General features: G+C 35.3%; 3 protein-coding genes across 3 annotated transcripts; 2 read left to right on the plus strand and 1 right to left on the minus strand.

The window, feature by feature from the left end:
* Positions 1-8,922: 8,922 nt before the first annotated feature.
* On the plus strand, positions 8,923-29,418 carry Smp_008170 (calcium-activated potassium channel; the record flags this gene model as incomplete). The annotated part of the gene is made up of 11 exons (XM_018794439.1): positions 8,923-9,171; positions 10,812-10,873; positions 11,833-11,959; positions 13,802-13,972; positions 14,507-14,598; positions 21,584-21,700; positions 22,818-22,923; positions 25,247-25,399; positions 26,057-26,227; positions 27,892-27,998; positions 29,253-29,418. The coding sequence occupies 11 exons, from the start codon at positions 8,923-8,925 to the stop codon at positions 29,416-29,418; spliced, it is 1,521 nt and encodes a 506-aa protein (XP_018648852.1).
* Positions 29,419-35,338: 5,920 nt separating this feature from the next.
* On the plus strand, positions 35,339-46,772 carry Smp_126580 (putative calcium-activated potassium channel alpha subunit; the record flags this gene model as incomplete). The annotated part of the gene is made up of 8 exons (XM_018794440.1): positions 35,339-35,560; positions 37,097-37,271; positions 38,157-38,207; positions 40,439-40,560; positions 42,167-42,668; positions 45,258-45,343; positions 45,930-46,136; positions 46,689-46,772. 8 exons carry the CDS (start codon positions 35,339-35,341, stop codon positions 46,770-46,772), a joined length of 1,449 nt encoding a protein of 482 aa, XP_018648853.1.
* Positions 46,773-47,619: 847 nt separating this feature from the next.
* Positions 47,620-59,765, minus strand: Smp_196230 (hypothetical protein; the record flags this gene model as incomplete). The annotated part of the gene is made up of 4 exons (XM_018794441.1): positions 47,620-47,685; positions 52,576-52,743; positions 59,538-59,645; positions 59,688-59,765. Coding segments are annotated over 4 exons (420 nt in total), but the record flags the coding sequence as incomplete, so codon positions are not given.
* Positions 59,766-67,209: the final 7,444 nt, after the last annotated feature.

Here is a 67,209-nt window from a genome sequence, read left to right on the forward strand (position 1 = left end):
GTTCAGACGTTATGAAGATCTTTTTAAAGTCGACCTTGCTGACAGAGATGATTCGTGGAAGGTGCGTCTTCTCCTTCGAAAACTTGGTCCATCAGAGCTTGATAAATATTGCAACTACATTCTACCGCAGAACCCACGAGACCGTTCCTTCGATGCCACTGTTCAAACTCTCAGCCAACTTTTTGGTGACCATCTTTCACTTTTCAATACTCGCTATCGCTGTTTAAAACTGGTCATGAACGAGTCCGATGACTTCCTAACCCATGTTGGCATTGTCAACCGTGAGTGCGAACGGTTCAAGCTCAAATCCCTTACCGACGACCAATTCAAATCCCTCGTATTCATATGTAGTCTTCAGTCACCCAAATTCTCCGACATCAGAACTCGATTGCTGAACCGCCTTGAACAAGACCCTACGCTGACACTTAATGCAATCGCCGACGAGTATCAACGCATTGTCAACCTGCAGCGTGACACCACTTTGGTCCAATCTGGGGGCCAGGGTGGTTGCGAAGTTCACGCTGTCCAACGTCAGAACAAATCTCCGAGATCAACAACCTGTGGTCCTACGAAAGCCAATGCTCCTTCTTTCTCTAATCACTCCAGACCGGTTCACAAGAAGCCCCCCTCTCCATGTTGGCACTGTGGAGCCTGGCATTATGTGAAATTTTGTCCATTCAAACAGCAGCTGTGCGATCGCTGTCATAAAGTTGGTCACAAAAGCGGTTTTTGTCAATCCCATCGACCCAATAGTCGTCGAAATGCACAGACGCAACGTCGTTATACTAAAAAGCAGCTTCCCTCATCAAGGAGTTTAGCAGCAGTCTTTCACACTCATGCCGCCACGCGACGCAAATTTCTAACCCTCTCAATCAATGGTCAGCCAGTTCGATTGCAGTTGGACACTGCATCAGATATCACTATTCTGTCAAAAGAAACTTGGCGAACCTTGGGTCAACCTCCCATCAAACCATCTTCGCAGACAGCCGTTAGTGCATGTGGTGGTCATCTCCGCCTTCATGGTGAACTTAACTGCTGTATTTCGTTCAGAGGTACAACCTTCAATGGTACGTGCTACATCACCAAATCCCCTCTCAATCTTCTGGGTTTAGATTGGTTCGAAGAACTTGGTCTTGCCAATCTTCCTATCAGCACTATCTGTAATCAAGTACAAACTCCTGCTACTACACAACAGCATGCTACAGACCTCCAAAATCGATTCATCGAACTCCTCCAGCCTGGTTGGAAGCTACGAACAATCCATAGTGCGATGGCACCCAGGCGAGTAACCCGGCAGAATCCCCGAATGCAGAACACTAGAATTCCCCACAAAGTTGGTGCGAAAGTGTATGTTCGGGACTATAGACATGGGTATGATAGATGGATAGAGGGTGAAGTCGCAAAGAGACAGGGGAAGGTCATGTATGAGGTCAGAGTAAACCAAGAAATCTGGACCAGGCATCATAATCAACTACGGCCAAGAGATGCCAAAGAAAAAGTTGGAATTATTAACCGAGTTCCCCTCGACTTACTGCTAGATACTTTTCAACTTCCGCCGATGCCTACAACGGAGGCAACTGAGTCGTCTAACCAAGCAGAACATTCTTCAGGTTCTTCGTCGTTACCTCGAAGGAGGTCAAAGCGCAAACGAAGAAAACCAAAGAACTGTCAGGTAAACCCACGATTGCGTCGCTATTAATTTTTTCCAAGGGGAGGTGTTAGGATATTCACAAGAATATCCCAAAAATTATCTCGAATGTAAAATGGTATGTTTTCAGACTCTTCACATAATTCGCATGTTATTTCCTATTGGCCATTATTTACAGTGTCCTAACTATGACTTCCATGTGTCGTTTCCCTATTGGTCAATTTTGAGTCGTCCTAATTATAACCTTTACGTGTCCTTCCTTTCCATTGGTTACTGATAATAGTCATCGTAACTGTATAAATATGCCTTGTCTGTAAACCATTTTTGTTCTGCTGCTGACCCCATAAACAATTCTCATTTAACGGCTGTGTTCTGATTTATTGGAGTTGGGAAACAGTATTGGGGTCGAACTAGGATATCTGAATTTGGTCAATCGGTAGAATTTCGCGTAGTCCTATCGCAATACGCTATATTTCGCATTATAACATTAACACAATGTCGACGCAATAAACTCATCCAAGGTGTTTAACCAACAATCCAACCTTAGTGTAGTAATAATAGTAGAAGCCAATGAAATTATAAATCATGAATCTGATCTCTGGTTTGAAAAAAGTCAGTGGTTAGTCTTCATCAACTTTTGGGACAGAAGCAAACAGATATTTTAACCTTTTTTCCCTCAGTTAACTACAGTGCCAGTCTGGTTAGTATAACTCAGAAGTTTGTCTCTTTCTCTGTAAACCTCCTATATTTTTCAGTCTTCATTAATAGGGATAGAAGATCTATCGACCTATATTGATCCTTACACTTTATAAGACTGTGGAGGTCCAATCTCGTTTTGAATATATCAACAGAAGGTGCTGATATTACGTGTTCTGGTAGAGGATTACGGTAATTCGCTGCTCGGTGCGAGAAACGAGACTCCAGACGTAGACGATTTGATCTCGGTTTCTGAAATTTCTTTAAATGTCCTCCCAAATGGTCAGTCCTAAACAGAAGGAGGAGATAAGACATATTATTACCAAGGTTATCGTTCAGTACAATGTTAGATCACCTCATAATCTGAGGTATGATAACAGAAATAAGTTGAGGTGTTCCAGTCTGTCTTCACTAGATAGGCCAGATAGACCTTTTCCCATTTTAGTCCCTCGGCGTGGGACTGGTTCCAGCATACCCGTCTCATGCTTGAATTCCCTATTCCAAATGCAGGCTCACGAAAGTCGGGTATAAAACGCTCAATATTTCTTAGTCCGAGTGCTGGGAAGACCTACGAATAGGCTATAATAACATAAAGCCTTTGGCAGCAGCCTTGCAGTTGCTCGTAATTTTGAGGTCGCTGCTTATCATGACTTCGAAATCTTTATGGTCCATTACTTTGGATAAAAAAAACTCCATGTATTGCGTAGTGATATGGATCATCATAATTATTCAATTGCATCACCACACTTATTAGAATTCACTTCTAGTGACCATCCGCCCATCCATGCACCAATGAATTGAGATTATCCTGTAATACTATTCTATCTTACATGCTGTATATGGATCTCCAAATCTCTATGTCATAGGTGAAGAGTAGAGTGGGTGACTTAGCTACAGTCGATAATTCACTTACATAAAGTAAGAAGAGAAGGGGACCAAGGACTGTGTTCTGGGGAACTCCACGTTTTATAGGTTCCCACGCTGAGAGAGCTCAATTTACCCTTACCCTGTCTCCTATCACTGAGAAAGTCACTTATTCAGTCTATGGGTTCATAATGGATTCCAAAACTTTCCAGTTTTAATCTAAAACCAGAATGGAAGACCTTGTCAAAGGCTTTACTTAGATCTATAAAACTACATCTACAAGAATATTTCGATCTTTTGCTGTAGCCCCATCTTCTCTTACAGTGAGTAGATTTGTCAAGCACTATAGGCCTTTCCGAAAACCATGTTGTTCACTAGATAAAAGATTATACTCTTCCACATAGTTTATAACAGCCATCCGGATAATCTTCTCCATCAGTTTGACAATTGCACTGGTTGGACTTACAGGCTTATAGTTGCTAACTAATTCACTGCTCCCCGCCTTATACACCGAACTAATTATTGCGTTTTTCCAGTCTCTTGGTAGTCTGGACCGTCGCAGAGAAATATTAGACAACATGGCTATAGGTTCAGCAATTACATCCGACAGGGCTTTCATGATCCTAAGACGAATATCGTCAGGACCACTGGACTTCTAAGGTTTGAGATGTTGAAGTAGACTTAGGACAGTACCTTTCTCAATAACTTCAGGATCCATCGACAAGCCGCCTCAAACACAATTAATCGTTGTATTACATCATGAAATTATCATAGAAGCTCTAAAACTATCAACTTAAACAATTATAAAGAATCCTTACTAAATAACTCATTCGGTATTGAAGGGTTATTCAATTTTTAATTTTTACTTTAACTAAACTTATTAGCCTGTATGTAGCTGAAAAGAAAGCAATGAAATACAGTAGATCCATCTTATTTTTCAAATAATATCGTACTTACTCCGTTTAAACTTGTAAAAGGAATCAACTGAATAAAATCTATCCTTCTTGCTGTAATAAAAGTAAATTCATATATTAAATTCTGACTTCAAATAGCTACAGGAATTGAACCTATATTAATTGTTGCTTTGGTTGTTAGAAGGGGCACCGGCCTCGTCACTTCTAAAGAATCTCAGCTTTCACCATGAGGCGTAATAATTCTCCCTTCAACTCCTAGGACAGAGTTTAAATGGTTTGAATTGTTTATTCTAGTTAGCGTTATTTAGCAAGGTTGTTTTCGGTGGGATGAGGTTGCTGACCGCATACCCAATCCTCCCCCTTTATCCGTGCTTGGGACTGGCAGTAACCGGAGTAAAGGAGGAGACAATGGAGGCGGATAGGATATGCATTACGGAAATAATCAAACTACATCACGAGGCAGGTGTTAACTTGGAACTCTGAAAGGAAATGAAAAAGAGGAATGCCAAAGAACACATTACGTTAGGAATCGGAAACAGGTATCAGAAGAATGAACAGAAACTGGAAACAACTGTAAAGGATTATCCAGGACAGAGTTTGTTGGAGAATGCTAGTGGGCAGTCTATACTCTTCCATGAGGGGCAACAGTTGTAAGTAAGAAGTACAAAAATTGAAATTCTCCGGTGTTCTCTATGTTAATTTTTGAGCTTTACTACGGTGGTGTGATAATCAATAAGAAATGTATAATTTTATTTCGTATTTTTTTGCTCTATATTTATCGAGAAAATCACGAAAAAATATAGATCGTAAAGTAGTTCATATTTATCGATCTATTGATTTACATGTTATACCTTTAGAAATTATTCATTTTAACGTCGGTATACTAGTCACCAGACTAAATTTTTACGTCATGTTTTTTTTACTTTACTTGTAGAGTTTAATCTCCAGCTTCGGAGAAAGATTAGGAATCCATTTACAACTCCATCTATTTAGAAGAAACAGACACTCAAATTTATCTTGATTCATATATCCATATGGTTATCATTGACCTATAAGACTCATTTTCGTAATTATTAGTGTATAGTGCAATAAGAATCGTCTTGATAGCATAGCAGTAATTGGTTAAGTCAGTTTCTTATTAAACATATACTACATACATGTAAATCTGAACGCTGTATTTAATTTTCAATTGCATACTCTTATCATCTGTTAAATAGTGAAAGGAATCATGAATGAGTCAACTGAATAAACTTAATCGATAGTTCGCATAAGAGGACAATCTATGAGATATCGAAAAATCATTTGTAATAATCTCACCATAAGCTGATTTTGTGTGCTACGTGATATCGGTTTGATTTTAATCATATGAAAATCCTGAATACACCTTAGAACATAAAACAATTTTAAATGGTAACTAAGATGTCGTCCAAATTTAATCGATATGATATATGATCGCCTTCAAAATATAAATAAATGCCAGAATTATTAACTCGCTGAAAGAAAATCATCTGTTTGAGAGTGATAAGCTAGGATATGAACTTCTCAAATTTCTTATGGAGCCCTATAATTTGTATCATAAATGAGATGGTAACTAATAAAATGACGTAAGATGAGATATAGTATTTTGTGAATTAAACAACGTTCAAAAAGCTATTAATCTTTGAATTCACATTCAATAACTGAAAGACAATGATGTGAAATTTCAAACGGAATAAGAAACAGTTATTAAGTGTTATTTGTTTTCAATGGTTCTTTGACTGGAATCAGTTTATGAATAAATTGCTTTGAAAATAATATAACTACCTCCAAACAATCTATACACTTTTAATGTAATGGGATTATGGTGACGTATTTTTAACATATTCTGGTATATATTTACAATGATAGCGAGATAGTATTGTATAGGATATGAACTATCTTTATCCCACCAATCTATCATAATTATTCACTTAGTATTGTTTGTTTGAATCTTCCCATTGATGTTTAGGACTGAAACTGGTCAGTCTCTGATTGGCATATGTGCATACTGTGCGTATTGCCTTGACATAGCCTAAATTCATAAGCATTGTAAACAAAGATGGATAATGGCTAGCAGTGGAATCCAGGACCCCTATCCCTTCCATGGCCGGATATAACTTAACAAATGGCATCACTATTTTTATTTAAATTTTATTTTTAATTTTGCTATCATTAGCATTATTTTCACATCCCTTATTTGTTTGTAATTTTCCGCCTCTTACCGTTTGTATTCTTCACTATCTAATTATTTACATACTTCTTATTACGTAACGATTTTAACGTTTTGTGATCACCATTCTAAGTCTATTTACCCACGTTTGATCTCCTATTTCCAGTGTTTAACTATTGATAAGACTTTTGTTATCATAAGTAACTACGGACACTACGGATCATCGTTGAACAATCAGTTGAGTGGAACTCATCACTATACGTCAACTTTATCGACTATGAGAAGGCGTTTGACAGCGTGGACAGGAGAACATTATGGAAACTTCTTCGACACTATGGAGTTCCTGAAAACATTGTCAACATTATCCAAAACTCATACGATGGACTACAGTACAAAGTCATGCATGGAGGACAGCTGACAGATGCATTTCCAGTAAGGACCGGAGTCAGACAAGGCTGTCTACTCTCCCCATTCCTCTTCCTTCTAGTGATTGACTGGATTATGAAGAATTCGACATCTGAAAGGAAATACGGAATACAATGGACTTCTCAGGATCAATTAGATGATTTGGACTTCACAGATGACCTAGCCCTCCTCTCTCATACACACGAACAAATGCAGATGAAGACAGCAAATGTAGCAGCAGCCTCCGCATCGATAGGCCTCCACATTCACAAAGGAAAAAACAAGATTCTCAAATACAGTACGGAGAACACCAACCCAATCACACTTCATGGCGAAACTCTGGAAGAGGTGTAAACATTCAAGTACCTGGGGAGCATCGTTGATAAACAAGGAGGATCGGATGCAGATGTAAAGGCGAGGATTGGCAAAGCAAGGGCAGCATTTTTACAATTGATGAACATATGGAACTCAAAACAACTCTCAACCAATTTCAAGGTCAGAATCTTTAATACGAACGTCAAGACAGTCCTACTGTATGGAGCTGAAACGTGGAGAACTACTACGGCCATCATCAGGAAGGTACAAATAGCATTTTATGGGAGAGGACAAACCAGCTTCCAGCTGAAGAGGAAATTGGGAAAAGACGTTGGAAATGGATCGGACATACATTAAGGAAATCACCAATGTGCATTTCAAAGCAAGCCCTAACTTGGAATCCGGAAGGGAAACGGAAAAGAGGAAGGCCAAAGAACACACTACGCCGGGAAATAGAAGCCGATATGAAAAGGATGAATAGCAACTGGAAAGAACTGGAAAGGAAGGCTCAGGACAGAGTTGGATGGAGAATGCTGGTGAGCGGCCTATGCTCCTCGACGAGGGGTAACAGGCGTAGGTAAGTAAGTAAGTAATGTTCATATATTTAGGATTACATAACAAGTATTTTTTCACATCATTCATTTTTCTAATTTTAACTCCGCCTGTAGCTCCTCCGAGGGCTACTGCCGGTCCCAAGCCCGGGTAAAAGAGGAGGGTTGGGCATGGGGTTAGCGACCTCATCCCGTAGAAAACCAACTAGCTAAAAAAAGGCTAACCAGAAAAATTATTCAAGTAAGTAAATTTTTCTAACTTTACTCCCTTCCAAAATTGATTAGGAGGTACAAATACTACTTTTTTTAAATATTGAACGGGTAATTGTCTGTTTTGTTTCTCTTCTTGAAAAGTGATAATTTCTAAATCTTATTTTATTTATTTATTTAAACACATAAATATTGGTACAAGGAAGCACCAAATACATATGCGTCGCACAAATCTCACTCGATTTGTATGAGGGCGTATGTACGTTGGTTTAAATTAGCATATCCCAAATCATTATGTATTTTATTTATTTATTTGAACACATAAATATTGGCATAAGAAAGCACCAGATATATATGCGTCACACAAAAAATTGTCATTTCATTTGATTGTGTGAGGGCAATGATACTGACTAGGTGCACAGACCGAAGCAGGTGGTTTTCTTAGAAGGCCACACCCCGAGCCTTTGACCTAAAGGTCTGATCCACAAGGCAGTGGAGCATCGTGAGGAGATGCAGTCCCATGGTAGCCGGTGACTAACGATTGATTCCTACGCCATATGTTCCCTCAGGATCTTAGAGCTCATGTGCACCATTGGTTTGGAACCTGGGCTTTCCAACTCCCCTAGTTGAAATTTCCGTGTCCACCAACCCGGTTAAAGCGCCGGACATTTGCTTCTCGTCCTCTCCATTTCGTAGACAACACCCCCGCCACGAGAAGGCAGTGAGTAGGACTTCCCTGACAGAGGCTATATATGCGTGGTCATGTGAGAGCATTTGGAGAGGGAGAGCGGACTCTCCCTACTCTCGGCCGTACCATGGCATTTCTAAATCTATTATTCTTATAACCAACCAATCCACGTTGTAGAATTTCTGAACAATAATATGACCTTAACTTAGTATAATACATTTAAATATTGCTGAATGATACATGTATTAATTGTGCATATATGATCTTGATATTAAAAAATCATGTGAGTAGTTCGTGTTTTTTTTAGGTTGTTTATTAAGTAATCTCAAGTTCATTAGTAAATGACAAATGAAATCACTTATACTCTATTTTTCTTTTTTGAATAAAAAGTTGTCATTTTTTTCAGACAAACAAATGTGTAACTGACTTTAACATATTTGAAAATGAATTTAACATTATTAAACCAATACTCATGTGAATTACAAGCAGCTATTTTGTTGTCAATATGTTTAGGCACATTTTTTATGGGAGCATTGTTAATCTATTTAACTACATTATATCAAAGAAGACGAAAGAAAGGAGATTTAGATGAAGAAAATCTTCGAAAATTATTACGATTTAAAAATTCATTATGGTTATTAAAATATGCTAAAGCTACATTGGCTGGAAAAAATGCATTTGGAAGATTATTGGTATGTTTACACTTATAATTTTATTAAGCTGATCATTTCATTTTCGTTTGTGTAACTATCAATACTAATTAATATTCTTATCAATATAGGGTCGTGGAGATTGTTGAGATTTTTATTAAGATTATGAACCGATCAATATTAGACCACAAACAATAAAAAGCTCTACAATCTCCACGACCTTATACTGATGACTGTCATGTGCTCACTAGGGACTAGCTCTGAAAGGGAATTCTCGGAGTCCCAGTGCGAAGCCGTTACCAGTAAAGTTCAACCGTATCGAGTGTGAAGCACTTACCCACCAAAGACAATGGAAGGTGGTCGCGCAATATCGTGGATTGGTTGAATTTAACATTAACACGATTAGATGCTCAGTAATCTGGAGTTTAAGCGTTCGCGAAGGTCCTAGTCTCAAACCCCGCATGCATGATCGTGGATGCGCACTGCCTGGGTGTCCCATACTGGGACGAAACGGCCGTCCAGTGCTTCCAGGTCTCAAATGGTGGTCTAACATTAATCAACCAATTATCTAGATAAAATGATATTCCTATCACAAATTACATTTGTCTATTGTATTCTAACGTAGAAAACTTCATCTGATATGTATTAGATTAAACCAAACATGTTTTATTTACGAACGTTGGTCGTCAGAAAATATTTGTTCTCGAAACTGTTGGGCATGAAGTGTAAAATGTTATCTGTTTTCATATTATCCAAATCATTAATTTGTATCGAATGTCATTAGTCTTGTATTTATAAACGGTTTTCATCAAGAATTGCTATCAAAAGATAAACGGATAGAAACTGAGAAATATAGAACAACTTACAAATACTTTTTGTTACTCTACAAAGTTGATCCCTACCCATTCTTCTTAAGATTAAACCAAAGATTTCTATATCTTATTATAAGTGTATAGATGTTAGCAATCGGTGATTAAATGGGAATATGAACTATTCGAAGTTATTTCCTAGTGAATCCATCTATATGTTCTTTTGATGTTTATTTATTAAACAATTGCTTCATGTTATTTTCATATTGTTCGAATTTTAAACTTACATATAAAGCATTTATTGTCGTTATAGCTTTTACCTTCCATAATTAGTCACCATAAATGTCCTGACCATGGACATTTTGAGACTTATTACTTATATTACATTTTAATGTTATATTTTATGTATGGATTTTGAAAAAGAATCATAGGATAACAGATAAATGGATTAAGTCCTTGTCCAATATAAACTTTTTCAAACTATGTTTACATCAAATACCTTCAGCAAGTACTTTCTATGTAACTTGTTTATGAATCACTATGTTGGTTGATCACCCTTTTTAGTATATGGTTGAGGATATTGCTGAATTTTTTTAATGAAACCATGAAATGATCACTGTTAGACCACCACTAAAATTCTGGGTGCAGTGGATGGCTGTTTCGTCCTAGTATGTGACTCCTCGGCAGTGCACATACACGCTATGATCATAATAGAGATGCACTATTCATTAGTGAACAGTATGTTTAAGTTCAACTGGTTTTGAGATGATCATAATTGTAGTTAAATTAAATAGGCTATTCGAGTATGTAAATTGTACTTAGTCTGTAAACTTATTCATTCTTATAAATTTTGTATTATTTTTCTGACTTTAGATACTATCAAGAACTTTATCAGGCTTATTTTGTATGAGCATATACTTATGGAATACACATCAGTAAGTTTGAATATTCCCAGTTATTTATTTCTTATTTTCCAGGATTTTAACAGAAAATACTTTCTGTACCGCTTTCACAGAACAATGGAGATTCTATGTAGAAATGAGCTGTAATTGTATCTTTCTAATCATGTTCATTTTAAGAGTAATTTGCAAATAATATTCACTTTTTTAATGAGATTTTTTCGTATTTGACGGAAAAATTCTAAACATTCGTGTTTAGGCTATCGCATCTAATGACTTATTCGCAACATGGATGTCACTGTACTCTCTGATTGATCATTGCACCATAATCTCAACTTTTTCAACATTTATTACAGGACAGTATCAGTTCAGTGAGTTACCTTAAGTGATTTTAAAGATTCTAACAAAATGTTAAATAGTTTTGGTATTTACTAGAATATATCATTTGCAACGTTTCTGATATCAGAACCTCTGTAGTTGTACTGGTGTTCCAACTCTAGTTAGGGTTACATTCCTATTGACATAAATATTAAAGAGTTATTCACCGGACTACTATTTCACAAGCAATACTTATTACGCAAGATGTATTCATTCCCATTTTATCCGTGTTTGTTAGTTATTCCATAACCAATATCTTTTTAAGTGCTGACATATTCATTTGATAAATATTAAAAAGTTAGAAGAAAGCCTGAAGATCCACTAATTCATTTCAGTCTAATCAGTATTATATAAAAAGTAATAAACATTATTGTTATTCCCGAGACTGGTAGGTCCTGGGTTCGAATCTCGCAAGGCGGGATCGTGGATGCGCACTGCTGAGGAGTCCCACAATAGGACGAAACGGCCGTCTAGTGCTTCCAGGTTTTCAATGGTGTTTAAGCTTCAATTGACTCATGATTTCAACTACCTATAAAAATTGTTATTCATTAATTATTTTAATTATTTTCTCTTCCTCTTTTGCTTTTATTAGTGTTTGGATTTTTGTATTTCGCTAGACTGACAAAAATTCCTGAATCATTAGTATTATTAAGAATTATAAATCATGAACGTTCTATACGTATAGTAAATTTAATATTTAAACTCTTGGCTGCATGGACTGTTATAGCTGGTATTGCATTTGTTGTAAGTTATTAGTAGCGAATAATTTTAGTTTTATGAGCTATATTTTGTTCACAAATTGACAATAATAACAGTGAATGAAAATGAAAGATACAGTAGAGTATTTTAGGAAAAAAACTGTGTATAATACATAAAACTATATTTTTAATTACCAAAGATACATATGGGGAGAAACCCCTTTGGTCAATTGGGAAACAAATAAAGGGAATTCGTTGAAGGAAATTTTTTAATGACATTACTTACTGTGGCCATACAATAGTATTTACAGTTATTTAATAAATACATTTGTCAAATGATAAATAAAAAGAGAAGATATAACTAATTGTTTGATGATTTCAAATATTACAAGAAGGTCTCAATGTTAGAATAAAAATAATCAGATAAAAATAGTTCACGGACCATAAGTTTGAAGGATAGTTGTTCACGTGATAAGTGTGGAAGAAAAATCAAATTTGTAGAGGTGATAACAACAGTTGAATAATTGGAAGTAGGTAATGACATGTGAATGATAATTATGGATATTGAGTAAGAAAAATCCTAGGAGGGTGTTGAGACCATGGTAAAATGAGAAATTAAAAGTGAAGATTTCGTAAACAGTGTTTAATCTTGAAATCTTTCTAAAGCCTCTGAAGTGCATGTTTTTATGGCACGCTCCCTTTGAGTCCACTTGTTTAAATAAGTAGGTGGTTTAGAAAGATCGTTCAGTCTGAGCAACGCAACTAGAATGCATGAGATGTTTCCAAATAAACCTGTTGATTGTTTTGCACACTTCTTTCAAAAGTCGAGTCTGTTAACTATCTGAGATGATTTTAGAAAATGTTTGGCATGTACAAGAGATGGAACCCTCATAGATGTACATTTATGTAGCTTAAAGAAATTTGTATTTCAATCGTTCACAAATGATAGACCGACTGAAAAAAAATTATACGAAGCTTTTCGAAATAGAAAGTTTTTCGAGGTTCTTAAGTTCAACGTTCGAGATTTCTGATGCAGTATAACTTTTATAGTCGATATCCATAATAAATGGTCTTCTTTGGTACTGTAGAAGACTTTTCAGGTTGCGATTTGACTTCAGTTTACTGCCAGTAAGTCTAACAGGACAGTCAATTTTCGATGGGTATTCGGATAGTTTATATAGCTTGTCTTCATCGACAAATACTCTTCTGGCCCTTAAGTATAAAGAGTTAACCATGCTCCGTATCCTTCTCAATAGGACTCAGATATGAAAACTCGTATATAATTCATTTAAAGTTGATTTACTATATACATCTGTATGTCTGTAATGGTTCTTCTAGTCTGTCTTTCATTAGAACATCAAGGAGATGTAATTTCAAGATCGCCTCTAGTCTGAGCTCAATAGATTGATGACAGCCACTGAGCATGAATAATATGATAATGAAATCTCTATTTTTATTCCAGATTATGTTGCAATCCATAAATCTCATATATAGATTAAAGCCGTCTATTATTGGTCAAAGTAATGTATTTTTCAAATCGGTTGTAAGACAATTAGAAAAGGTCCCAGGGGTGAGATCTTTGAAACCCCGTAATTCGTCTACAAAATCTCTAAGCGATTTGAAATGGAAACAGCCATTCTAATTCTTCATGATTATGGTTATAATTATTAAGGATAGCATTTTGTTTCTGCAGACAAAATATATTTTCCATGTGGTATTAGGACCTGTTCCATTTACAAACAGGGATATTTCGTTCAGAAATTTATCTATTTATAATAAAATGATTACTAATTAATTCCATCCCTGAAGCCTTTTTACTAACGGGTATTGAGAATCTCAGTCATTCAGTATTCTCATTATTACACTATTCCCTCTGTTTATCTTGTAGCTTGAACGCATGGGTAATTTTTGGATCACAGAAAGAAACGGTCAAAAACTTGAATATTTGGATTGCTTATACATGATCCTTGTAACACTGGCTACCGTTGGTTATGGGGATATTGTATGTATAAGTTATTTAGGTCGTATTTTCATCATATTTGTCATTATTGGAGCACTTGTGAGTTTACACCTATATAATTAATTATTGCTATATACATTTATTAAAAACCATTTATAGAGTGAATTTGATATATCAGTATATATTCGTGAAACTACCTAACTTGAAAATGTCGACTAAAATACCATTGAAATCATTACCTCCAACAGCCTCAGCTTAGAACATAGCAAGTTCATTTATCAAAAATTATTTCTTTATCTAAAATTAAACCATAGTATTCTTACTGATTAAATTACAATCCGGTAAATGAACTAATAATCAAACTTTAAAAGGGATACCTGTTTTACACAAGTCAATAGGTTGATATCTTCTACTGTACTAACAGAATAAAATGGAACTGATTTTTACGAAACAATTACAACATAACCTGAAAAAAATTATACTGATTGTGATAATCATACGTCATTCCTCAAAGCCCCGTTAAGTCAACCCTCTCCAAGACGTAATTATTTTTATTTCTCTTTTCCGTATAAAGAATAAATTAAAAGTTTAGCTTTTAATTGATACTAAAGCTGAATTTCATTTACAAAACAGATATCAGTAACAACACACATGTCGGAACTTAGTGAATTATTTCAACAACACAACCATTATAACAAAGTGATTTATATGGAACACAATCCAAGGTGAGTACATTTATGAAAGTTTATTAAAGTTCCAAGGTTTATGAAGTGAATTTGATTGATTTAGTTAATAAATCAGTAATTAATGAAATTTTAATTGAACAATTATATGAACTAATCAAAGAGTATTGTCTTCAATAAGTTTCCATCAGATTCTAAAGTTATAAATCCAATTTTAAGATGTATAAATCTTTTAAAATTACGAAGATAAAATAAAAGTCAAGGCAGTAAATAAACACCTGCTATTAATACGTTTATCATTTAAAGATGATAGACCCAACAAAATTTTAATACATAGGTTACATAGAACAATCTTCCAGATCAACAGGCTGGATTCCATAAGGATCGATCGTGCATAGACTACGTCGCAACACTATGGATAATTGTTGAGCAATCAGTTAAATGGAATTCGTAACTATGCACCAACTTTCTTGACTATGAGCATAGATAAGAGAATATTATGGAACCTTCTTCAAAACCGTGGTGGGAATAGTTGAGAAAATCTTCAACATCATATGGAGTTCATACGTCGGACTGCAATGAAATGTCATGCATGGAGGACAGCTGCATTCTAAGTGAGAACCGAAGTCAGAAAAAACTTCCTACTCTCTACTTTTCTTTTTCTTCTGGTGGTTGACTGGATTATGAAGACCATATCTGAGAGGAAGCACAGAATACAATGAACAGCTTGCATACAACTAGACGATTTGGACTTCGCAAATCACCTAGCCCTTCTATCACATACACATCAACAAATGCAGGTCAAGACAAACAGTGTAGCAGCAGCAGGCTTCAACATACACAAAGGAAAAAGCGACATCCTCAAATACAACACAAAAAACATCAAACAACTCAATCACACTCGATGGAGAAACTCTGGAACAGGTAGAAAGTTTCACATATTTGAGTAGCATCATCGATGAATCGGATCGGATACAGATGTAAAGGCGAGGGTTGGCAAAGCAACGACAGCATTCCTACAGTTGAAGAACACATGCAATTCAAAACAACTGTCAACCAATATCAAAGTTAGAATCTTCAATACGAACGTCAAGACAGTCCTACTGCACGGAGCTGAAACGTGGAGAACTAATACAACCATCATCAAAAAGGTACAGGTATTTACAAACTATTGTCTACACAAGATACTAAATGTCCATTGACCGGATACCATCAGTAACAGCCTATTTTGGGAGAGAGCAAATCAGCTTCCAGCTGAGGAAGAAATTAGGAAAAGACGTTGGAAGTGGACAGGACATACATTGAGGAAATCATCAAACTGCATCACGAGGCAAGCAGTAACTTGGAATTCTGAAGGGAAACAAAAAAGAGGATGACCAAAGAACACACTGTTCGGGAATTGGAAGCAGACATGTAAAGGATGAATAGCAACTAGAAAGAAATGTAAAGAATTGCCCAGGACAGAATTTGACGGAGAATGGTGGTGAAAGGACGTTGCTCCTCCACGAGTGATAACAGGCATAAGTAAAGTGAGGAGGTAGGATGATCCAAAAACGTTTGATCCAAGATACCTACAACTACTATTTTCTACACATCCGATAGTGATACCGAGGTTAAATGACAAATTGTCTAGACCAGTCGCCTCTTCTTGTAATTATCAATTCAACAGCTCAGTAGCGCGTCATATCTGCAAATGTTCTAGGAATTTAATTTCATGTAGCTTACAGTGTGGCTTAGTAAAGGTGTAGTAAAAACAGTCAAAAACTTGATCCTAGCCAATGTAATGAAAACCGGTTATATAGTCAGCGTTAATCAATCACGTGCAGTCATCTATCATGTGATTAATTATTTGCTGAAATCTGTTCCACTCAGAGTAATCCAAACGGTAAGAACAGTAGCTATCTGAGTGAGAAAACCAGATCATCGTATACAAAAGATATGTGTTCAACAGCTCTTATTACCATGACTAACTTTAGACCCAATAATCTTATAGTCATCCTAGTTATAGGATGATCTAACTTAACTAATAAACATAAAATCTTTCCCATATTTCCGTAGTTTAGGTTCATCTTGTTTAAATATTATTATTATTCACGTATTTTCGTTTATTTTATCCATTATTATTATCATTACATATATCCTAAGCCATTGATAAATTTGAATAAAGTGAGAAGAGCAAGATTTTTAGAATACCATAAAGTCATTAAATTTCGAGCTTTCTCATCACCTGTAAACAGCCTTAATTTACATTAGTAATATTGTTATGAAACGTTTCACATAGTGATCGATGAGATTTAGTTCGAACTAATACAAGAAACAAGAAGAGAAAACAGCATATTTATCATACTAGTTAATGTGTATTAGTGATAGCATTAAAGCAACTGTGGTGTCAATGTATTATTCACATCTGCCCCGCATTAATGAACAGTTCTTTTACTCCTTTTCGCTTCGCAATCCTTAAAACTGTCGCTAATGATTTATGTAGTGATTACCATTTTGATAACATCTAGCTCTAATAATTACATTATCACTTGTTTAGCTTCAAGTTCGAACATAGTTACAACTAGAGATAATTTGTTTTTCAATGTGTTGTCTTTATAATATTTGGGCGAAAAGAGTGTACACTTAAACAGACTGAGGACATATTTTGATATCATTTAAAGCCATTGATATTTATTAAATATTTATGGTCATATCCTGAAACTTTATCGTCAGGACTAAAGAAAAAATTGCCGTGATTTTAATGTCAGATATGATTAAACACAAATATTTAAACCTCCTATGAAAACTAATCGGATTCTGATACGTAATTTCTGCAGAAGTTTTCGGAACAGATTCAAACTAAAAATAGATAGGTTGGGTAAACTTTAGGAAAATATTCATGTAGTTAATACTAACATATCTGTAGACCAAGTTCTCAATTGCAAATAAAACTCACAATTAATCGAAATATTCGATAAATAGCTACCTAAATCATTAGACTATTGTGTAGATTAAACCCGGGTTACTGGACACTTGGGAACTGACTGTGATTTGTCCATAAATCCAAAATCAAATAATGGTTTACTAGAAAATCGAAGTTGAAAGTAAATATTAGAGATAAAATTTATCAATCATTTGGTTAGAATCCAAACCCCTATGGAACTGAAACTCATTCATGTATTATCATAATATCAGTATTGATTTATTTAATTAAATTTCTGTTAATATTTGTAAGAAACACGTTCGGCAGAATTTAATTAATGTTCAAATACACCATTGAGATGTTATTGATCAACATAAAAATGAAAACAATGACTTTTAATAATAGTTCTACAGAAAGACTAAAACAATGTAGATTCAGGTATAAATATCTTTCGGTCCAATAAGAAGATAGTTAATTATGTTCTCTTTTTTGAAATGAAGATTCATCAAAATTTGAACCGACAGTTTGATAGAAATTAGGAGCTAGTTATATAGAGGATATGATATGGAATTATTTCAGCTTCAATTACTGAGATTTCTTCTTCTTCTTACGCCTGTTACCCCTCGTGGAGGAGCATAGGCCGAAAGGGATAACAACCAGAGCAACACTCTTTATAGGTACATGGAACGTCCGAACAATGTAGGAATTACTGAGATTATTTAATAATAATTTTTGCATATATTTGACGGCAGCAAGAATAAAAAACACTTGGTAGAATAAGATGTTTCTATTCAACTGTCTAAGGCCTAGGAACAATAGTAATAATTATTTACAACCAATATACAAGCTTTATAATAATAGAAATAACGACAATAAGAATGAAAAAAAAACTATAAAATGTTAGAGTCACTTCTTCAACTTTACACATTACACTGTTAATGTAAACAGCTTCACAATTATCATTATTATTACGTAATTTTTGAAATTAGTTATCATTTGAATTGTCTAATAATGTATCTCTACGTGTTTTATAGTTACTTTTCTAAAATTTTCACATTTGCTGACACATAAATATTGATCTAACTGAACATTTTATAATTCTTCCGTACTTGTTGTTTTTATTCTATTAATCTCCATTAATAAGATATAAAGCACCCCAAATGTCTTGGTACGGCCGAGAGTGGAGAGAGTCCGCTCTCCCTCTCCAAATGCTCTCACATGACCACGCATATATAGCCTCTGTCAGGGAAGTCCTACTCACTGCCTTCTCGTGGCGGGGGTGTTGTCTACGAAATGGAGAGGACGAGAAGCAAATGTCCGGCGCTTTAACCGGGTTGGTGGACACGGAAATTTCAACTAGGGGAGTTGGAAAGCCCAGGTTCCAAACCAATGGTGCACATGAGCTCTAAGATCCTGAGGGAACATATGGCGTAGGAATCAATCGTTAGTCACCGGCTACCATGGGACTGCATCTCCTCACGATGCTCCACTGCCTTGTGGATCAGACCTTTAGGTCAAAGGCTCGGGGTGTGGCCTTCTAAGAAAACCACCTGCTTCGGTCTGTGCACCTGGTCAGTATCATTGCCCTCACACAATCAAATGAAATGACAATTTTTTGTGTGACGCATATATATCTGGTGCTTTCTTATGCCAATATTTATGTGTTCAAATAAATAAATAAAATACATAATGATTTGGGATATGCTAATTTAAACCAATGTACATACGTACTAGGTTCAATGTTGTTTCTAGATAGTAAACAACAGAATAGAAATCACAAAATAAATGAATTCATATTATTCTACAACGTTTCTTATTCTTGCTTTAGTCAAATTTATGAATGGAAAAAAGAAGTACATGAAATCCTATGCATCTGTTCTCTTCATGATTACTCAACATTTTTGGTTAAGAGTTATGTAACAACCAAATAACAAGCGTTATGTACGATATCTTATTGAAGCATTTTTTTTCTGGTAGATTGACTAGTATCTCTTTTAGCATAAAGTGCTTATCGATTGAAACTTTAAAAAGAACCAAAAAAAAATCTATTTTTTAATTAGCCTTCTAGTTTCAGTGTTGATTTTTATTAATAACAATTGAAAGCAAGTGATTAGTGAATGAAAGATAATTAAATTGTCACATGTCGACCTATTTCACCTAAAATTTAATCATGGTACATTAGACTGAAGAAACTGTATTGAAATGACCGTGTCATTTTTGTTACTGAGTTAGTACCTACCACATAATTAATTAAATTAGCTTATAACTGATTGAGTGATGATTAATTGTTTTATCAAATAGACTTATTTTCATCTAACTATCATGATAATCATTTCATTTGAATCTTGTCGTTTCAAAGGGGTTTTTTGGGTATACGACAGACAACTCGCAACGTATAGTAACACCGTTAGTATTTAACTGTGTTAAAGTTAGTACATAAACTTGTTTACATGAATTTGAAATCAAATATTTTTAAAATTAGTAGCCAAGGTAAAGGTTACAAAGTAGATATTTATAAAATGTAATCTAACTCTTTAGATTTTAGTCAGATGGTTATTTAATTGAATAATGTCAGCCTCCAGGTTCAATGGCCAAACTCAAATATTTTCAAACATGATTTTCATAACAAAATGATACCATTTGAAGAATCAGTGGGAACCAGGGAATATTTGATAGATTTTTCATCCTAGTTGATATCTTCGTAATCATGTACAGTCAGCGCCATAAATATGACTGCATCCAAAATTTTTGAGTTTAGCAATAATTGTGAAACTTTCAGGCCATTTGGTAGGAGGTCAAAAATCAAAAATTCTCCAGTTCAGCGAGTCTCGCGTTGTCTGCATCTATATGTCACACTATTCTACTAAAAATTCAGTAAATTACATCTAAGTAGAGTCATATGGTGAATACATGGGTTGTGTACATGGATGATTTGTGTTCAGTTTGGTGATTTTCTACGTATCTTCTGATTTTCAATTATTCTCCAGTTTAAGACACCTTGTTTTGAAAACTATTATCAGCTAGACAAACCATCTTTCATAGAAAATAATTCCGTCTGATATACAAACTCTGGTACAAGTACCACATTGTTAGGTAATGAAAAATTGTTTAATTAGACTATATAGTATCGATTTGATTGTGTATACAAATAACTAATTGGGTAGTTATGTGTACAGTTAAGATGCACTACTTAAACATAATTTTTTAAGCTCCTATCTTTCTTCATCAACAACTACTGGTAGTTGTATTTTCATTGTGTAATCTCCACTCTGTTAACTAAATAAATGATGTTGCTTCATTCGCTAAACGTTACTTCTACTTTTAATATATGTTAAATATTTTCTCAATCCGTTGACCTCCATATTTGCAATTTTAAAGCTATTTTTTCGAGATTGATTGTTAGTGGCTTATCTTCATAGCCCCTAATTGAACAAGGATTCAAATAAAGAAAACAAGTAGTAACTGAGGTAACAAGTTTTCTAGTGTTCTTTAAAGTATAATCGAATAAATGATTATACGGTATAACACTCAATATTTCAATTTTCATGCCTAGTCTCAGCTATTATGAAGAAACACTACCTGAATATTACGAGGTTTATGAACGTTGATGCTGTTAGTTAGATACCTATATTATTGCTGGTTCTAATTCTTGTTTCTTTATTTATTTAACGAGATAATTGTTTCTTTTCCAACTATGACATATAGTTACGTCAGTTATTTCCTAGAGTATAAACTTTGAAATGATAGGACGGCCAGATCACAGAGTTATGACCATCATGTCTGGTTATCTATATATTTACAAATGAAAATGAATTCAATACTTACATAGGACTGCATAAATAATATGTTTTCTAACAAATAAAAGTACTATTAAAGAGTTTTTTTAATTTATCTACCTAGGTAAAACTAGAGTGTTTGTCATTTTTTGAGTATCTACACTGAGTTGAATAATAGCGGTATTGGCCATGTGTACAGATAGATAACGTTTTTGAAGACTCGATACTTCAGTTAGAAATAAAATGACTTTCATCGAATAGTTTGTGAATTCTAAACCTGATAAAAACTTTAGATATTGAACTAGTACACTATGATATTGACTTCTACCTATTTTTCACTTCTCAGGCACATAGTTGTATGTGGATCAATAAATTACCATACACTTTCAATATTTTTTGATGAATATGTTAATGCCGATCAAGGCCATTATGATGAAAATATGATGATTGTCATCCTGTCAGAGTAAGTTAAATTGTGAAAGTGTTGCACATTGACTTCCTGCATCGCTCTTTTAAATTAAAGTCTCCAGAATTCTTTTAATTATGGTTGGACGGAGTGTTAATTAAGTAAAAACTTTACCTAAGGCAACAATAACCAACATTAAGGGAAATTAAAGTTTTATTTTCTGCCTGATTTGTGGTTGTGAACTAGAAATATAAATAGTTGTTGAATCGAATTGCTCGAAAACCTAATTCCTCGTTAAAAATACTCTTTATCCGTTTGCAGCGATAACTGGCTAACGACGCAAAATCATATAAAAGTTAGACCGGAGGGAATAAACAAATTACTTTAAATGTTATTATTTAGAAGGAAAATAATTTAGTCCCTAGCTATTAAGGAATAGATATAGTGCTTCGACTCGGAACATCATTTTTGTTACAAGTCACTACAGACTGAACAGCTACTAATACAAAGGAGTATTAAGTTACTGATGACTAATATTAAGGGCTTTCATGATAGTATGCAGTTGTACATAATAATATATTATCATCTTCAGATTTTCAAATTAATCTGAGATGATTTAGTCTCTGCCTATCTTAGTAATGCAGTGCAACTTATACTGTTATTGATTATAGTATGAAAATCAAATCTTACGTTTGGACTGTGAGGCGTATTCATTCAAACGAAGTTAGATTTATCCAATTCTAATAAAGACTCTGTGTCTATAATATAGGGTTGTAGAAAAAGTATGAAAAATATCAACAAAATAAAAACTGGCTAACAAAGAACCATACTGAATGTCACACTAAAAGATATATAAGATCATTATTTTAAATGACGAATAAGTAACTATCTTGTTTTGTACTCTGATCGTGAAAAGCGTTCAGACAAGAAACATTGATGTAATATTTAAATAATATAAGTAAACGTTGTGACGAATAGTGTCAAATTATTAGACAAGTCATTCGGCACTGTATCTTATACACAAGAAACAGATGAAATATGTAAAAAACATTAAAGTAGTTAATATGGATGTACAATTTTGAATATTCAAGCAAAAAATGTCGATTACCCTCTAAAAAAATATTGAAGTCTGTGTAATATATGAGTTAGGAATGTTATTTTGTAATTCTTCTAGGATCGATCCCGATATTAGTCTAACGGCGTTACTTCAGAGAGAAAGCACTACAATGAGATTTTTGAAAGGATCTGTAACATTGCCAGAAGATTTGGAAAGAGCTAAAGTAAGTCAGTTATTAAAACGAAGTTAGTTTATCTGTTTTTTGAGCTCACCGCTTTTTTAAGCATAGGAAAATACAGTCTCTTAGAAAAAGGGAACATGTTGTACATTTGATTCCTATTCAGAATGTAGTATTCTGCTAAAAGATTGAAGTTTCATTCAGGATAAAAATTTTAATTGGTTTTCGACTAAACAACTGGGTTTACGCGGGTGCAAGTGTTCTAACTGAGACTGAATAAAATATTTAGGGCTTAAAACGTCAGTATTATCCACCAGAATAATGAATGCCAAAAATATGGCTTGTTCATCTCAAGCAAATCAGAAAGTTACATGTCAATATATTCAGATTCTGAGTCTCATTTCCGACCAAGAATATATCACTTAGGAATGGATGGTATTTTACATTATTGGTACTACGAATGAATACCAGATAACTAAAAGGAACACTAATATATTTTGGGGAAACAAAGTTTATGCTATAACTAGGAATTTATTGAGCACTCCGTATCAGCTAAACAGTTTTATTTGTCAGGAATATAAACACGAGTCTTTCCAATATTAAAGTTTTGTGTTAGACATGAACGATGAATAATGAAATAGAATCAACTAACTTTCCTCCTGTAGTCCAATTGCCATAAGTATTTTTCAGCAAATTCAGTGCCCTAAACACCATGCTTTGATACTTAATGAGTAACTTTGCTGTACCTTCACAAACCATTAACAACCGATAAGTTTTGAATACCAAGCTATAGTCTATTCCATATGTATCTTGGTACGTTTAGAGGACGTTATTTGTGGGGAATGATAAAATCTACTAGCATATAACTGAGTGCCACACGGGTCTGAATAAAGTTTATAAAATATAACAACCTGTTACAACTGAATATCTTAGTTGATCAATAGTTTTCTTAAAATCATATCAATTGACAGGGATAACAGAAAGTATAGTCTCACTGAGCGACCACAGAGTAGTAAAAAATGTCATGTTCGTATACCCCTTAGTATTAATCAAACCCTATGAGACTGCAATGTCCAAATGACTTTGACATCGCATCCACTGTTTGAATATCATGGATTTAGAGGTAACAAGCAGGAAACCTTGCTTCTAAGTGCCAAGCTAGTTGGAACTCATCAATATGATGTCTCTGAAACCTTGAAAGGATTAGTTTACTCATATGGTCTGAATCAATGTCATCCACTATCATAGTCGGAGGAGTTACGACTGGACTATTCAAGTAGTAAATGAAAGATTTATGATCACCTCCTTTTGATCAATAGCTTCGGGATACCAGAAGATATATCTGTTGTTTAGATCATTGACCATGATGTCTTATGTCTATGAAATCCTTTACAATTTCAATGATCCAGTTGATTCACTTAGTTATAGACTCTGTGAAATATGTTTAAATTGTTTAGGTGAATACTTCTTTACGTGTTTTTAGTACTTTTGTCTTGGTAAATTTATACAGATTCGTACGTACATTAGAATGAGGATTTTACTGATTCTGATTCAATTGAAAAATTGCGTTAAAACTATAGAACTAGTTCAGATACAGGAAATCTATTGCGTACTCCATTGTTTGATCTTTTGTTAATTGTTTTAAGGATTTAATCACCTTTGAAGTCACAATAGATAAAACCCCAACGTCTGTTAGCTAGTTAGTTAGTTAGTTAGCTGTTGTTGCAATCACCCCATTTATTGTTGAACACTAAATTGTAGTTGTTTTCCTGTTTTTGTGACCGGATTTTGATCCTCTAGGCTTACAAGTCAATATACTAATTTTCCACTCCAGCCCAATATTTCAAAGACTGTTTTTGTGCATATAACAGGATAGAAGCTATTATAAGTGGCTCATTGAGGTTTAACATGTCTTAAATCGTTTTAAGATGCCCATCATAACTATAACTAATTGAACAGTAAATAATCGTAAATTCAGTATTTTTTAAACCGTAGTTTTTGGAATATGACGATGAAATAAGGGTAACTAGAAATAGTTTTAAAAATTTCAGATTTCAGTCTCACCACAATTCTATCTAATCAGTATTTACATAAAACACTTTCCATTTTTAATTCCTCGGTCTTCCCCATCAGAGTGTCACAAGTTATGGACATTCGTAAAATTCGCCCTAACTATAGGTATGAAACACGGCTGTAATTTAACACATAGTCTAAATCTTCTCAGTGAGATATTTTCCTAGATTCAGTCCTACTGAACAACGTCATGCATTTATCAATCACGTTTTTTATTCATGTTGAAAAATGTGTAAAAATTTATTTCTGTCATACTACTTTTTATATCAATTGTTTTACTACTAACTCATTCAAGGTAAGAACTGCTGACGCTGTGATTATTCTATCCAATAAATGTAGTCAAACCCCTGTTGAAGATGACTGGAAAAATTTAATGTGTGTTGTTTCCATAAAAAATCTATATCCAAATATTCGAATAATTTGTGAACTTATGTTAATTGAAAGTAAGGTACGTCTAAGCTTATGATTATCAGTGTTATTATTACCAAATGATTGACCATTAAAATTATGAGATTACGTGAACTACGGAAGTCAAAACTTTTCATCAGCTAAGTCAATATTTATGAAAGTGTGAAAATGAAGTGGTCGAAAAATGAAGAGTTAGGAAATATATTATATTCCAAGCACAAATCTGAGGACTAAACCTGAAACGAAGGTGAATGAACAAGTGCTGTTGTATGGTTTACTTTGTGTGATGAGTGAATTATTTTGTGTGGTGTATTAATCGATCTAGTCACCAGCCGCTATGTGAATCTTCTAGTGAGTTTATGTGGTCCAAGTTAATAGAATGAAATAGGCAAGCGTACAGACGGTTACGCACAATAATGTGCACAGATAAACATTCATAAAACATATAACCATAACACAAACTATATTTAAGATACCTGGTAACTTTGACAAATACGTACTAATCGACCCATAGTTTTGCAGATAGATAAAGCATTAAAATGAATGAAATAGATAATGGTTTCAACTAACTAACTATTTTTTATTCATAGTATGTGCTTTTTTAATCTATACACTTCCATGTCAGTTACATGTTTTGGTTTTATCAATCTCCAATTTGTATTTTCAACGAACTCTTTATTCATCTTCTAAAATACAGGTATGGATGTCGAATATACCTGGGTGGAAAGAATATGAAAGTGATCAGTTTGATAGAGCTATTTGTTTAACACAGATGAAACTTGGTCTACTGGCATTGAATTGTGTTTCAAATGGAGTATCAACCCTGTTATGTAATTTTATAATGCGTGATTCGGTACCAACAGCTGCAGTTAGGGTTAGTGACCGATTTGATCATTGAAATATTACATTTTTTATTATTCTTGATGCTGACTTGTTAAACCCATAAAGTAGTTTGAAAGGTTTGCTTTATACCTGCTGTTCATGCTTCAGGTGATAGATACCATAGATACAACATTTCTTACTTCAGATGCCTGACAAAATCATGTCTTGAATTTGAGACTTATTCCTAATGGATGGTTATCACACATAGGGTATACTACTTTTTATGAAATAGATGATTTACTTCATCGAAGTTAACACAATCCATGTGGCTTTCAAAAGTTATCATCCTCCGTTTTACATTTTCTATTTGCTATCATTGACTTATGGTATAAATGTATGTTGATACATAACCTTACACTTAGTTCATTCTTTAAGAAATTATTGTCTAACCGCTTTACCTTGTAAGATTTTTAATCTTTATCTATTATTACGTAATTTGTCAACTTGTTTCCATTTACTCGGTATATTCATTGCTGCATCAGCTCCATTTCTGGAGTAACTGTATCCTTATTTCCACGGATAACTCTTACCGAAAAATACTGTTAATTATCACGCAACGAATTTCATATATATAGATAAAGTAGCTGTGATAAGAAACTAATTAGAGATGTTTATTTCATTCCTCAGTTTCTGCTTTCAAAACGAAATTGAACTGTTCAACTAATATTAACAATCATTTTCGATTTCATCTTCTGACCAGTCATTAATGGGCTGTAAAATATGTACCTCGCTTCTGAACACTGTTGATTTGAATGAGGCTGATAAATTGCATAAGATAATTGTCTTAGTTATTCTCGAAGAATGTGCTGATTTGACTTATAACCCCTTACCGTTCGATGATATTGACTCTAATGACTAATGTAATGGTTTTGAAGCCATGAGGTGTATAAATTCTGCTCAAAAAATGTTAAAATGAAAATGAACCAATGATACTTACTTTGATTTTTAGTAAGAAAATTATCCAAAGTAATTTAAGTAGACCAGTTGTGACTGACAATAGTGCATATCTTATTTAACTTTGAGCTAGTTTTACTGAACCCTGTTTTCATTTCAAATAGTTTGTACAGAATAAACCATGCTTGACGGTTACAACTTTTCATTACACATGATCGTTTATGACTTATAGCTCATAATCAGGAGTTAAAATTCTTAGTCTCTTCCTATTAGGAAAAACTTCAGTGAACCCTTGTAGAAATATCATTTTCCCACCTATGAAACACTAGAGGATTGGATAAGTTGAGAAATATCACAGATTTGTCGTAAACCATTACCGGTTAACATTAGTAATTAGTAATTTCTCATTTTCCTTCGTTTTTCATTAATCTCCAGTGATCATTATGTAAATAAGATTAGTTAATGTTAATTTGTTGACGACTGTTGATACATTTTACTACATTTCGTGCATATTTGTTTACTGAGCGATTTGCATGGATTATAAAGGTAATTTGAAACCAAATAATTTCCAATGCTTAATAAAATAAGAAATGAATAGTCTTTTATTGCCCATTAAAGACGGTATAACAATGTGACTATTTCTGTCCATAATTTTATTAGACTTGATGATAATCCTTTAAATTACCTTATATTAATAGAGTTTGTTATACAATAAAGTTATTCATCCCTGTTACCATTTGTTCACTTTGATAGAAGACTTTACCTCGTTGGATTAACGAATACTTTCAAGGTACAAAATATAAATTATATACAGTAAAATTATCTCATGCTTTCGATGGGATGATGTTTCAACAACTAGTTGGGTGAGTGAATCATTAGTTGATAAGTTAGATATTGTTACATATATTGGTGCTTTAGGAGAAGAGAAATGTATCATTCTTGTTTATTCATATGATTAAAATATAAGTAGTACTGAATCAACATATAGTTCAGTACAGTGTAAAAATCATTGAATAATTTTACAAAAGTAATTCCTTCGAATTAAGTTAGAATAATTTAAGCCATCTTCTTACTTCATTCTATAAGCTTGTTTGGGTACATTAATTGTCAATGAAAACTTGATTGAAACACTATGAAAATTAGTTAACAAATTCATTCAAATATCCTGACGTCCTATCTTAATGATCTTAAGTTGATTGTCTTTTTGTGGTTATGAATAAATGTCACTATTGTATAAATAAGGAATTTATTTCCAGCATATTTAATCTTTTCCTGCTTGTTAAGCAGACTAATATACAGTAACACATCATTGTTAAGGTCTTATATTTTAATGTCGTGGACTTGAAACATACTGTGCTAAATATTTCAGAATTTGTCCAACTTTAACATTTTCTTTGATTACACCTACAATACTGTAAATGATAATACATCACGACGTTTTACAACAAAACGAGATTTGCTGGGGATAAATTTACTTTAGACAGTGATAATTAGATATTATACAGTTGGTTTTCTAGACAGTCGGTTTGAACAAATGAATTTTTGATTAGCGCTGTTTTCGTTACTTTATCGACTAATTAATAACTTTTATCCATGTTTTGAAATGATCAACTTCCAATTTTTAAAACATACCCTACAAATGGAAAAACCATTGTTTTGCTTGTCTTCTGAATATTGTCAATAGTCAACGGGATGGTTGGCAATTCATTTTCTAAGAGGGTTGTAAAGGTACTCATTTTACGGAAAAAAACCGCAGAGATGATCTTCTCATGAAAATCAAGAACTGACCATCGTTAGAGACCTTGAAGCATTAGACGGTCGTCTGGTATGGGATTCCGAAGGAGTGTGTGTTCACGACCCCTCATGCGGGAATCGAACCCAGGATCCTCGGTCTTGCGCGCGAACACAGCCTCTAGATCACTGATCAATCCACAATATTGCGCGACCATCTTTCACTGTCTTCAGTGAGTAACAACAAATTTTCCAGTGGTCGTTCAGTGATGAAAAGCATCTATTAATCAACTCAGTAGGAAATAACTTTAGATACTAATTTTTGCCCATACATTTCTACTTGGAGTATTTCGTTTTATGGATTTGCGTACTGCCTTTACATTTAGCTTAGCTATGGAGTTTTGCGGTGTACTTTTGTTAGCTGTGCAATTTTATACCAATAATGATAAGAAAACTCAAATGATTATCAATCCAGGTGTGCGGGTACGAATTAATACCTACCGAATGCGTGCAGTTGTTTTGGCTAAAAATTTGATCGAAGCACAACGGTAAATCATTTTTTTGTGAATTTACTCACCTGTTAACCTTTATTCAAAATTAAAACTGAAATTTAAATTTGCTGGCAAGCATATGCTTTGTTTCTTGTGTGTAGCGGAACATGGTGTCGAGGTTGCGACAGTTGTTGGATAGAGTGGAAAGTTTCCGTGCATAGAAAGCACAGAGTTGGCAGAACACTTGGAGGCCAATCGAGAAAACAGTTTGGATTGCAGAACACAACGGAAGATGAAAATGGACGATTGAATGCTATGTATATGTGTTAAGTAAACACTCTGTAGCTTCTCGTGATATCATAACGATGCTCCTGGTCATTGTCGTGTTTTACAGTTTATGAAATACAAACTAACATAGAAGTGATCTCCAATAGATTACCAAATTATTTTCATGCATCGCCTCGAGTGTTATCTTATTTATATTCTGAGGATTTAAATTGTAAATGGACGTACTAGATTTACAACACAGTGCATATGATAGAATTTGTCACTGCATATTTTACTCTACCAAGCAGTTTATTTGGATTGCACACTAGATTATGCAATAGTAACTACTTTTTCTCCTGGAAATTTTTTATTCCGGTTACTACATCGACTATCCTGAAAAGTTCTTGTGATTCCAAAAGAATTTGATGACTATACTAAAATCATGTTGAAACTTGAACAGCAAACTTCATTTTTCAAATTCGTCAGTACGTCAATCTTTCTTCAATCTTATTCTTCTTTTAATAATTTTTAAAAACAATATCTTACTAACTGTGAAGTAATAACAGTTTATCCCTGCTTAGAAGTTTTTGTAGGAAAATAGGAACAATAGCAGTATGTCATTCCATCTACTGAATAATGTTTTTCCTATCATTATAATATTTTTTATTATAATCAGCTTGAGGACTTTCTCAACCGATGGTCAAATGATGTTCGATAATTTTGGCCAAGTAATATTTTCGCCACTTAATCGAAATCAGGGTAAGTATATAAGTTAAAATTTTAAAATTAGATAACAAACTTATCGAAATAGCTGCCTAAGTTAAATAACATTAAGTATCACTTCTGTGTAGAAGTAGGTTGCCTACTGGTTGCTATCATGTAATACTACTTTTGTAGTGAACGAGGACACAAATGGAGACAATCGAATGCATTTGAGCATGAAATTGCAGAACGTATTAGAAAGATCGGAGAACCATACAGTAAATATTTAATTTACAAAACTTGACTGTTCCTTTTCTAAATATCATTCAATTATCTCAGACTTCATTGTTCCTGCATTTTCATACCAATTACTTTCTATTCCCGTTGTTTTCTCCTCGATCTTGCCTTCTGTTGCCAGACATTCTATTCCTGAGTATCGTCATATACTACTTATGTCGATATGAGTAGCACACACCATACTTTCATTTTAATTTCACTCTTTATCCCAGTATACATAAAGTGATTTTCTGATAATTTATGCTAGTTAGCTTAATTAAGAAGTAATGTTGTTATTTGCTTAAAATGCTTCCTTAAAGTTGACCTAATTGAAGAAAGTTTGCATCATGAATTGGAAATAACTAGATAATACCTATCCTATATAGTCCAAAAACTCGACAATGGTGCAGAGCCTGTCATGCAAAGCTAACGTCTACAAAAGAACCACTTAGCTTCTAACAATTTGTTTGTTCCTATAATGGGTTATGCTGGTATTTTAAATAGTTTAGTGCAGTGAAGGAATTCTTTTCAATGAGTTTCATAATCGTACAAAAACTGTTTGGAATAATTTTCCACAAGTTTTAAAACAATAGATATCTATTCGAAGTGTTCTAACAAGATAATAATGGATCTGACTGTAAATTAAACCTACTTTGTAGATAATATATGCGAACAGTCAAAGACACTTTCCCCAGTTGCAACAAGTTTTATTAAAACAATTCAAATGTGTTTTAGCTTTCTTCGACAACCAATTGTAACTTACTGCAATATGAGGTAAGTAAACATTTTATACTGAAATATTATTTAAGAAAGAATATTTTATGTGATTCCTATAATAATTTTGAATTATATAAGTTTACTTTTATCAATGAATTCTTTATATTTCATCTAGAAAGAATTTAATCTCAAATTGATACCTCCAGGAACGTATCAATATTTAATAACAGACTGATAGTAACTGTAAATCAAAGAACATTGTTGTTATTGTGGATCTTTAGCTTCCATACCTACATAATTGCTCTATGATGACGACAATCTATATTTCGTCATATGAAAAGTTATGATTACATTACCGTTTTTATTATTCAGTAGATTGAGTTAGAACTAATATATTAATCCCAAAGATAAAGAATTTAAAGTTGAATACTGAGAAGTGTGATATGCTTTTACTCTCGAGGAGCCTTAGGAAATAACAAATACAAATACATTGCATTTTTCATAAGTTATTCAACCTTAATTTTGACTGGCTTGAAATTAATATACATTGTCGAGGAAGCAAAATAATTTTACCCAAGGTAATATTTTGACTGTAACAATTTGATTTTAACTATGAAAATAAGGAAATCTCCACAAAACCCCTTCTGATTATAAACATTTTCATTATATTTTACAGGTATATTAAGAATTCATTAAATACAGTATATACTTATAAATAACTAGAAAACATCCAATAAAACGTCTAAAAACTAGATCTTCTAAAAGATCATTAAAATTGCTTAGAAAATGGTAAAGTTTGGTTATTGCATACCACTATACTTGTTATAGACTGTTACTTTTTGAGCTAATTTCAGAACATATTCTCCTTAATTTGTATAACCCTCCATGTTAACTAGATGAAAACTTTCAATATCTTAAACAGTATATCATCTTCTCTACAGTCCTTGTTTTAACTTTAAAAATATTCGCTTCATCAAATAAACACTCATTGAATTTATATATTCCACCAGAAATATCTTCTCATTGGCGAAATAAAGATCTCTAGCTGTCGTTACCCACAGTGTCATTTAAATAGATTTCCACATCGATATACGTTATGCAGGATAGACTTATACGAATATTCGTCAAGATTAGAACGAATAGTTTGACAAAAATTGGGCGCCGAGTATAGAGAATTCATTATATGTGAAAAATTATATTTGGAATAGCCTCAGCGATTGAAATTTAAATAATTCCAACTTTTCGTCCAGCTAACTTGTCTGAACTGTACAGAGTATGAAACATGTCCCAAATAAATCCATTCTAAGAGTCATTGAAAACACCAATGTTAAATGAGGTCATCCATCCTAAAGGATAAAACATTCTCAAAAAATTCAGTTCTTCCTGTAACTAGCCTAATCGAACTCAATTCATTTATAATCTTGTATGCCTTAAGCCATTAAGCATTTTTCATAGGATACCGTCTATAATAAGGGATGTTTAAAATGATAGTCAATTATTCTTGTATTACCAACCGATTTAGATGACCTAGTCCAGCAAGGGTTCACTTAAGAGCAATTACTTACGCAAGTGCTGTGTTGAGTAACATAGGTTAGAGCTATCGAAAGTACATGTTTTATAAAAGATGTGGATAAACCTTACAAACTAATAGCAGTAGGTGATCTGTAATAACATCAAATTATAAAATAATTAAAATTTACCACAGCTATCAACTAAGCAGTATTACACTTGGTAATCGGGTTCGTAAGCTAAACTTCTGTGGATTCTGAACGAAAGTTATGAAATCTCAAATGAGCTTTTCCAGCAGGTGTGATGAAATTCTTGGTGTAAAGATAGCATAATGATAAAGTTGATCATAGTATTACCATTTCGTGTAGAATATCATCATCAGAATTTCATTACCAGAAATCTGATTTGTTCCTCAGTTTTTTTCAAAATGTTGGAGTGTCAGATATAACACTTTTCTTTATCAGCCTACGGAGTCAAATACTTATGTCCAATAAACTGTTTTAGAGTTACTTGTACTATTATACGCTCATTCGAAACCATTTTTCATAATAATTTATGGAAAGATCAAATGATCTATATCCTCTTCCACGTTCACTAAAAGTTGTGGCCGAGTAACATTGTTAATACAGAGAGAGCGATAAAGTATTATCAAAACGTGTTAAGACAATTAATAATATACAAAAGTATCAATACATAGATAAGAATGTTGAACGTTACTTTAATTATCGGTTGGAAACGCGTTCGTTTTTTTGGTCACGTAATCCACAATTATAATTAGTAATCAATAATTCAAAATACGATGTATATATATATATATAGTGTATATCAGGAATAATCAAGTAATGAGGATACCAATGTGATCAATAAAAGTTTATAGCAATCATATTAGAGATTTATTAATGTGGTAGCTGATTAAGTGAAAACGAGAAGTGTGTTAGCACCAGTGTATTCGTTAGCGGTAATCATTGTCATACAATAGGAGGATAAAACAATAACAGAAAGTCAAGGTTAAGTACACTGGTATACTCTATTATCATCAAAAATCGTGAAATCGACTCGAACAATTTATTAACTAAATAAACTAGGACCTGAATCAGAAGCTTCAACCACCACAGGTTTGAAAAATATCAAAGATTTAATGTACTCATTCTTCGTTTAAGCTATCAAGTATTGTCTATCAAAACAGTTCTAGATTATTGGATTAAAAATTCTAGAAAATCTCATCTTGTAAATGTTCTATTGTTCTAAATTACAATTTAAAAAGATTTCTAAAGTACCATAACCGAATTTCAATTTTAAAGTTAAATCACTTGTTTTATTGATTTACTTTCTACTTTTATGGATAACAAAAATTACACTTTAGGACCTCCAAAATATTACCAAAAGTTCCCACATGTGCAAGTAGTTTTTCGATAAATTCTTATTATCGTTATCCGTATCCTGATAGTACAGTAATTGATTTAGCGCAACTACAAAAACTGAATGTAATCGATTTGCAATGTGATAGTATCGGTTTATTTTATTGGGTAACTGAGAGAAAGTTTTCAAACATATGTTTGGTGAGTAAAATAAATCCAATTGTTTCTCTTATCTGATTGTTTTATACAATTTTCTCAATATTTTCTGTACCAGTTTCTTCAAGATACTGTCATTATTGTGTGTTTATATTCACTAAACAATGCTTCAAACCAAATGTTTACAAATATGTACATTAGTTACTACTTCTTTTTTAGCTTGTTAAGGTGATTGTAAATTATGTTAGTGTTTATAGACATAAACTTCACTGGATGAAAGTCTTACCAAGTTGGCAGTTAATTTTAACTCTACATGAGCTTTAATCAACCTAATCAAAAACTATTCTCGTTAAAATACAATCTTCTGAGTACCAAAAGAACAGCGACTAATCTTCGGAGGAACTGCTTGCTTCTACGTTACAGATGCAATCATCTAACAAATAAGCCACGAAACTTGAAGGTTAATCAGGTTATACATTCACTGCAGTTATTGAGCTTTATGGTCTACTTTTGTTGAATTACATTTTATTCAATTCTATGTAGTTAGAAAACTGATATAAAGTCGTATAATGGTTCATGCATATAAATTACAAACAACTTTTTACTCACCCAGTACGTACATCTCTGAAAATTATTGCTGGAACTACCTTCTCGTTTGTTATTTGTTTATAGTTATGCGTTACCACACACCTCAACGGTATTTGATCTAATCATAGTAGAAAAATGTTACATTTTTGGCAAGCCCGTTCAATCGGAAAAACAGATCTCGGTCACTTGATAAATCTTTTTAACTCGGTGTCATCAGAAGTAAGAAATTTTTCGACATCTATTGTTCTTGTTAGGAATTCTTAATCATTAAAAGTAAATACTGCAAAGAATAGCCACATACTGGGATTATAGCTTTATACTTTTTGAAATCAGACAATTCTCTGTCTTCCCAGTCTTGATAAGTTTAAATTAGTAAATAACTAAGGAATTTATTTACCTTTCCAGACGATGAAAGAAATGATTCGCTGTCAGTTTGGAAATCATATCATTGTATGCATCATGAAACAACCTAAAGGAATAAAAACAGGTTTAGCTAGTTTTGTACTTCCACTCAGATCAACTTCGATACCGGTCGAAGAATTGAAACCAATCATTATTTTGTGTGAAGCCAAAGTTATTGAAAATGAATGGCGATCGCTGAAAAATCTCCCAAATATCTATGTCTTTTCAGTAAGTCAGTTTATCCACAAAATATCAGTCTTTGATAATTTTTTTCAGAATGTCATATGACTACTGTAAATTAGTCATAATAAAAATCTAGTGGTCTGGTTTATTCACAGACAGCTTTCATTATTGGTAAATACCAATTAACAGAGTACAAATATCCAGAGCCAACAAGACATTGATAACTGTTGTATTACACAATACTGAGTATTTTTCAATCATTAAATTAATAAGGAATTAATATACTCTAGTTTTCATTGATCTTTCTATGAATGTCTTTTCGATATTGCACACATCTGTCAATTTAATCTGGTTATACCGTCAGTTTTATTAAAGTATAAGAAGAAAGTTTCTATTTAACTTTGTCAAGACATCATCGTATATAAATTTGGATAATATTCTATGTAGGGTTTATTACCAATATTTAATATTCTTCGGCTTCAGTATTAGATAGCGATTCAACATTAAGCACTATATTCGTCTCTACTTATCTTTTATTAAAGGCAAACACGTATTTATCATTTGTTAATGTGATTAAGATCGACGAGCATCTAGTAATAACAACTTTTTCCTTGCTAAATTAAACAACCAATAATTTCCCTTTTACGGATTCGTACATGGTATACTATCTCGCATAGGGTAAGATGTTCGTCTTTAGAGAAGAATTGCAATCTACATGAAAATCTGGTATAATCTGGAAGATATCTGCTGTAAACACACAAAGATATGGGGAATTCTTAATGAATAATCTCAGTATTATTGATAAGCCTTCAGGGGTCTCCTTACCCAATGAGACCAAATTGATTTATCTAGATAAAAATTTCACAAAAAACATCAATGCTTCGATTTTTCTGATAAAAAAGTATCATTTAGGATATGTGGCTTGAGCTTACAATATCAAAGCTTCAGTCCACAGTTCTAAAAAGTACCACAAATAGCAATGGACGTACACTGATGTTAACTCTTCTTGTAATCTTATTGAAAAATTACTTTTTGTGGAGCCTATAATGTTGATCATATTATGCTGCAGATTACCATTTCAAGTTGCCAGTTGTGATATATGCAGTTAATAGCTATCAGAAGTGAAGTTTTGATCGTTTTATTTTTAAATATGTAATAATTAGGATGATTTATGCCATATTCTTACTACCTGATAAACCATATTTATCAAAACTAGTATATTTATATTTCTATGTTGTAATTTGTTTGGTGAACTGGATAGGATTTATAAAATCGTTTCTTTAGAAAATAATAACATACTGTGAAGTAGTACCACTCAAATCAGGGTGAATAATGGAAACATCGAGTTACCAAATTATATCTTCTTATGTTTCAAAGAGCTAAGGAAAACTAGTATAACATTATCCTTAATCACCAAATACAATGTGTCTGCTATCTATGCCAAAGTAGCTTTATTCTTTATAACTGTAAAATATGATTCATTATTTTTGTACCCAGAAAACCTGTTATTAACATATCTATTCAAAAATTTACAAAACCTTATTATTCTTATCCTTTAATTAATTTTATTGCACAATTTAGGGATCACCATTAAACAGAGCAAATCTTCGAGCTGCCGGTGTTGAAAGATGTTCAACTTGTGTTGTACTCTCATGCTCATTTGATATTTCTGGAAAGCCATCATTAATGATAGATAAAGAAAGTATCTTATGCACTTTGAATATTCGTCAATTGTTAGCTGATACCCATAAAACAAGTATGTGAACCTTTTTTTCTCAAGTTTTAGCTTTACATATTCTAAGTAATATACAAGTTTTTTTTAATACAAATAGTCTATTGAGAACTTTTAAAATTGAGTTTTCATACTTATTGATTGGCACAATTGCTATAAGTTGTGGATATTTTTTAAAAAGCTACAAAGTTTCTTCTATTTAAAACCACGTAATTCAAAGTGAAAGAATTTACTGCGGGTTTTAAATACCGGTTAATACAAAACCGTGGAGTTAATCTTCCAATAAATGGTTTCTAGCTATTCAAAATTAGGTAAACTGAATAGAAATGTTGAGTTACTTAGGTTACGGATTATAATATCAAATTCCATCACTTCATTTCGGTTATAGTTAAGAACTACAGCAAGGTACTAGTTATATACAAATGAATGATTACTTTATGATATGTAATAAGTTGAACAGATTTACTTACCACAGCTTGACATTATATTTCCAATGTTACTTGATGATTTTTTATCAACATATATATTCTGAATCTCATTGTTGTATCGAATGCATTGTCAAGCTGTAATCAAAGCCTCTTTCGGTCAGATTCCTCGTCATAAAATGACTTTAGTTTATTATTTGTTAGCTTTCAGCTTCAAAACTTTTAAAATTGCTCTCAATTCATTGGTGCGATAATTTAATGTCGTAATACATTGTCTTATATCTTATATGATAATGCTTTACTTTGATTTCACGCTATGTCAAACTAAGAAATCTCTCATTTACAATTTATGTTACTGAAATAGGACATAGTTAAAAACAGTGATTTTTGTCAGTAGCTGCCATTCATCTAAGTATACTGTTCAATAGTGAATTTTCATGTTTATCCTTGCTGGCTAATTTTATTCTCTATTGATTACTTTTAGATCATTTAAATACGACTGAACAAAATCATCCTATGCTTGTGACTGAGCTTTGTAAGTTTATGATAATGTATTGCTACAACTGATTAAGTTTCCAGTGAATATATATGGCTATATTTTTCTAAAACTTTCAACGAAATTGTTAGATTTCGGTATGCGACAGCTGTATGGAGAACAAGGTAATACGTTTATCGATCCTACAATGGATAAATTTTATTTCACAGGATCATATCAACCACCTAACAACAGTTCGAAATTCACAATGAATAATCAGATGTAACAAATAAATGATGCGCTTTAATGTATTAAAGGTTAGATTCGCATCTAAGTATAACAATAAAATAATGAGTTAAAAATACAGAGAACAAAAGTAACACAAGACAACTTCTTATTCAAATGAAATGAAAACAAAATTATAAATTTGTAACAAAAGAAAATGAGATGAACTGATGGCGTTAGATTACATATAACAAAGTAATATATAGTTCTTTTACAACATTTATTACTTCAGAAGGGAGTTTTGTGGAGATTTTTAGTAATTTTATATAGTTGAGATCATGAGTCAGTTGAAGCTAGACCACCATGGGAAACCTCGAAGCACTTGATGGCCGTTTGGTCCTATTGTGGGACTCCTCAGCAGTGCACATCCACGAACCTGCCTCGCGAGATTCGAACCCGACTCAGTGGTCTGGTGGTTAAGCGTTCGCGCGCGAGACTGATAGGCCCTGGGTCCGTGGATGCGCACTGCTGAGGAGTCTCACAATAGGACGAAACGGCCATCCAGTGCTTCGAGGTTTCCCATGGTGGTCTAGCTTCAATTGACTCATGATCTCAACTATATAAAACTACTTATTACTTCACCAAAAATCTTCTTAAACTTTATTTATGGATGATGTGAAAGAAACTGTTCATGCATTTTCTCTATTTCAAAATTGTTTCTGAAGTGTAAATAAACATTATTACCCTTATGAATTTTAATAAAGCCAAAACAACAATTGAGGCATATTAATATGAATTCATTACTAAGAGGCGTAACGGCTCTAAATAGTGTAATAGTTCGGCATTTACTTGACAGTGAGCATACCACTGACATTCCACAAACCTTTGAAATTATTAACAGACAAAAAACGCAACGTCTCTCCGGTTCGTTGAAGCGATAGCAATAAATAAAAAAATTCAAATCTGATTTATGTATTTAGAAAGAGACCATAGTAAACTTATTACTACCTTAGTAAATTATGTTTGTCTTTACCACTATTTCATTAGAATCTATTTTGCTATACAGCCTTCCCTTAACTAGTTCTTATTTTCTGTACACCAAAACCATCTCTTCACTCATACGTTTTCATTCGTTTAATTCTCCTAACTTATGTAAACTCTTCGAATCCTGTTCAACTATTACGTAACCCATCTTATCAATTTCTCATTCGAGTAACCTTATGTAAATCTCTCACAACTAAAATTACCACAAAGTCTATCTTATTTGTCTCCGGACCTCATTTAATTAATACATCACCCAACCCTTATGTTTTTGAACTCCACTTCCAAATGACCTCTAACCTGTTCTTGCATATATATATATATAACGTTTGTCATTCTAATTCTTTCCTTCATCAATGTCATTTGTTTCATATTATATCATACCTCAATGTTACCTTTCTATACACAAATGGTTGTTAGCAACTGATGAGAAACCACAAAATATAATGAATTCATATTATTTTGCCTCAATTGTTGTTCTGGCTTGATTCCAACATTGTTACATTGGCTTAGATTTTTGTACCTCAATGTAAATTTGATACTTTAAAGAATCTATTCAAATATTTGAAATACTTGTAATGTACAATTCATGACATTTTAAACTTCTTAATCTCGAAACCAACTCCCTAGTATTGTTGTTCTACATACAATGTTGGTTTAGGCAAAACAGTTCAAAAATAAACATTTATTGGAGATTCAATGTGTTTGTTTATTTGCAACGTTTTCTAAAACATATTTCTGCTTATCAGTATCTTACGTACTTTACTGTTTCCTCACAATTTTATCAAAACCCAGATCATTAAATGTTACCTGAAAATAATTTCTAAAAGTGTAATCTTGTGACAAAAATTGTAATAAAGGTATAATTTATCAATAAATTTAGTTAATGTAAATATTTATATTGGAAATAACCAACACACTAAGTAGTAAATACTATTTCTGAATATATCGAGGATTCGAATTTTTTTTTCTGAAATAATTCATCCTTTGCAGAAGCCTACATCACACAATACTTTCAATTCTAGATGATGTAACCAATGCAAGCCTTCTATCAACTAAATCGAAATATGGAACTACTTACTTCAATCCATTAATTGCCTCAGGAAATATTTTCGAATCTAACGTCTTGCATAGTCTTTCATCTAACGTAAGTAAAAATTCATTTTATTAAACATTTATTAGAAATTCCATAAGTTTCTCCGAAGCTAATAAAAATCTTCACTGGACTGAGTTTTTGTTAGTTAAACTTATAGTCGAGAGTCTAAAATCTACTTCGAGGTGCTAGAGAACATTTGTAGCTCAGTTGGATGATTTTGATGGAGTTTTATTCTCTGAGCTGGATGGTTTGGTCGTGGAGCTTTCTTCGTTCTTCTGAACGATATCATCAGAACAAACTTCAGAGAACAAAACTCCATCAAAACTTACTTTTAATGTTCAATGAGAAAAGATCATAGTTATTTTAATTACTATTTTAATTCATGTCTTGGCGGGTATAAATTTGTTAATTACTACATAGTTCTCTAAAATGATCGTTACTAAAAGCTTTCTCTGGAAATTTGAATAACTGATTTACAATAAAATGTTAACTTAACTAAATAATACTAGTAGTATATTATTGGATAGAGAAAAAAAGTTCACTTCACTGATCAACATACTTTTACAGGTAACAGAAGTATCATTTCGTATTCTGTGTGTTATATTTTAGTTATTCAATATAATTCGGTGATATCACAGAGTAAGCATGTGCGAAATAGGGTGGCCATACCATATCACACTTAATATAAAGTAAAAACACCTCAGATTTCATGAAATCTACCGGCCTAAGTTTTTGCAAACCTCGAAAGCGAAGCTCTGCTCATCTACTACTACCTGTTTATCTGAAGGCAATTTTCTAGCTACGTTCAGCAGCTCAGTCGCCTCTAAAATCAGCAGAGACTTTGTAGAACAACATGCTTTGCACAGCCAGCATGATACTGGCTTCCAGCACTTTTTATATGCAGCCGGGGCACACATAAATATTGGTACGAAGGGGCACCAGATACATATGCGCCACACAAATCTTATTTGATTTGTGTGAGGGCTGTGATACTGCTCGGGTGCCCAAACCGAAGCAGGTGGTTTTCTTAGGGGACCACACCTGGAGCCTTCTACCTAAAGATCTGATCCACAAGGCAGTGGAGCATCGTAAGGAGATGCAGTCCCATGGTAGCCGGTTACTATTACATATATATATATATATATATATATATATATATATAATGAGAATGGGAAGAGAAAAAGAATGTAATGTGCGTATAAGAGAGAAGAAAAAAGAACAATAACGACCACAGATTACTGTATGGAAGAGTAATAATAATAGTAATAATAATAATGGGGAAGCGGAAAGGTACAACCGTAAACAGTTCTTTCAGTTATGATTCAAGAATGGATTCGTACGAGAAAGGATGAGATAATTTTCAAACTCAGGCTCACTCAATGGTCCAAACATTGCCCAGCAGTGCTTAGAAGGTAGATCAAATAGCAGCAAACTGAAAATATCCTTCAATTTTAGAGACTGCATTACGCAGTAAAAGTTATTGAAATACAATATGGTTTACTGAAACTACGAACTGGATACTGTTATATCTATGGTTTTGAATATTTTAATACCATATCGTTTAATTAAACACAAATGGTATGAGAAAAGCAATGGTTAATCCTACCTATTTCTTACTTATCCTACAGACTGTTGTTGCATTACACTTGATTTTCAGGTACTATTCGATCCAACTGTAATAACATTTATTGAGACAATTTTAGGCGGTGGACCAGGTCATGAAGTAGAAAAGGTATTTGCTATTGACAGTGGTTTCTTTCCAGGCTTAAGAGGACAACCAGTCAGTACTTTAACATTTCCAGATTATCTAACTGGTAATATACCAAGTCAAGTTGATGATAAAAACGAAATTAATCAGCCATATTCCAGAGAAGTACAAAACACTTTGTCAACTACTGGTTCTATCTCGGATTTATTGAATAATGAACACAATAAAGTGTTTTCAAAGCAGAATAGTTTAAATGGAAATATATTCCAGTTTGATGAACAATTAAGATCACGTGAATCAAGTGACTGTTATGTAGAAGGTAATAAGAATATAATCTATGATATATTTAATGATGCAGAACTCTTGAAAGAGAAGACAGATTCTAATTATATAACATCAGATCATGAACAAATAAATGTAAAAAGTTTTTTAAGCTATAAAACTGAAACAGGTGAGTTAAATTGTTGAAATAAATCTTTCTGACTCGTATTTTAACTTGTACTGGTTGTTTGAGATACCAAAACCTTCATGGTTGATGAACGGATTTGAGTAATGTCTTAAAACATTTATTGATAAGCGATAGGCAGTATAAATCGTAAAACCATGCAGTTGATTATTGTTTGTCAATAAAGCCAATGATGGAGATTATCTGATAGTAAAACTTCAAAGAATTGTTTGATGTCTAAACAGCTCACCTTTAACGTTACTGGCTACTGGATGTAGCATGAAATCTTTAGAAAAACGGCAAATTGATTGTCCAAAGAAATACACCAATTTAGAATCTCGAATTCATACAAAGGTGTTATAGTGTCACTTCCCAGTTGACCTAATCGTAAAAAGATATTTCTTCTTAAAAAGGAAATTAGATTAGTAGTGATGGTTTCGTGACTCTATAGTTCAAGTTATAGCTGCTTGAGAGTGGTAACGTACGATCTTTCCTTAAGTACTTTCAGAGGCATTAGTTCTGCACTAGCCAGATCTCTAGGAACAAAATTCCTTCGGGCAAAGTGAGGTGTGGTATTTTGAGGCTAGGATTTCTTAATCCCCCTTTGTTTTGAAGAAAGCAGCACCCTTGGAGCTGATTATCCATAGGAAACACTTTAATGGCTAGTTAATCAATCACCTTGATAACTGTTACTATGTAAATCCCAACGGTGTTTGAAATCAGTAAGCGGCAACTACAGTTTATTAGCGAATAGCACAGACAAAGTTATAAGCACATCGAGCGAATCTGAAGCAGAGAGACGAATGTGTGTATGCGAGGAAATACAGAGGCGAATATATAGTCAGATCGAATAAGGCGCACCTAGGCAAGGTTAATAATAGGATTCAAGAACATATATACATGGAGAAGAGAATGATTCATCGAGAGATATTTAAGCAATCAACATTTTAGCTGGAGTCTGTCATGTGATCAAGCGTACACGTTTATACAGATATGGTAGTAATCAAAATAGTACAAAGAAATATGCGAATTGTTACTGCTGGAATAACATTGCCTGTTAAGTGAGTCAATAAAGGACTTAACGAAATTTAACAATAATCGAAATCGATTGTAAGAGAGTTGCTATGACACTTTACTTCGACACCCCAGTACAGTCGAGAGAATGGCCTCACCCTCAGACCTTACGTTTGCTGCTTTAGATCCTATTAACCTCCAGCAAACCTGTTTAGCACAGTAGGACCTCAACAAGTAAGTGTTCTAGCCAATATAAGCTCGAATAGGTCCTCACCATAGGTGAGGCTGACCACTGTATTGAGGTAACAGGTACTACCTGGGTCACCTGTAGCATAAATAAAACACCTTTCTGTCTATCAAAAGGTAAGTCTACAGTCCACTTATACCTGTAAAGTGCGATCATTGAAAGTTGAGAATACTAGTGGACTACTAAGAAACGATCATAATTACCTTCAAAACATTACTGATCTTTCGTGGTGATCCAGTTAAGGTTACGGAACTAAGTAGTTGTAAACCAGTAGATGGGGAATATCTATGAATCACATTAAGTCCATTTTTCTGGTTAAAAGACTAGGAATTTAAACAATGTCATTTGTGTCAATGCCATCGTAAGGAACTGGAATGATTTCTAAAAGTTATTAATTTTGATTATGATTCCAAACAGCCACCGTTAATGCGCAAACAATAAAAAATAAGTTAACTCATTTCCCTGATATTTTTGGTGTCAAGGCCAATAATACTAGCCATTCGCCCGAACCGAAGTAGGTGAAGCGAACCTCGAATCTAGGACTTAGTGTCTGGAAGTCGAACATTATAACCAATATACAACCGCTTTACTGATATCAGTACAACAGTGTCATAACGGAAGAAACATTTGGATGAGACTTACATCAAATCTCAGTTCAAAGTCAAACTTAGAGAAAGATTCTGAGATCGCACTTACTTTTACCAAGATATTACAAACCAAAAACTAGAAAACTACATTTTAAATATCTCAGTCAACTCATGTTGCTAGACTTCAAATTTTCTCTCCCATTTCTTAAGTGAAAACTCTACTTTGTCAGTGATAGAGGAATTTCCCAACTTCCTGCTTTCTCCAGTTGTTCTGACTGAATATGATAATAAAATGATTTCATGCAAGGATGAAGACAATGATAGATGGGGATTTATTAAGCACCAAAAGTAAATCAAAACTATGTCTCAATATATATATATATATATATATATATATATATATATATATATATATTGATCAATAGCCAGGTTTCGAATAAATTGAAAGGAATAGCACTTACTAATCTTGAAGTACTGTATGAATACTATTTATAGTATGAGAATATTAAACTGCCAACAAATACAACTAATTTCCTGAAATATATAATTACACCTTTCTAACAAACGTAGTAGTCTATTTACTTATTGGGTAAGTTACTAGGCGCTAGACAAAGGATATATTTGAGCTACATAATGGGCGATTTTCTAAGTTACGGATAATTTTAAATTTTACCGGAAGAATCTTTATTTTATTTCCTATATCTAGTAATTAATGTAATGAACTTCAGAATTTTACTTAATTTACAGGTGAAGCGATCGCTGTTCGGCTATCCCAACTTCGTTTAATACCCCTAATGGAATTGGATAAAGAACTTCATCATTTAGCTTCCCAGGTAATAAATGTGAATATATTGTTATAGCACATTAAGAGGTGAGAAATGAGTTAGCTTTCCCAGTATACAAGACAGTAAAATGATTAGTTTGACGTCTAAACAACCTCAATCTAGTGTTTGTTTTTTTAGTCTACAGAGAACATAAGTGATGTAAAAACCGATTCTACCAATAAAAATATTTTGGCACAAGAATTACTATTGAACGTGACGAACCAACAATGAGAACAATACGTACAAAGTCCCACTATCTTATTTAGGTCGTTTGAGAACTGTGGCCATGTTTGTGAATTATGTCGTGAAGATCACTTGCATTTTATCAAAATATTACACAGAAACAATAGTAAACTGTTTACTTAAGTATAGCTTTATATAGTGACATACACTGAATAAAAGTCAATCACACTATTCATACTACTAATAAAGGGGTTAAATCCTTATTTATAACCTTTGACCTCAGTACTGACCTCCTATGAGGCGAAATTCTAATGCTTCCTAGGATATGTTATACGAACTGCCAAATATACCGAAATTCGCCACTAAATTTGCAATATGAGATATTGCACGTATTTCTTTTCTATTTGTACAGAAAACTCTGACTTTCAGTCAATTATTTCATGCTCAGTTGGCAAGTACCGGAACAATATCAATCGGCCTGTATCGTAGTGTTGAAGCTAGCAATAATATGGACGAATATTTGTCATCCAAAAACATATACCTTGAAGCTAGTGGAAAAATTGAAAGATTTGTTTACACATTACCAGAACCTACAACTCCAATATACCCAAATGATATGGTAAGTATGAGGTGCATGAAATTCTCGTATATCTGATACTTTGTAAATATCAAGACCATATACTCAAGGTCGAATAAGTAATCGAATTAGGAAAGCACACAAAAAACTTGGAAAATTCCAGCTTACTATACATTTTATGTATGAAAAACTGTACAGTGACTTAGTCGTCAAATAAGTAAAATTGAGGCAACTTGCATCAGTTATTTAATCAGTAAACTTTTGTGTACCCTTCAATTATATTATTCTCTTCACTTTCGATGCCAGTTATCTACTTGAAAGTTAGAGATACTTGCGAATAGGTTGTAAATGTCCACTTCTAGGTGTCTCTGAAGCATTGTTCGCGTTTGGTGGAACCATAAAGTGATCAATGTTGTTGTCAGATATGTAGAGCACTGGATGAGAGAAACGAAACACCCACAGGCACTTATCGATTAGTGTCTAAGCAATATGTCATACACGACCAGCTGTGGCTTACCCCAGAATGCTGTGCGAGTTTACAGAAAGCTTATCGATGGTCAGACTACTACACAAAATCATTTATTGTTGGTATAGAAAGTTCAAGAATGTGCAAGCTTTCTAGTTGAATTCTATGGAACAACTAATGTTAGAGATAGCAGACAAAGTGAAACACCTTAGAATTGATTCATCTCAGTAGGACGGATCCACTTATTATCTACTTCTACTTATAGAAAGTGGTGTCACTTAATACACTTTACTGACCCAACTCGCTCGTTCTTCAACGCCGTCTTTTTGTTGATCACTAGTTTGAAAAGCGATAACAAGGAACGACACTCATTTGTATCGTGCCACATATTACCTACATTTATTTTTGTGTATGAGGCTTCTAGCTACTTAGACAATAGGACATTGAGAACCTTATTAAGCTATCTCAAATCTATGAAACATTCTTGAGATGACAACGATGAGTGTGAATCGAATACTACGTCTTAACATATCTTTTCTGAGGTAATGAAGCTTTTTTAACATGATCGTCAATTATACTTTAACCAAAGAGTAATACCATGTGCTTAACATGTGATAATTTCTCACAATGGAATGTTTTTAAATTCCCTTTCATAGTCCCATTACATCTTTTATCTGCGATGAAATCACGTAATAGATTGTAAACATTCAGATGAAAATGAATTCATTATTCGGTATAAATTTAGCTTCTAGACTGAAATAAATTTGTTTTATTTTCGTGCATAGGTTTACTGCCTTACAGCGATGACTGAAAATCCAATGGTGGGGTAGAGGAGAAGAATATGCAACGAGATCATTCATTTTTTATCCGCTTTTACTGAGATCAGTTATCGTGTTTATTTCTATGACAGTTACCCTTGTTATTACCTTATTTATATTCATGTTTCTGATCGAAGAGGAAAAATACAGGTATAACAAACTGTAATGTTACTTTTTAAATTACTGACAAAAATAGTACTGTAGTAAACACTATGTTAAAAAGATGTTAACACAGAAAATGTCATTGTTGTGTTTTGATAAGCTTTAAAAATTCAGCTCTCAGCTTGTCCGCCTGTACAAGAAACTCCTGGAAAATATTTCGAGATAAAGAATGAATCAAGAAGTAAAAAGATCGAAGGGAAAACTACATTGGTTAATATACCTGAAAATAATGCTTGAAAAACAAGTGAACACTAACAATTTTTTTGATCATTTCATATGACTATTACTTTACAAGGCTTATATTTCGAGAACAGATTAAAGCGAGAAATCTTTCGTCAAAAACGAAATAAGATAACGTTTATTCGTCTTTTGGGTAATAGCGTCCATATGTATAAGTACAAAGAATGAACTAAAAATTTATTCGAGAGTATTAGCTTTAACAGTCTGTAAAGTGGATTTGACTAAGGGAATCCATAACAACAGAGTAAATTACCATCAAAACTAATAATCGAACACATAATACTTGAAAATATTTACGAAGATATTGTCACGTATAGAAAATTTACCACCAACCAAGAACTACCTGAATTCTAACAGGCACATAAACTGGCCTCTACAAGGTTGGTCCGACCGTTGCTGCTACCTTGACATGGTGATCGGGTTTGTCTATCGTGATGAACCAATCGAGCTATACTGGCTGGGACAGTCGTTCCTCAAGCTCCTACCATGCCAGGCAGGTCGGTTGAAGAGCGGTAAGACTAAAAGCAGCAAACCCAAGGTCCGAGGGTGAAGTCGTACTGCCGACTGTACAGAAGTGTGATGACAGTAAGGTGTTTCCTTCAGACAACTGGCATAACAACGATGCTGTCTTCCCACAAGGAGGGGTGGGGTTAGAAAAGGTCGACCCTAAAAATACACACCTCGTCTTATCCCACGGATATCCGCCTCTGGCGGTAAGGTATCTTGAAGAATGGAGCTAGCACGTTAAAAACTTCCCATAAAAAGGCTGTGCAAGACCGGCCTCAAGCAGATGTCTCTTGGGCTCCGCGGCCACGCTCCCAGGTCATTAAGACCACTTCTAATCCAATTTCCTTTTCAGGTACCTCTGGAAGAACTAGGAATCGATAACCGCCCTCATAACACCACTCAAGATCACTGTATTCATAATCAATCTCCTTCTTCAATCCCTATTATTCCTCCTATCTCGAATTTCAACACTAAACTTCCTCTTTGGGCTTCTTCCTTAAGTGTCACTATAGCACATGATTGTAGTACGCAAAACACTGTCCAAGGTGTACTAATACCTCGCTCCAAACTACACATTGGAGCCTTCAACGTACACACCCTATGTCGAATTGGCCAGCAGGCCTTCATGGCTAAAACCCTAAAATTTCGTACCATTGATGTATGCTGTGTCCCCGAAACACACATACAGGATCCTAGTGTGGTCATTCACTTGACCTCACCTCGCCAAAACGGAAAGCCGACGAGGTACACCCTCCGTGTATCTGGTGACCTGATGACTAGTTCTCGTGGACTTGCAGGTGTAGGCATAGCACTTAGTATGAGAGTAGAACAAGCACTATTAGAATGGATTCTCGTTAACAGCCGCCTACAGAAAGCTCTCTGAACTTCTTCATAAAGCTAAACGCTCAGACATACTACACGTAGCAGGTGACTTTAATGCCCAAGTAGGTAGTTTCAACCAAACAGAAAGACATTTAGGTGGATATTTCAGTATCCCAGCTCAGCGAACAGATAATGGTGATCGTCTGCTGCAACTGTGCTCAGAAAATCGTTTATTTCTAACAAGTACTAATTACAAACATAAGTAGAGAGACATCGTCTAACATGGCGACCACCTGCACCAAACTAGCGATTGACTCGAATAGACCATATTGCCATCAGTCATCGTTGGAGAGGCTCTGATCATACTTTAATACGAGCACGCATTGGCTTGCGCCTCACTGGGCACAGAAAAACCACACTAAGAAGACCCACTAGAATTGAACTGAGAGACGTGAAAGCCAAAAGCAAGTTCCAGGAACAACTCAGTTCACACCTAGGCAGTTCTGTAAACGAGGCTGATCCAGCTGTTGCTTGGAAAGATTTACGAACAGCTGTGGAAACAGCAGTAACATCTATTAGTAATTTAAACCAAAAAGTTACAGAACGTCAATGCATTTCTTCCAAGCCTGTTACACTGATGGATTCTCGTAAACTCACGATGAAGAGCGAAAGTAAATCAGATATAGGTTGACCAGAAGTCTTAGGAACGACCGTCAGCAGTCGTGGGTAACGAAAGCAAAAGAAATAGAAATGGCAATGGCTGTAGGCAACACCAGACAACTCTTCAGACTAATAAAAGAAACCGGAATTAAGAAGTCAAGTGTAAGCGAAATAATCTCGGAAAAAGACGAAACCCTTATCTGCTCTCAGCCCAGACGTTTAAAACTGTTATATCCCCCGGTGAATTACGAATGGTAACTTTTAGGTCTATTTATGGATCAATGTAATATGCCTATTTCCTATTGTACAATTATTACGTAACTGAACTATTCATATTCGTATTCCTCTTATCATTAGCTTTATTTTGACCTTTGACTTATTATCATACGATTCTTGAGTTATAATCAGTTTATTGATTACTTTGGTTTGTATAAAAACCCAGTATGTTTGTAAATAATGATTCATATTGCCGAGGCTGTTATTTGTGTTCTGCACTCAACTGGCTGGGCTAGGCAGATAGGAAGGACCGAATAGCACCCAAGACTGCTCGTACGATTTCAAGTATCATTTGCGTCCGATCAGTAAAATCCACTCCTCTCTAATTGCACGTTCATATATATTACGAGTCCATACGTTATAACAAAAACGATAAGCGGAACACTTTAAGGAGCAGTTCAGCTAACCTTCAGCTACTGCACAACTACCCACTATTCCCATACAGTCTGAATGGAACATTGAAGTAGGTCCCCCGACCCTACCTGAAGTTCAAAAGGCTATAACTAATCTGAAACGAGGAAGAGCAGCTGGCCCTGATGGATTGGCTCCAAGGGTCTTTAAATATGGTGGTCCAATTTTAGCGATTAGGTTGACTAATACTTTAGCTAAAATCTGGGAGTTCGACGTAATCCTATCTGACTGGTCACAATCACTTATTGTCCCAATATATAAGAAGGGGCCAAAATCATCCTGTGATAACCATAGAGGGATTAGTTTGACTAACATAGCATCTAAAATACTAGCCTCAATAATTATCGGGCTCCTAACTAAAACTAGTGAACTCCAAACACGAGAAAATCAGGCTGGCTTCAGACCTGGTCGTGGCTGTGTCGACCACATATTCACTATTCATCAGGTTTTAGAACACAGGCATGCTTATTGGCGTCAGACAATGATAGTTTTTCTTGACTTAAAGGCAGAATTTGACTCTGTAGACTGAGATGTTCTGTGGCAGTGTCCGTCATTGAAAGGTGTACCTCAGAATTACATAAACCTTGTGAAGGCTCTTTACTTGAACACTACCAGTCGAGTGGGAGCTTATGGCGAACTCTCATCTGATTTTACAACCTCAAGTGGTGTCCGGCAAGACTGTCCACTATCTCCATTTTTGTTCAACTTCATTATAGACCTACTGCTGGAAATAACACTCTCTTCGACTGAATTTTCAGGAATTGATCTCCTACCAGGAGATCCACTTATCGACTTAAAGTACGCAGATGACATAGTCCTGTTTGGTGAAGAGTGTTTTGGTAGCACTGAGTAACAAGGCAAGGATATTCGGAATGCGTTCCTCCTCCTCTAAATGCAAATTATTGCTTCAGGATTGATCTGCATCAAAAACTGGAACTAAGGATAGGGAGTGAAGTAGTCGAACGCGTCGACAACTTCACTTATCTTGGAAGTCTGATCAGCCTTAATTCGTTGGTGTCTGACGAAGTGTGTATACGGATTCAAAAGGTTCATTTGACTTTTGTCAACTTACGTCACCTATGGCGAAGGCGAGATATCCGTCTACCAATTAAGGGACGAGTATACTACGCAGAAGCTCGCTCTGTTCTAGTTTACGGCTGCGAAACGTGGCCATTAAGAGTAGAAAATACTCGCAAGTTACTAGCATTCGATCACAGATGTCTTAGAAATATTACTCGCATCTGCTGGGATCACCGGGTAAGTAATAGTGAGGTTAGACGCAGAGTATCAGGAAATGATGGTAAATCAGTTGATGAGGTTGTGAGATGGTTGGGCCACGTGTTACGTATGCCTGAACACTAATTACCACGACGCGCTATGCTGACTAGTGTAGGGGATGAATGGAAGAAAGTTAGGGGCGGCCAAACTAAAACGTGGTATCAATCATTGAAGTCACTAACCTTTAGTCTGAGCCATGTTGGTAGATGCAGAGTACTTGGTTGGGGTCCGCGCGAATATTGTAACCAATGGTTGGAGACTCTGTGTGACATGGCTCAGAACCGATCACGATGGCGTAGGTGCATACACTTTTTGCCTTCCTGTACTATATCTTTATATACAACCTTTCTTTTATATATAACCACCATTAAATTAACTACTTCTATGAATGTGGTGTTCATCTTGTTGTGCTAATGAGGTATGGCAACTTGGACCGATGCATATATATGCCTGGTCCAACGTTGTAGCTGACTGACTGATATGAATTTCGAATATTCATTTGTAAGATGCTGTTTTGAAACTAATGAAGTATAACTAGTGGGTACCAATTTGTGCTTCTACTGAAATATAATTTAATGTGAACATTAGGTCTGCACTGCCTTTTGTTGGTACGAAAGGTAACGTGCATAGATATCTCAATGTTTTCATTGATAAAGAACTGAGGATTTTCAAAGTTTAAAGTAAGAGAAGCAACGTTTACACAAGCTGGGTTAATGATACTACATGAGTGACATTGACCATAACAACAACAAAGCATTTACTGTTTGAAATCATGGTTTAAAAAGGTATCAGGCTAAGCATAAACCGCTTCGATGAAGATAAACATTACTTTAAAACCTACTTGTATTGTGTCCACTAGCCTTTTTCGACAAGCGCGTTCATTTTCGCAGTTGTATGGCAACCGTACAGAATCCAGAAGCTCAAGAGTACGCATGCACTGCTCCATTATGTCAATTGTAGACTTTACGTGTGCAGTTACCTCTAAACTGTCAGAATCACTTTGAGACAACTAAATGTAAAAAGTAAACCAAAAATGCATGTAGATTGTAACTTGAAATCTTTAACAAAACAAATAGTGACACATAGAATCTGTGAAGATACAAATAACTAACCAAAATAACAACCTACAAACAGTTCGTATATGCGGAGATTAACTCCGCCTGTGTGGTGTGGTCTACTTATGTCCATATAAGTAGTATATGGTGTTGGTCAGACATAGAATGTATTTTGGCAGAAGACCGATGAGGAAAGAACTGAAACGAAGAGCAATCGGTAGGAAAATGCACGAACAATGGAATTAGAGAAGAAACAGTGAAGATTGAGACTATTGGTTGTTAATTTGCAAATTAACTGTCCATTGTATGGTTTTCAGAATTTACTGAGTCTGTAATTTTTGCCTAAATACATCCGATTGTCCCCAGTCGTGTTCTGTTCACTACACCTGTAGCTCATCTAGGGCTACTGCCGGTTCCAAACCCGGGTAAAGGAAGGGGGGTTGGGCGTGGAGTGGGCAATCCCATCCCGCATAAAAAACCTTGCTAAAAAAATAATCAGAATAAACAAATTAAACTATTTAAACTGTCCTCCCAGTTGAAGGAAGAACTATGACTCTTCACGATGAAAGCCGAGATTCCTAGGAAGTGATGAGGCCAACGCTCTTTCTAACAACCAGATCAACAATTAATATAGGTGCATGGAACGTCCGGACAATGTGGAAGACCGGAAATACCAGCCAAATAGCTCCGGAAATGAGGAGATACAGCTCGGTGGTGCTCGGGATATGTGAAACCCGTTTGACTCAAGCTGGACAAATGTTAGATATAAGAGAAATGCTGCTGTATTTCGGATACAAAGAGGAAAATGCTCTGCACACTCAGGGAGTGGCTCTGATGCTTTCTAAAGAAGCACGCAATGTACTTACGGGGTGGGAATCTCATGGACCCAGAATCAGCAAAGTATCATTCAAAACAAAGGAGGGAATCACAATGAATGTTATCCAATGTTATACACCCACCAATGATAGCAACGACGACAATGAAGATCAGTTCTATGGGAGGCTGCAATCAATCGTAGCTAAGTACCCAAGAAAGGATCTCACCATCCTGATGGGAGACCTAAAGGCAAAAGTTGGAGTGGACAACACGGGATATGAAGATATAATGGACGACATGGATTAGGAGAGAGAAATGAAAATGAGGAGAGATTAGCAAATCTATGTGCATTCAACAAATTGGTTATAGGCGGCACAATATTCCCCCACAAACGCATACACAAAGCTACGTGGGTCTCACCGGATCACACCACGGAGAACCAGATAGACATTTTTATCAATAAAAAATTCAGAAAGACAATGGAAGAAGTGAGAACCAGGAGAGGAGCTGACATAGCTCCATATCACCAATCGCCTGTGGCCAAAATGAAACTAAAGCTAAAGAAGCATAGGACAACTGGGTAAACAGAATTACAAAGGTTCAATACAGTCTTCCCTCGAGAAACTAATAAACTCAGTGAATTCAAAGTAGCTCTCAAAAAAATGTTCCAAACCTTACAAGATCTACTCGAAGACAAAACTACTATGAAGGACAATTAGGAAGAGATCAAAAAAACACTAACTTCAATGTATCAGGAGGTTATGGGCCGCAACAAGCATTGTCACAAGGAATGGATCTCTATCGAAACCCTGGACAAGATTCAAGACAGGTAAAACAAGAAGACAGCAATCAACAGTCGAACAAGAGCAGAGAAATTCAAGGCACAAGCTGAATACACAGACGTAAACAAGTAAGTGAAGGGGAGCATTAAAGTTGACAAACAATTGTCTACACAAGATACTGGATGTCCATTGACCGGATACCATCAGCAACAGCCTATTTTGGGAGAGAACAAATGAGCCTCCAACTGAGGAAGAAATTGGGAAAAGACGTCGGAAGTGGATAGGACATACATTGAGGAAATCATCAAACTGCATCACGAGGCAAGCAGTAACTTGGAATTCTGAAGGGAAACAAAAAAGAGGATGGCGAAAGAACACACTGTGTCGGGCATTGGAAGCAAATATGAAAAGGATTAATAGCAACTGGAAAGGATTGTCCAGGATGAATTCGAATGAAGAATGCTGGTCATCAGCCTATGATTCTTCATCAGTAGTAACAGGTCCACCGATTACGAATACTGAAGCAGTCTTTCTGAAACCACGTACGCCGTTCAAGCTGGCTTCCTTCAACGTTCGCACACTAATGCAGATCGGACAACAGATGGGGCTGGCTATGTCTTTAGAAAGTCTTAATGTTGATGTTTGCTGTCTATCCGAGACCCGTATTCAAGACTCTAGTGAAGTACTACAAATTCGCTCTCCATCTGTCGCTTCGAAAAGCTTGTTTCACGTGCGCTTATCCGGGGACTCTGTGGCATCTTCGTCCGGTCTTGCTGGCGTTGGTGTTGCACTAACCGCTAGGGCTGAGGCAGCACTAATCGATTGGATCCCCTATTAACAGTCGGTTATGTGCTGTTAGATTAGAAAGTTCCATCAAAGTGAGAAGAAACCGGCGTGAGAAACGGTGTCTTTTCGTCATCTCCGCCTATGCCCCGACAGATTGCAGCCCGGATGCAATCAAGGATGAGTTTTACCACCAGTTAACAGTTCTTCTCCAGAAAGCGCGTTCGACAGATATTGTAGTATTAGCCGGAGACTTGAATGCTCAGGTCGGGCGTCTAGGCACAGAAGAGAGTCGTTTAGGTGGCCGATGGGGACTTGTTGGTCGCAGGACAGATAACGGGGACCGTTTGCTGCAACTGTGCACAGACCACAACCTGTTTCTGGCTAGCACTAACTTCCGGAACAGTCATCGCCGATGCACTACCTGGCGTCCTCCCTCTGCATCTCAAGCCTGGACTCAGACTGATCACATCGCGATCAGCTACCGCTGGCGTGGCTGTGTACAAGACTGCCGCTCCTTTTGGAGTACCTATCTGGAGTCTGATCATGCCCTGGTCTGCGCCAATCTCACCTTACTTTTCAGTGGCCGAAGGATTGACCACCACCAACGGATCGATGTTAGTAAACTGGCTGCAACTTCTGTTGCAAGTAAGTATCGAGCGGAGCTAGCTTCTAGGCTAGCTACCATCCCACCGAAAAGTATAGATGAGTATTGGTTGCATCTTCACGACGCCATGAAAATGGCGAGTAAAGTCGCTTGCGGCTTCGCCAAACGTCCCGCTTATAAGCACTGGGTTTCTTCTGGCTCCTTACAACTGATCGAAGCCCGTTGGTCTACTCCGGGTGACCGTGAGTTTGACCACAAACGAAGGCTGTTACGTAGTGAAATTGGGCAAAGCTTGCGTAAGGACCGAGAAGCCTGGTGGTCGGAGCGTGCTAATGAGATGGAAGAAGCAGCTGCATCTGGTAACTGCCGGAAGCTCTTCCAACTCATCCGAGCCACTGGCAGCAAGAAGTCTGGTGTGAGTGAAACAATCTACGAGGATGACGGGATGCCAATCACTAACATCTCTCGACGTCTTGGACGATGGGCGGAATTTCTCGAAGGGCAGTTCAACTGGCCTGCTGCTCCGGCAACATAAACCAGTTTGTCCTGCCCCCCATGGCCGGTGATGACTGATCCACCAAACGGGGCGGAAGTCCTCAAGGAACTCCAACTCTTGAAACGTTACAAATCACCGGGCCCAGATGACTTACCTCCGGCTCTTTTTAAAGATGGTGGTGACTTTCTGGCTAAGGAACTGACGGTGTTGTTTGCAAAGGTTTGGGAGCAAGAAAGTGTTCCAACATCATGGAATGAGTCAATAGTCGTCTCTATCTTTAAAAAGGGTTCACGTTGTTCCTGTAACAACTACCGGGAGATAAGTCTACTTCCGATTGCGTCCAAACTATTGGCTTCTGTCATTCTTCGTAGGTTGTTTAAAACCCGAGAACGATCGACTCGCGAGGAGCAGGCTGGTTTTCGTTCTGGTCGAGGATGCATTGATCACATCTTCACCCTCCGCCAAATGTTAGAACACCGTCATACTTATCGCAGGCCAACAATCGTAGTGTTTCTTGATATCAGGGCGGCCTTCGATTCGTTGGACAGGACTGTTCTCTGGGATTGTCTATTGAAGAAGGGTGTGCCTGAGAAGTTCATTAACATCTTAAAGGCCCTGTATACGAACACCTCAGGCAGAGTGAGGGCATACAACCACCTCTATCCCTTGTTCCATTCAAGCAGTGGGGTTAGGCAGGGTTGCCCGATCTCACCATTCCTCTTCAACTTTGCCATCGACGACATCCTGGAAACAGCTCTGATGAATGTAAGTAATAACGGTGTGGATATGTTGCCTGGAGAACGACTTCTTGACCTCGAGTATGCGGATGATATTGTCTTACTGTGCGATAATGCCCAAGGCATGCAATCCGCACTTAATCAGTTGGCAATCAGTGTCCGCAGGTACGGTATGTGCTTTGCACCCTCCAAGTGCAAGGTACTCCTACAAGACTGGCAGGATTCTCATCCTGTACTCACCCTGGATGGTGATCAGATTGAAGTAGTTGAGAAGTTCGTGTATCTAGGTAGCTACATAGGGGCTGGTGGGGGCGTGAGTGATGAGATCGATGCACGTATAATGAAAGCCAGAGCGGCTTATGCCAATCTGGGACATCTTTGACGCCTTCGTGATGTTAGTCTGGCTGTAAAAGGTCGGATCTACAACGCGTCGGTGAGAGCAGTTTTGCTCTATGCTTGTGAAACCTGGCCTCTCCGAGTTGAGGATGTTAGACGTCTCTATGTGTTCGATCATCGTTGTCTCCGAAGGATTGCTGACATTCAGTGGCAACACCATGTTAGTAATGCAGAGGTTCGGCATCGTGTGTTCAGGTGCAGAGACGATAATCCAATTGGTGTCACCATCTTGAAACACCGACTTCGGTGGCTTGGACATGTTCTACGAATGTCGTCCCAGAGACTTCCACGTCGTGCATTATTTGCCGACTCTGGGACTGGTTGGAAAAAGCGGAGAGGAGGTCAGTGTATGACATGGTGTCGTGGCATGAAAGAAAGCTGCAAAGGGCTAGCTTCTGTTGGTCCTTCACGACTCCCTGGCTGGGGTCCGAGAGATGGTGCAACACAGTGGCTAGAGACGTTATCAGATATGGCACAGAATAGAAGCCAGTGGCGAACCTGCTGTAACCTTCTTTTACTTTCTACATAAAGAGTGGTTTTAACTTTCTTAACTGAAAGAGTCTTCTGGTTGTACATTTCAATCCGCCTTATATTATCATCCCTTCTCTTCCTACTTTCATTATTTTGTGTGGCGCATATGTATCTGGTGCCCTTTTGTACCAATATATATGTGTTTAAATAAATAATAAATAAATAGTGGTAACAGGAGTATGTATGTGCAGAGATTAGTTGAATGCAAATAAAAACGGGTTTTGCCAACCCTGAAAATGAATGGGTAGTTTAAACTGATGGTAACATCAGGTCGTGTTCGGATAATCCGAAGTCCTATATTGGCTAGCGACTGAATTCTATACCAAAACAGTGAGCGACCGAAAAAGCGAAAGTCAATCGGATATTAGTACATCATTTTGATCAGGTTAATATTGTAGTTCATTGGTCTGAATACTCAACTATCGACTAAGTTAATTTGTAATAATCCTTCGCCTAGAATGATTTGTTAAAACTAACAAAATAAACTCTTCAACAACAAATACGGATCATCATCAACTGCGTAACATCTGTGAAATTGTTGTACGGCATTGTCATTGTGTTTTATTATGGCTATATATTTATTTGGAAGTAATATGGAAATAATATATATCAGACTATCTCGCTCACTTTGGTGTCGATGTCGCAGGAGCATAGTCTTAAAATTGCCCAAACATATGTTTACCGGTCTTAATGAAAAACTGACCGATTGAGAATTTCATTTTTCACCATATATTATTGAGTAAAAACTATCTCCAGAAGGATGAATAAAAACGCCAAAGTAGGCAAGCCTCTGCAATGCAAAAGTGATGTTTAGAATTTTCAGGTATTGGTCAATTTGCTTTACTTTGTAGGATGAAATTGTCTGTACAAATCCGACTCCAGGCTTATGTTAGATGTTGACCATGAACAGTTTCTGAGAAAAGGACTTCAGAATACGAACCTGTAAGTTCGTATGATTGAGAACTATAGTTCCTAATCATAATTCCCTAAGCAATACTTAAAGTCGCAAATAATTTGGCGTAACACCGGCTTGTATGGAATGAAAATTAATTTTATCAATTGGCAATTTGAATATAAACCAAATGAGGTTTATGAGCCAGAACTCGATAAGGTCAAAAGTGAGGATATTAAAAGTGTAGTTTACCTAATCGAACGGTTCACTTTTTAAACAAACCAACAATCCTACTTCATAAATACTTGAACTCTTCCCCCATCACTTTAATAATTGGGGTTGAAAAGTTGCTGACATAATCCCTAGAAAATGTTAACAATGGTTTATTCTGTAAATATAAGTGAGGAATATATTCCAATGATAATTAAGAGCTGGAGATAGTAACGATCGGCTATCGATGCAACTGAGTGAAAAGATAAGGTAGCGATGAACCGTGGTACGTAATACGTAAGCAGAATGCAAGCACCGAAATTATCCTCAAACGTAGAAATAATAATAGTTATCCGATTAATTGTTTGCTCGTACTTAGAAAACTATTGTATTTTAGAAAATGAATTCAAGGGGTGAACATAATGCATTTATACATCACTCAGGGAAATATTTAGGATCAACCAAACGTGACTTGTAAACTTTTTTAGTTGAACTTACAATAGTATCTAGCTTGTCTGTGAGGTCTTTTAGTTGCAAGTCGACTGTATCAGATGTGTCTTTTGCCTTGACAAGTTTTACGGCCTCATCCGGATTGAGTTTTTCAACCTTCGGTAGAACAGATTAATTAGACGATTTTTACTGACTTACTGAACCAAGAATCATAACTTTAGACCCAGGAGTGAGACCCGATGAAGAAATTAGTGCATCAGGATCTGTAAGAGATCTTCCTACAATATATCAAGTAGGTATGGATCTGGGATACCTTTGTATATTATTCTTTGTTTATCAAATGGGATGTGTAAAACAGAGTCCACTGACTTCATTAAGTCCAGTAGTGTCGCGTCGCTACTCAATGGTAAAGGAACCACATAATTTTGACCCCCTAATTGTAATAAATAAAATTAAAAACTTCTTACCAAAAACTACATTGATGCTACGACCTGGGTCTGACATAATAGGTTTATGCTAAACTTAGTAATCACATTTGATAGTGCGACAGCACTACTATTCAAACGCACCGCAACCTCCACTCACAATTCCAATACTAGAGATAGATGAATAAATATATCACACTGTTTGATACGGTTAACACTGATGTATATAACCAGCTTTTCCCGAAAGATATAAGAAGATAACATTTTCGTCTTTTGGTAGACATTATCAGTGGTTTATGGTTAGGTATGGAAAAAGTATATCCTGGAGTACATTATTTGGTCTTAGTTTCTAGTTTTATGAAAAGATATATCAGCACAGAAATAACCGTTTGGCAGAGAAAATCCAATAAAATCTTACCCTATAACCTTCAGTGAGATAAGGGACACTATTTAGCACGTTTCAACTTCACTCCCTAAGGATAACGGAACCTCCCCATTTCTGTTTATATTTTTACCCCTCAATTTTGATTTGCACCTGTAATATTAGTTTGCTACTTAAAAATGATGTTGCGAATGTTCTTTGACGTCACAAAATGCCGAAAGTAAAATAATTGTTTGATTGGTGACATAACACAGAGATCTGGCTGAGTCATCCAATATAATCAGGATGAACGTATAACTAGCAGTTTCAACTTATATACACTAGAAGACCTGGCATTCACTTCAAGCATTATGGGAAACGCAATAAAGCCGTAAAAACCGTTGCTCTGAAGTGTTTATGATTGAATACCATCCTATTTAATTACATACGGAGGTCCTGACATTCCTATCCTGCCTACTAAAATATTTAATCTGTCCTTTGATTCAGACGTTTTCCCTTGTCGATGAAAACTACCTACATTATCCCTTACTTTAAAAAAAGGATCCAAAATGGATATAGACAATTATCACCCGAATAAACGAACTTCCATTTTGTATAAAACTATGGAGAAGATTATTAGGATGGCAATTATCCGCATTAGCAGCAGCTGATTATATCCTCACAACATGGATTTATTTCCAAAAAGTCATGCGTAACCTATCACCTGGAATACTTTGATCATATAATGACCGATAGAGATGAAGGAAAGCTAGTTGTCACTCTCTACTTTGACTTTCTTAAGGCGTTTGATAGAGTGCAACACCCTTCTCTCCTACTTTCGGTATAGTAGTGTAGCTGTAAATAACTCCCCAAAACCATTACCTTTGTAAGTGTTAGCTTGTTCGTTACACCGTTCCCGTCTAACTCGAGTAGGCCTCCAATCATTCGACATAGATCGTAAACGTTGATGGTCTACAGTAGGTAAAATGCATAATTAGATCTCATTCTTCGTAAAAGATAGAACTAAGGTAGTGAAAATGGGGTAACACTTCCTTGGCCCTCGGAACATTACTAGTGGTGTCCTCCAAGGCTCAATCGTTGGATCCCCACTGTTCATCACGTATGTCAACGACATATGCAATTGCTATACACCTGAAGAAAAACTTTTTATTTGTTGATGACCTTAAAGTTGTATATGCATTACACCTACATCTTAGTTTAAATGTCAGATGTATAATACAAAAAGATCTGTATAAACCGCGAGACTGGTGCGATGAACGGCTCCTCTCGATTAATAACGGGAAATCTGGGTTCATGTAATTCGGCACGTTTAACCTGCAGATAAGCTTGCAGGTGAACAAGTTGGAATCTAGACGACTAAGTAGCGTCTGCGATTTCACAGTAAAATATTCTAAGTTTTTCATTTGCCGAAAAGGCTTTATCCTAAGTCTCTAAAGCCTGTAGATATATTTAGTTTATTAACCGTAATTTCCATTTGAAAGAACCCACCGAACAGGTAAGTGGTGAAGCTTGGTCATAATCTTTGTACAGCGTTTCCCATTAGTCTGTTCATTTGAATAAACACGCTATGTAATAAGATTTTACCCGTCAACTTAGGTTACCAAGGAAGTAGGATAATCTGGTCGACAGGTCTAGGGCGGTCATTTAGACAGTTATGAGATTATATGACCTTGATATAAGATTTTGAAGGATAAGCAGTTACAGATCTGGATAACTTTAATGGGTTAGGTACATTGGTCGAACAATATAAGTACGTGCATAATACTAATTACAGTCTAGCGTCGACAGAACTGAATAAAGGTTTTGATTTTTCATAAAATAACGAGGTCCTTGAAAACTACCAATTTTTATTCGGTTTGGATTTTGATTTCGCAGACCACTTCAGACATTTGTAATTCATAAGTTTTAACGTCAGATTTCAGCTGATCAATATCGTGTGCAAATATTTATATTCGACGGGCTTCCCAAAATTTTTGCGAATGTTCTCTGGTGAGAGTTGATTTTTCGTTCCGTTAGGTTGTTTCTATTGGTAATGATGTAAAATAACTTTCATCATTTTGTGTTTTGATATTAACTTCAAACTTTTTCGTGACTGTCGAACTATTAACCGTGTAGATTGTGGTGTTTGTATGAACTAACGATTCCTTTGTACTTGATTGGCCACCGGATATCGAATTCTAAATACAATATGTTCGTTTGTACTCACCTTATTTTATCTGGCTTAAATTGCACTGTTTTGGGAATTTCTAGTTAATATAATAATTCGAGTACTTTTAATCATTGTATAGGTCATTGGCACAATGTCAGACAGGGTGACCCGATTGTAGGCTTTTTTCGATAGTCTTGCAAGCACGTGTGTACTTGTCTGTGGATGTTCCTCCGTGTTCATGTTTTATGTGACGATAACTCATCTTCCACTAAATGTCTGGTCAGTATTTTTGATGTTTTTATCCCTATGTATTCACTGCATGTTCTTGTTCATATAAGATTAGCATTATTACGTCTGCCAATTGTTTTAGGTTTCAAGTCCTTTTCTAAATGTTATTAGGTTTCTAACTGACTACTTTAACTTCGCTTTACTCAGTGACTAGAATTTGATGATCCTCGTATTGATGACAGTATTCTTTGTTGCTATTGTTTGGTTGACCGATTTGGATTAACCCTAGGGGAGAGATTTAACGATCGAGTTCGACTTTCGATTAGAAATGTCACACGTTCATTCATTTCATGACTATGAGAGTACAATATCTGAATTTCTTATTTTAAACGAAGAGCTGTGCTACACGGGACGTCGGAAGGTAGCCTGTAGGCTAAAAAAACGTAAATAGAGTGGTTTTCACATACGTCTTGTTTGTTTTACGTACAATGCAATGAGTTATTAGTGTTACGGGAGAACTGAAGACATTTGGCCGATTAAAACCTTTTACTGTACACCAATTTTACTGTGTTTTTGGATGTGTTTGTTTTACTTAACCTTTGGACTTGTTTGTTTATATCATTCTTTTCGGACATCTTGGTTTCTTTTGTCATTGGTTTGGTATTTGGGAGTTTTTGCTCCGGGAACCTACAAAATTGAAGGTTTGTTTTGTAGTTGTTATAATTATTGTTGTTAGAACGACTTTGGTCGATTATTTGTGAATTGCGAATAAACTTGGTATCTTATTTGGAGTTTTGGTTCTCTTGCCTACTTGGGTTCGTAATTTGCGAATATCGACGGCCAGTACTTCAATAGTTGGAGCGGGCAAAAACTCATAATTGGACGTAACAATTAGGACAAATTTACATATTTTGTCTTATAAAACAATTATACGAAACCAAGTCAACTATTACGTCCATACTTCACCAATGTATGCAACCTTTGTGGGTGTTCTGTCTACTAAGTTGAACGGGAAAAATTTGGCCCTCAGCCTACGGTGAAGTCCCACTTCATGGCTAATATATAATCCGGCTTATCCTGTTGGGATAATCAGGTTAATCGATCAAGCTGCTGATTAGCTAGGATAAATAATCTTACTAATGGAGTTGGTTACGAGAAAGTCTAGAAAACTAGTGGAGACAGTACTTTCTGCACCCATCCACAGCCTCAATCTATTGGTCTGCATTGGGTACCTTACGGTCGAGACGAATTAAGCCGAACACTACCTTACTTTTCATAGCTCGATACAATAAAGTGATAGCAAATTGTGGTGCCTTAAAATCTGTCAAAAATATTAATTACAACCTTCGGAATTAGGATTTTTTACTGAAGAAACCGAGGACAGTGTGGAAATTGGAGCCAACTTTCTTTATCACATGCTATGAAAGTTTCTGAAATAGGTCACCAGTAAACATCTGGTCACGTCAGACGCCTAACCGATTTGAATCTTCCCTACGCTGCTTTACGGACCAGCTGGGGTTTCCTAAATGTACGATAGAGCTTACCTAAACCAAGCTATTTTTAACGATAAGCCAGCAAACATCTAGCCATGTGAATAAGTAACCAATTAGCACCTTATGACCATGTCACTAACCACAAATGCTTCCTGCCTAAATAGCCTCTCTGCTTCACACTCTAAACATCTCAGTCCCAACCTCGTGCCTTATTCTTTTTTTCGTTGTATACCTCGCATTCCTTTTCCATAAGTGTTAAGTAAACATTTCTCCTGGGTTTTTTTTCTCTACAACCTGCTGCTTAACTATTGATGGTTCTGCACATATTGGGCCTTAGAAATACCTTAGACTGTGACTTAGTAAGGCTTAATACAACTTAATACAACACTCAGAAACCATCCATAAGAATAAGTATAGACCATAACACTGGTCTACACAGAGTAGAACGAATTATTTTCTAATAGAATTATGAAGGATAAATCCTTTCAGAAACATCTACGCATACAAGGCACATCTTTTGCCGTATGATGACAAGTCCAAGGTGCATACGATTGTAGTTGGTGTCGAGTCGCGGTTGACTATGATCACCACTACAGGAAAACTTCGTGTGCCAGTCACTAGGTTAGACCCATCCAAATGCCAAATATCAGAAGGACAGATAATTCATTAACCCCATGAGTGCTGTTCAACGATGACCGATCGTAAGAAGTTCAAAATATCCTCATTTATCGTAAGTTCCTTCTGGTTCGTGTTCTACTAGTTTTAAAATATTTTTTATTATTACTAGCATTCAAATATTGTTTTCCTACTTATAATTTTACTCACAAATTTTGCAGCCTTAAATCCCTCTTTCATATTATCTGATCAGTTGTCTATCCTTATCATTTCTAAACAACATATAATCTGATCAGTGTCTTATAACTTATACTATTAGTTAACTCCACTGCAGTGTGATATACTGGCTGGATATCTAACCCACAATACAAACTCCTTAGTTTTGTGATTTGCCTGAAACGTGTAACTAGTAGAGACAGTGTATTCCACTAAGATGTGTAACAAAGAGGTAAGATTAATGCAATATTCATATATACCACAAACGGAAGAGAGCCTAACATCACGAAAGGAAAGACGGAGACATTACTGACAAGCAAACATAATGGTGGGGGATAATTTTATTCTACCGACATCTGTAGGGCGGCCTATCTTGTCAAATTACGACACTGGTGAGACTATGATTTACGGGATAATCAATCAGATATAAGATGATGTGTCTCATATTTTGGCACTAAATTCATTCATCTATTCGGTTAAGTGGAGTTTTGGTGTCATAACTGATGTCAGTTCTTGATGAAAACCTTAAACCTAATTTCTAACCTTATCATAAACTGTGAATCATAATTCTAACTCCTCATGCTGGTTTTTAACCCTGATTGGCACCTGGTTGTCAGGTGGACACTCTCAAGGTCACTCTAGCGTCGCTCAAAGGTCGTCCAGAAATTATAGTTTCACTACTCATGTTTGTAGCGTTGAAATGTTTTCATTTCCACTGAAAACTCCTATTGCAAGCAAAGTGGGCAACTGCGGTGAAACGAAGTCCCCACAAAATCTATTATTATAAAAAAGGGCGGTAATAGCTTTGACGAAAAAAAGAGCCGTTTGTGTGTCCGAATACTGTTCGTTCCTCACTATATTTTAAAACTGCGCATGATACTAAACGTTCACCTTTTCTGAATCGATTCCATTTGCGCAATCCTTTACTCATTTAACTACATATTTAGGCTCGTTTTCTTTAAACTGATGAAGTGTATTTGTTTAGGAATTGATCTTATAAAAAACGAATCTGAGTAGTCATACCTTATTCGACCACAAATAACTAAACTTCACTATCCATAAACACTGTTCATCCCGCTCCTCGCTCTTCAACTTTTTTTTCTCCTTTTCAGCACTCTCGTGGTATACCTCCGAAAACGCATGTGGAACATATGACTTCGTCCTATGACATCATCAATACCCTCGGAATATATCTGGGGTCACTCTCAAGAAGTACAAAATAATACGTTAACGTTGACGTCTTCGAATGACTGTTATGTACTTTAATTCCACTCATTCTCGATCACGAATCTCTTGTCACGACGCAAACCCTACAGAGCGCCCCAACTTATATTGAACATTAGAGTCCGAATAACATTAATACTCTTATGCATGAAAACGTGTCCTCCGCTTATAAAACCAATATGCCTTATGACATATCAACCTGAGTGGGTAACCTAATAAGGTAAGACCCGCGGGATTCAAACAATTTGATCTTGCCTGTAAACCGACATGCCTCGTGTGACATAATGTTATCCAGGAATGTATATATTATATGAATGTGTAATCTAACATACTTCACCTGTAACTAACATACTTTCTCATGTTAATATATTGTCGTAAGAATCCATAAAGTATATCTTATGTTAAACGTTGGTTCGGAGGTTGCATTACTGTGATATTTGTCGCAGTAGAAGTATCTTTCGTGCCTATAGGTAACCCTCGTGCTATTGATAGAAGAAACCAGAGAAGTAGTGAATAGGTCTTTATTTCGATCTTCGCGCAGTCACAGTGGAGCGTGGGATTATCTGTTCAGACAAACAAAGGCTCTGTGGTGTTTAAATAAATCAATGACTTCTTCGTATGGATGACTGTTGTAATTTTGAATTCCAAATACAATACATTCGTTCGGGCTCATCTAATACTTCTTGATTACATTGCGTTATTCCGGGGATTACTAGTTTATACTACAATTCAAATACTTCTAATTATCATATTGGCGTCGCGATTGAGCCTGTAATGGAACGGTTGGATATAAATTCAGGTTTTAATGCTTTTGAGGAGTACATGGAGAGGTTCGAAATCTGGGCTATGACCAAGGAAGACGATGAGGATTTTAATATTGTGGCCCATTTCCTTACATTCATCGGGAAAGAAGCATCCAGCCTTATAAAGACTTTGGCACTTCCAGACAAACCGATTTCACTCCCCTATGCAACTCTCAAAAGCATTA

Source organism: Schistosoma mansoni, chromosome 1 (assembly GCF_000237925.1).
Source record: "Schistosoma mansoni strain Puerto Rico chromosome 1, complete genome".
Classification (NCBI taxonomy): domain Eukaryota; kingdom Metazoa; phylum Platyhelminthes; class Trematoda; order Strigeidida; family Schistosomatidae; genus Schistosoma; species Schistosoma mansoni.